The sequence below is a fragment of the Rhipicephalus microplus genome, chromosome 3 (assembly GCF_043290135.1).
Source record: "Rhipicephalus microplus isolate Deutch F79 chromosome 3, USDA_Rmic, whole genome shotgun sequence".
Classification (NCBI taxonomy): Eukaryota; Metazoa; Arthropoda; class Arachnida; order Ixodida; family Ixodidae; genus Rhipicephalus; species Rhipicephalus microplus.
Genome location: NC_134702.1, coordinates 203906279 through 203978367, shown reverse-complemented (window position 1 = coordinate 203978367; position 72089 = coordinate 203906279). Strand labels below are relative to the sequence as shown.

The window sequence follows — 72089 nt, the reverse complement described above, 5'->3', positions numbered from 1 at the left end:
AAGTGAGAGCCTTGAAGCAGGGCCGTACCCCGAAATTGTTTTTTTGAAGGGGGCACGGGCCCGTGTGTCACCCCCTGGCTACGCCCCTGCCTTGAACACCATACTACGTGAGCATGTATGGACGAAAAAAAAGAAGAGGAGGGAGCGTCACGTGAAACTCAATTTTGAAGCCCAGGCAGTGGCGTAGTGGGAAATCGCTTATTGCCGAGTGGGAGGGCAAAATTCCTTGCATTTGTTCTCTCTCTCACACACACACACACACACACACACACACACACACACACACACACACACACACACACACACACACATATATGCACACACACACACACACACACACACACATATATATGCACACACACACACACACACACACACACACACACACACACACACACACACACACACACACACACACACACACACACACACATATATATATATATATATATATATATATATGGTGTGCGAGTGTGTGTGTCTCTCTGTGCGTGTGTAACGTAAGAAGGTAGCGAGGGTAGTTAGAAGTTGATGAGGAAGAAGTGAGAATGGAATAAACATGGCGTATGAGCCAGGCCACGTCACCCATTCATCATAGAGTCACACGAGTCGACAGGATGAATACGTGGCCGCCACTCATCATCACATCATTCACGAAACCATCGGCAATACGCCCCAACTGAACATCGACCACAGAAGAGGTGATCTCAGGCGCATGCAGTTACCGGCATCATGACAGAACCATCTACTGACCTTTCCATTCCAAAGTACACCGGAGCAGCGGACGATGGACCGGTACAGGACTGGTTGGACCTGTTCGAACTCCACGCTACCGCTGCATCATGGCCGGAACGGGAGATGATCGCCAACTTCACTGACTACATCTCCGGTGAGGCATTTAAGTTTTACCTGACACACATATTCGAAAACGATGAATCATGGCAAAAGATCAGAGAAGAGATGATTGCCCGTTTTATCGACTACGATAGCGACTTCCTCATTACCGACCACCTGCATACAACCACACTCAGCCGCCACAGTCCACGCTCATTTCTCAAGGAACATAGCCTTCCCCCACGTTTCTCTTCACGAAAGCCGCTATTTTCAAAGTCGTCGCAACAGCACACGACATGACACGTTGCTTACACACCTGATGCACTTCATTCTTCGTCTCGCATACGTGGTCCACCGCCCAGTTTTTCATCACGCGGTTTTTCAAGCGCTCCTGGCGCTCACCATTTGCCCCATAAGGACGCCGTGTTCACGATAGACAAGCTGACGTACCGGGAAAATATCCTGTCGAGTCATGTTCCTCCTGCGCGCGTTCATGCCTCACTGTCCGGTGCATACACACTCGACAGTCGAAGCAAAACAGAAGGCTCAGACGCATTGAACATCGCACGCCGCTAGGCGCAAGAGCTCTTCGTAGTGAACAGTGTAGAAGAAGCTTCTGAAGAGCTTTCTGTCACCTCTGAAGCATTATCTTCATTGCCCGAGCTGCATGACAACAGCCCACAGAGTACCAGCTGCCGACTGGACACCACATCAAGTTGTCAAGAAAACCGGCCAGACGTTCAAGAATGGCTCCCACCGCAACACGTTCCACAGCAACATCAGCAACCCCGACTAAAGTCACAAAGGGAACCCCAAAAAAACTAAAACCGCCGCACCAACAAGGACAACGAAGAACTAAAGCTACATCGCAAGCATACTTGCGGCTTAAAGAATGTCGTGAACAACGACCACGAAAGAAAAGACTTACTCCGCATCTGAGCCAGCTTCGGAGAAAGAAAAGCCAAAGAACTATTCTGCACCAGCGTTCAAGATTGCGCTGTCGGTCGGGACATCTGCACCATCGCCGTAGAAAACTCCCTAAAAGCCACAAAACAACCACTTGTGCTGTGCAGGAACAAAAGCAGCACCCAATCAGCCACAATCAACGGGCACGCAGACTGCGTGCACAGCGTTTGTATCACTCACGACGAAAAATGCGACGCCAACAAAACTGTTGATCCTGCAAGGTGTTCCAACCTCGTTCGTTCCATGCAAGAACGCCGCCTGCGTTTCCATCTGCTTGCACGCTCAAAGCATGCTTATGTTGTCCAGAGCGTAACAGCCAGCCTCGCCCACCAGAGCTGTACTTGATAACCCCGAATCGCTGCCCTCTTCTGTGAAGTCCGTGTGCGATCTTACAGAACTTGAATGTGATGTGGAACTACAACCAATTTGGACATTTTTTTGTGTTCTAAGATTGCGTGTTCATCATGTATTGTAATATTTAATGCGCGCATTCTTTCGGGGGGAGGGGAAATCCTGTAACGTAAGAAGGTAGCGAGGGTTAGGAGTTAAGCAGATGAGGAAGAGGTGAGAATGGATTAAACATGGCGTATGAGCCAGGCCGCGTCGCCCATTTACCATATCGACACACACACACACACACACACACACACACACACACACACACACACACACACACACACACACACACACACACACACACACGCGCACACACACACACACACACACACACACACACACACGCACACACACACGATGGAGCTGAGGGCTGCGAACCTTGCCCTCACTTCCCGGAAAGTTGTTTATGAAACATCGTTCAATGGAGCTGAGCAACAACTTTCTAAAATGGCGTTACTGAAAGAATGATCATACAGTAGCTTGCAATGACACTTTGTTTGTGCTGTGTGCTGTCAGGTTTAGGTTTGATAATCGGTCATTACATTCCTGTTGTACGTGGCGATTTCGTAATGTTACATTGGCACGCCTTTCAGATCGTCTGATATAAATATTGCCACATACCAGAAGGATCTACATACTCACGAATGCGTGTGCATGCACGTTATTATTGTGCTCAACAATTTTTCAGTTGTGAGTCCCCGCTGTGTGCGTGTTTGCCGTCCGAGGTGTATTCGGCACTACACAAGTCACTTCGAGATGACACAAAACACCTGTATATTGTTTGATTGATGTGTGGGGTGTAACATGCCAAAATCATCGTATTATTATGACAGACGCCGTAGTGGAGGGCTCCGGAAGTTTCGACCACCTAGGGCTCTTTAACGTGCACCCAAATCTGACCACATGAACCCACAGTATTTTTGCCTCCATCGAAAATGCAGCCGCTGCAGCTGGGAATCAATCCCGCGACATGCGGGTCAGCAGCAGAGTACCTTAGTAACTAGACCACCGTGGCGGGACGACACAAACCATCTAAGTTCTGGTATGATATTTTAGGTAGTTTTCAATTACAGAAATTTTACCAATTCGGGTCGCATTAGCTGTTGTTGTCAAGCTTGCATTCAATTTTCCAGAAAAGATGAGCTAGTATCATCTACATGAATTGTAAATTTAGTCTTGTTGTCATTGCTTCGATCCCGCTTATGCCAACTATAACGAGAAAAGTTTCCAAAACGCTTCCTCGGGGGCCTGCAACATTTAGTCCCATTTTAGACTGACCGCATTCGCAAACTGGAATCTGAGCTCAGCATTGTAAATAGAATGACTACGGAGAACGTCCTACATCCCAATTGCCTAAAAGTTTTTAATTTTCACTTTCTAAAGAAATCATGTAGCTGACATAACTAAGTGTTTCAAAAAAATCTTGAAAATAAACCGTGAGCTACTTTTTAATTGTAAGAGATCACAGTAAAGGAAAAGCCTGTTAATTGGATACACGGCAGTTCGGAAAAATTAGATAATTCGAGCGTGTTCTCTGGCACGGCTAGCGTATGTGTTGTTTAATGGTACCAGAACTATCATTGATTTGGTGAAATTCGCACGCAACCTACTTCATTGATACATTCCACGGAGCGCACTGAATGTGAAGCATCCAAATATATGCGACGCAAAGGTAGGAAAACGAGTTTCGTGCACAGCCGAATGCGGCGTGGCCTTGCAGAAAGCTGTGGTCACCACCCACAATCACATTGTTGGCGGGAAACGAGGTATTGAATCAGAGGACACTTTGAATTGAAACACGGGGGTCTTGAGCTACATTCACATCTTGAACGAAGTCCCAAATTACAAAATTTGGGGCTTTTGCAGTGTCCTTATGCAGTAGCAGCAACAACAACAACAACAACAAAAAAAAAAAAACAGCATTTTAGGTATAGCGTTAAGAAAGTGCGGACCTGGGCAGCCTTCTTTGTTTACTTTGTCCCGTCTTTGTACTTCTTTTTTGGCATTTTTTCTGTTGTTCTCTATTTATGTTAACTTTTTTTTATTTCTTCCTTTCTATTTCTCTTTCTTGCTCTCTATTTTTCTTCCCATTTTTTAAGGGCGAAGCTCCTTATGGCGTGGCTTGGGCGTCCCTCGTATGTAACCACCAGTGGCACATACCCGAAATAGGTATAACACTTGACCTCCAAGGTGGTGCCAGTGAGAGATTTCTTCGGTGCGTTGTTTAACAATAAAAAATAGTGCTCAATGTACATGCCAATGGCTGCTGATGGGGAATGAGAGACATGAGCATTCGGCTTTTAGTCAACGCGCACGCTGCGATCCCCATTAGCAGCCATTGGCATGTACATTGAGCACTATCGGACAAGAAAGGGATGCTACATTATACTCGCTGGGTGTAACCTCCTTAGCTTTAGAAAGGTTTAGCGAGCGTTGAGCCGCAGTGCCATGAATACAATGAACTTGTATATACCATGAATGAACTCAAGGTGGTTAAAAATGAGAAGTAGATACGAAGCGCAAGCCGTAAGAAAGTAAAAGCCGAATTCTCCTGTCTCTCATTTCTCATTAGCAGCCATTGGCATGTAAATTGAGCCCTATCTGACAGGGAAAGGTTGCTACGTTATACTCGCTGGGCGTAACCTCCTTGGTTTTCGAAAGGTTTAGCGAGCGTTTGGTCGCAGTGCCATGAATACAGTGAAGAATATACCATGAACTCGAGGTGGTTAAAGGTGGGAAGTGGACCCAAAGCGCAGGCCGTTAGAAAGTGTGCGTGTGCCACCTCTCGTTTAGTCCTTGGAATGTCCGCTGGATGGCGGTGCTTCTATATGGGGAATATATGATAAAAAGATGCGACATGGTGGGACTTGGAGTGTTGAATAGATGAACGAACGGACACACAAACAGATGCATGGATGGACGCATGAACGGACGCAGGGGCGGATGCATGAAAGAACGCAGGGACGGGCGCACAAACATACGCATGGACGGTCACACAGAAGGACGCATGGATGGACGAATGCTTCGACGCACTCTCCATCATTCACTCCGTGGATATGCTGCCATTTTTTCTCTCTGACTAGCGCTTGCATAACTGCTGACACGGCATGCTTTCCCGAATGAAGGATAGAATAGCGCTTAAATTGAAGAATTCATAGGCGCATCTCCAGGTGGGTGGGGGGGGGCAAGGGTTGCGCTGGCCTCTCTCACTGAGAATAGTAAGGTCATTGTCAGCTGCCCTCTGACCAACGAACTGAGGGAAAATTTTCATTCAGTGGAGCAGTCACGTAATTATAAATGATGAGATTTCGTAATATATTTTCCTAGTTTTCTGGGGAGAAAGCTTTTTTTTTCGTGAGTCGTGACCTTGCATTGCGGGCTGTTTATGCAACAATTTCGCACCTTGAAATCTCATCCTGAAGAGCAAGCTTTCGCTCAGCAGGTGCTCTAGAACTCTGTCATGCTTAACCACTCTGTCATGCATGTTTGTTCGACCTGAAATTTGCGTCACAGGTGACGCAGGTGCAGGCGGGAACCAAATAGGAAATGCTTCATGGACCGATCGCGTGCTGTTCCCACCTTAAAAAAATGGCAGAGACGGAAATGCAGAAAAATGGCAGAGAGACGGAAGCCATGCTTCCGTCTCTCTGATTTTTCTAAAACTATCCCATTCTTGCATCTTTAATTCTCGGCCTCCTCGTTTACGTGAACCCGCTTTAAACTTGGTCTTAGTTATGTAGTGATCACTGCCCATATTTCCTTGTGCGTTGAGTCAATAAGCTTAAATTAAATTCTTAGTAAACGTGAGGTCAGGAGACGTGTCTTTGGATACGCTGTTTCTAATTCTAGTTGGGAAAAAGGGGTCGGCTATTAACGTGTGGCGAAGCCTTCGAACAGTGGGTCGTCCTCTCCAGCGCCTTCTAGTGGGTCGCCCTTTTAGCAAAAAGGAGAGCAGCTCGTGCAGAGAGTCGGTACCCGCATTGACTGTCACTACAGATGCTTCTGTCAACAATGAAAAGGCAGGTGCAGGAATTGCGTCTGATTCCCTCGGCTGGTCTTTTTCAGTAAGGCTTCCGGATTTTACTCCTATATTTGAAGCTGAGCTAGTAGCTATTATTTTAGCCCTTCGTAAAATTCCTACGACAGAGACCAGTGCAATCATCCTAACAGACTCACTTTCGGTGTGTGCAGCTCTGACAAACTCTGAACAATCTCGTGCCCTAGCAGCGTTCCACACATTAGCACCGCCGCATTTAAAACTCCTCAAATTAGTGTGGGTCCCAGGTCACTGCGGATTACAATTAAATGAATTGGCAGATGCTTTGGCACGAGCATCACTTGATGGACCAGTAATTTCATTACTTCCCGAGTTAGAATACTTATCAGGGGTTAGATATAGGAAATTCGCTATTTTTACAGATAGTTTAGAAAATATCACACAATGGACAGATTATCAGCACCTCAAATTTCCATGGAAAGCCCAGTGGAGTCCGTCAAAAAAACTTGAAATTATAATTTCTAGATTCCGGTGCCGTGTCCCCCCATTAAATTTTTATTTACACAGAGCTGGTCTGACACTTTCCCCCCTTTGTCCGTTCTGCGAAGAATCAGAAACTATTGAACATTATTTTGGCTCATGTCGTAACTATGCATTAATTAGGAAACGACTTTTAGATATTCCATTTGCGAAGCTAGGTTTAAATTTAACCACAGAAAATGTTCTAAGTTTTGGTGCCTCTGTTTTGGGAAATTGCCACAGAGATGCATTCGATGCGGTGTGTAATTTTATTCAAGACTCTAAACGTTTTTCAACATAAAGCCCTCGTTAACAAATACTAAAAAAAAACGGGTCGGAAAGTAATTTTCTATTCTGGATGAATCCGTGACATACCAAATTAATCGGGTTTGGCAAAACCAGCTGTCTGGTCGGCTCCCAAAATCAAGTTGTAGCTATTAGTATCTACTTTGTTATTGATTTTTTCTCACTATCTAAATCTTTGGTTTATTTCTTTTTTTCCAACATACTGTCTTAACTATACAACTCCCTCCCCCCCTTTTTTTTCGTTGTAAGCAATAATGCAGTTATCGTTCATATGAGACTATTTGTTCTCTTGGCCAATCCCCCAGAGTGGGTACGAGCCATGGATTGAAGGATACAAACAAACAAACAAACAAACAAACAAAGACTGTCACTGTCAAGCATCGTCGACAAGTGTCCGCCAATAAACGTCTCAACAATTTGGTGGAGAGTGCTGTGCCCTTCTAACACCTTCGGTTAGCATTCGATGCCCCTGGAGCTTCGATCCCACACCGTGCCTTCTACCATGCACCAAGACGCCGCACAGCAAACGCTTCCTTCTGCGCCGACGCCATGTTCCGGTGTCCCCTGCATCCGCGACCCTCCTGTCTTCACCAGCGCGGATGGCACCGACGTCGAGGACTGGCTTGCTATGTACGAACGCGTCAGCGTCCCCAATCATTGGGACGAGGCAGGTAAACTCGGCAACCTGGTTTTCTACCTCGCGGGTGTGGCCGGCATGTGGTACAACAACCACGCATCCGATTTCCCCACTTGGCCCGCTTTTAAAACCGCCGTCGTCGACGTGTTCGGCTGTCCTGCCGTTCGGAAGCTGCAAGCCGAACAGCGGTTACGTGAACGAGCCCAGCAGACCGGTGAGTCCTTCACAAGTTACATTGAGGACATCCTTGACGTGTGCAAGAAAGTGGACGCGAGCATGTCAGAGGCTGACAGAATTACCCATGTTCTAAAAGGCATCGCTGACGATGTCTTCACCATGCTCCTGGACAAGAACCCTCACACTGTGGCAGAGATCATTACACTATGCCAGAGTTACGAGGAGCTGCGGCGGCAGCGCTCGATGATCCGTCGACCACCCTCACGTGACGCTGATCTCTCGGCCTTGTCAACATTTCGTGACCACACCACCTTGCTCGCTGAAATCAAGTCATTCGTGCGTGAGGAAGTTGCCCGCCAGGTCTCTTTACTGGCTTTTGTTTCCCCGCAACGTGCTCAACAGCCGTCAAGCACACTTCTGCCTCCCCTCCGCCGAGCCATTCAGCAGGAAATCGCGGAGGTCGTTCCTGAATACCACCAGCCGCCTCCAGTATCTACACCACTCAGTTACGCTCAAGTCGTCGCCAGGCCACCCCCACCAATTCCTGTGACTGGCCCCCTTGGTTACACCGAAACCATCGCCAGGCCCCAGGCCTTCGGAGAAACTGTGCCGCCTACATATCCCGACGTCATCCACGTGCCCCGTGTGCCACCCACTATGCAGTTATATCAGCAGCCGGCTCGCCCATCGCGTTCTGCGACATGGATGGGACCCGCGAACCGATGGCGCACTGCTGACAATCGCCCCATCTGCTTTGCTTGTGGTTGCGTCGGTCACGTAGCACGCTATTGCAATCGTGTGCAACAACCGCAGGTCGCCTCCAATTTTCCCAGCCAATTGAGCCGCTTTCATGACCAACCGCCGCCAACGTCACCGTCGTCCCGCCCCGCTCCATCTACACGCCGTTCACATTCTCCGCGACGTCGCTCACTGTCACCGATGCGGCCACGTTCACTAGAGGGTGACCAAGAAAACTAGTCGTCGCAGTCCACGAGGCAAGGGCTGCGACGCTGTCGAACTGCAGAAGCCCTCAAGAAAGCCCATCGAACGTGATAGACGTGCTTGTGGATGGTGTTCGTGCATCTGGCCTTGTAGATACTGGAGCCGCCGTATCCGTCATGGGCACGAAGCTTAGCCGATTACTGCGCAAAGTGACCACGCCACTTTCCGGGGCTCTTCCTCCGTACAGCCAGCGCGCAGAGCATTCACCCTACAGCGATTTGTACAGCCCGCCTCATGATTGAGGACGTGATGTATGCCGTCGAATTCATCATAATTCTTTCATGCTCTCACGACGTCATCCTAGGATGGGATTTTCTCTCCCGCCACGACGCCGTCATTCATTACGCACCAGCAGAAATAGAGCTGATACAATTCTCTTCTTTGACGCCGGCCGACAGTCCATCTGCTGCAAGCAAGTTACTCGTCAGGGACGACACGCAAGTGCCTGCAAACTCGTCCACGGCGGTGCCAGTCTACTGCGCAAGTCTTTCCGACACCGCTGCACTCCTCTCGCCATCTCATCGTGTTTTCACCAGAAAAGGCTTGCTGGTTCCTTTCGCGACCGTGCAAGTCACTCACGGCAGCACCACTATTTTTGTTCTGAACTCATCCCCGTACAGTGTTACGTTGGTGCGAGGGGAATGTCTCGGCAGCGTGGAACTCATCGAAGATGCACAAGGCATGGATCAACCTGATGACACGCACCGCCGAAGTTCCAATACGCTTAGTGCTGTTTCTACATCTGTTTCATCCTCCGCTGATGTATTCGGTACTTCCATTGCCGACAACCTTACGCTGGTCCAGCGCTCCAAGCTTCTGGCCCTGTTGGAAGAATTCCGCTCTTCTTTCGATGTCGCTCAATCTTCTCTCGGCCGTACATCCACTGTCACGCATCGCATCGACACAGGCGCACAACCACCACTACGGCAACGTCCATATCGCGTATCTCCCACAGAACGCCGTGTAATCAACGAGCAAGTGGACGACATGCTTCGCCGCGATGTTATTCGACCCTCTAACAGCCCCTGGGCGTCTCCTGTCGTTCCCGTCGCGAAGAAAGACGGTTCTGTGCGGTTCTGTGTGGACTACCGACGCCTCAACAAAATCACTCGTAAGGACGTGTACCCACAACAACGTGTAGATGACGCGATTGACAGCCTGCAAGGAGCCGAATTTTTTTCATCTCTCGATTTGCGCTCAGGGTACTTGCAAGTACCTATGGCTGAGGACGCTCGACCGAAGACCGCTTTTGTCACTCCCGACGGCTTGTACGAATTCAACGTCATGCCGTTTGGGCTGTGAAATGCGCCTGCCACCTTTGAGCGCATGATGGATACCGTTCTGCGTGATCTGAAATGGCACGCGTGCCTGTGCTACCTCGATGACGTCATCGTTTTCGCTCCCGACTTCTCCACACATCTCCAACGCCTGCGGCATGTTTTAACGCGTCTGAGTGACGCCAGTCTCCAACTGAACCTAAGGAAGTGCCGATTTGCAGCTCGGCAGTTGACAATACTCGGCTACGTCGTGTCCAAGGATGAAATTCTTCCCGATCCAGCCAAGCTTTGGGCCGTGACCGAGTTCCCCAAGCCGACATTCGTCAAGGAACTGCGCAGTTTCGCAGGACTGTGTTCCTACTTTCGGCGCTTCATCCGAAACTTCGCGTCTATCATATCACCGCTGACGAAGCTCCTCAGAAGTAACGGGCCTCTCCATTCGTGGTCATCACAGTGTGACGACGCATTCACTATGCTCCGTCGTTTGTTGACGTCGCCTCCAATACTCCGCCACTACGACCCTACGGCCCCTACAGAGGTACACACGGATGCCAGTGGTATTGGTCTCGGCGCTGTCCTTGCGCAGCGCAAACCAGGGTTCCCGGAATATGTCGTGGCGTATGCAAGCCGTACGCTTACAAAAGCTGAGACTAATTACACCGTCATAGAGAAAGAATGTCTGGCAATCGTCTGGGCTCTTACCAAGTTCCGACCTTATTTGTATGGTCGCCCATTTGATGTAGTCACCGACCATCACGCACTATGCTGGGTGTAGTCATTGAAAGATCCCTCAGGCCGTCTCGCCCGGTGGGCACTTCGCCTGCAAGACAACGATATCCGCGTGCTGTACCACAACGGAAGGCAACATGCTGACGCCGACGCCCTGTCGCGCTCTCCCTTGCCTGACGACAATGCCCACAACTCAGCGTCTCACGTTGCCGTTTCTTCCATTAGCATTCATGCCGTTGCTACTGAACAGCGCAAGGATCAATGGATTGCCTCACTGATAGACTTGCTGACTGATCCATCCACTCCATCCACTCGCGCGTTGCGTCGTCAAGCCCACCATTTCGCCGTTCGCGACGACCTCCTCCACCGACGCAATGACAACGGTGACGGCCGCCAGTGGCTACTAGTCATACCTCGCAGTCAGCGCTCTGACATATGCGAATTCTTTCATTCTGATCCGCAATGTGCGCACTGCGGGCTATCGAAGACTTACCACCGCATTCGCCAACGGTACTTTTGGCGCGGCATGTACCGCTACGTGCAGAAGTTCGTTCGCTCCTGCATAGAATGTCAGCGTCGCAAAACTTCAACGCAACTGTCGCCGGTAGGTCTGCAACCTCTACCTTGCCCTGCCAGGCCGTTTGGGCGCGTCAACATTGATTTGTATGAGCCACTTCCACTAACATCAGATGGTTACCGCTGGGCCATTGTCGCTGTGGACCACCTCACGCGATACGCCGAAACTGCCGCTCTTCCTGCGGCTACAGCGAGCGATGTGGCCTCCTTCCTGCTCCAACGATTCGTCCTGCGACACGGTCCACCTCAGGAACTGCTCAGTGATCGAGGCCGCGTCTTCCTGTCTGAAGTTGTCGAAGCCATTCTCAAAGACTGCAACGTTGTTCACCGCAAAACTGCTGCTTACCACCCGCAGATGAATGGCCTCACTGAATGCTTCAACCGTACGCTTGGCGACATGCTCTCCAAGTACGTCGCCACCGATCACACAAACTGGGATGCCATTCTACCCTTCGTCACCTACGCATATAACACCGCCCCTCAGAGCACTACTGGCTTTTCACCTTTCTTTTTATTATATGGAAGGCACCCGTCGCACACCATTGACACTATACTTCCGTACAACCCAGATCCGCCCGAGTGGGCGCCTATTTCCGCTACAGCCATGCTTGCTGAAGAATGTTGAGAGCTTGCAAGGACCTTTACAACGCATGATCAAGAGCGGCAAAAAGGCATTCGCGCTGACACCAGCGCTACTGCGTCCACTTTCCTCCCTGGAGCGCTCGTCTGGCTCTCGATCTCTACCACATCAACTGGCCTGTCTTCAAAACTATTGCCCAAATACGAAGGCCCGTACCGTGTAGTCAAACGCACTTCCCCTGTAAATTACTTGATCGAACCCATCGAACCACCTTCGGACATGTGCCGTCGAGGGTGCGACATTGTTAACGTGGAGCGCCTCAAAGCCTACCAGGACGCGCTCATAGTAACCAGCTGTTAGGTCGCCAGGTGGCTCCCTCTTCCTACCCGGGGTAGTTGTGGCGAAGCCTTCGAACAGTGGGTCGTCCTCTCTAGCACCTTCTAGTGGGTCGCCCTTTTAGCAAAAAGAAGAGCAGCTCGTGCAGAGAGTCGGTACTCGCATTGACTGTCGCCGTCAAGCATCGTCGACAAGTGTCCGCCAATAAACGTCTCAACAAACGTCAGGCCGTCCTGTTGGGCTTCAATTCAGAGATTTCTACCTTTGATGTTTTATTTGTCCTGAGCCCAGCCGCATGCGATGCATTGAAATCTTCTACTATAACAAGTGCTCTGTTTGCAATGCTGATCGTTTTTCTTAAAAGCGACCTAAATTTGGTGCTTTGTCAAGTGCTGCTGTAGATGTTTAATATGAATAGACTGTCACCACTTTTCTGCGATGGAACTAACTCAAGAAGAACATGATCAACATCGCAGATTTCTGCATCGTGTTCTATCACCACGAGAATTTTTCCCACAAGGGTTGTTACGGATGTTTTTTCGTCAGGGATACCATAAGATTCGTAATTAGATAATTAAGCAATTCCTCCAGTTTCCTGTTAGGCGATGACGTCTAGCGCTTCCTTTTCGTTTAGGAACTTTTACAAGTTTCCCAGTTTTTGGCGATACTCATGATAGTTCCACTGCCAAATTTTATACTGATTACGTCGTGTCATGTTTAGGAACAGTCGCTTCCCCTGCGACCTTGATTACGTCGGTCGTAGTCGGCCGGTTGTAGAGTTTAGTAGTAGTTTTAACCAGGCCTGCACCTATAGACCTCAAGTCTGCGTTTTCTCTACCACCGTTAGTCGATTTTTCTATGCTATCGATTCTTTGCTTCATTTCTCCGAGCTGCAATTGCAATGCTGTGAATTGTTGTTGCATTACCTTAGTTCTGCGAGCATATTCTCGACTTTCTTTTCTAGGGGTTTTGGGGGGTCTTCATTTTCTAAAAGAGATATTTTCTCCCCTCTTCATTTTACTGCATGCGCTACTGACTTCTGTGCAGAAACAAGAGTTAAACTTCGACTAGACGATGCTATGGGGCTAGTTGATTCACGCAGCTGATTTTGCCTGAGCTTAGCGTTCTCTTCCTTTAGTTTTTTTATTTTGTCTCTTTGTTCCACGTTATCGCGGGTGAGTTGCTCTAGCATTTTTCTTAATATGGTTTAGCTGTTGACCTAGGGCAGAACCTTCTGACACTGCCTCAGGCAAACTCCCAGACGGGAGGCACTCCCCGGATACCTTTCCCGCCCAGCTCACCGTTTGTCGGCTGCTCCGACCACCGTCAGGACCCTCGTGGAACTCTCCTCGAAATGACGTCGTTGCCATTGTCTTGAGTTTGGCACGTGGCCTGAATCTGTGTTGACATGTGAACCTTGATTTGGATGTAGATCTGGGTTTGTCTTGGGTCCTTTCTGTTTCCTTTTCGGCGAGTCGCGGGAAGAAGCTGGAACGACCTCTGAGTCGTCTTCCTCTGTCCTGGGTGGCGTTGCCATTCTCCTCCGTTTGATTTCCAGATGTCTGCTGTTCAAATCAGGTCAGTGTTGCACTAATATTCGACTAAGACTAAACTTCTTGTTGTTCATCGCCTTGTCATTGTTGTTTCTTCCACCATCTTTTATTCAAAAGATAGGGGGTTCTAAACCGTTCTTTGCATATTTTTGTCTCCTGTAAGATGACCTATCCCGCAAAGACTACACCTTGGGTCGTACTGGTGATTTTCAGTTGGATGGAGCACCCCGCAACCACGACATTTCTTGCTGTCAGGCTGTGGGCAAACATCCGCCTGATGTCCAATTCGTCCATAAGTAGTGCATGTTTCATATTGCTTCTTGTAGAGGTAGCACCTATATTCGGAACCACGGTAGTACACAGAGTACGGCACTATAGACCTTTCGAAGACAATAACCACTGAGTCCGTAAGTCCCATACGCCGTGCATGTAGAATCGTCGGGTTCCTTTGATTGACCAATATTTTCTCTATGTCTTCTTGATTATCATACGTCGGTATTGCTTGGATAACACTTTTTGATGTGTTTTATGGTGCTGTTATATAGGCGGCTGTAGCGTAGCTCTTGTTATGGATCTGAATTTCCTTGATGTTGCTGTAGTCCTTCGTATTGGCCAGGCTAGGCGTGCTCATGGTCATGGTATTTTGTCGCATGTTGATTCTGAGAGTATCTTCCCCAGCAAGGTAAGGCTGTACTTTTGCCGCCCGAAGAACACCGTCTTTTATGAGCGCTAGACTCTGTCGCGTCAAGTCTAGACCACCTCCTGGGCGTATTCTTACCCTGTAATCGTCTTCCGGAAGTTGCGGTTCTTCCGGCACTGGCCAACGGTGTAGAAAATCTTTCTGTCTCCGAGACGCCTTCTTGGAGGAGGAGAAGGAGAAACGCTTTATTTATCCCAAGGGAAAAAGGTGTGGTGGTAGAGTGTAAGATGAGCCTACCCAGCGTAAGTCTCCGCTACCCTCTTGGCCCAATCCTAGATCTGGTCCTGGACGCACCTCCCGCGTTCATGGCTGATACCGCGTTTGTCTTGTCTTTTGCCTTTCTGCGTCGTCCATGGACGACAACCCATCCTTGAGTGTCATTGTACTATTCGGGAGACAGCGTTTCCCCCTCAGTTTCGACAACATCCATTTCGTAGGCTTCGAACAAGCCGGGGGCCTGGCTTGTCGCCTAGTTGCCAGCGCGTCGATGGCCCTGCGATGGCGTACATAGGGTGACACCGTTGTAGTGGAAACTTGAAAGAAGTGTCGTGGCTCAAGAAAGTAGGTCCACCTGGTATATTCTGGCGTCTGGCGAGTTGGCCGAGCGTCTGGCGACAGCTGTGATGGACTTGAATTCTGTACTTGTCCTTATTCAGCCACAAAAATGAAAAACTGTCAGAGCCTATACGAGAGGCGTCCCAGTGGCTTGGCCCCCTAGCGGCTCCCACACTTATCTCGAAGATTTCCTTTTTCCCATTTGGCTCAAAATGACAGGTGAAATTACCCGAAAAAGGAAAACAATTCCTTGAACGAGAACATCACCGCGCTCAATGTGTGCTCGCGGCCGTTTCGTCATCTCCACATATACGCAATTTCATATTACGTGACGTGACTGGATGACGAAGGTATATGACTGGTGCAAACATGACATTCATCATAGACGTGTCGTGTCTGAACATGATTACATGCCACACTCATGATTCGCTCGCGCTCGTTTTGCTGGCTTCAAATATACCAAATTTGGTATTGCGTGACGCGAACAGACGAAGAAAGTAAATGACACGTCCAAACATGGTAATCATGACATGCGTGTCATGTAAACGATGACTACATATGCTACGCCGATAGCGCACTCGCGGCCGTTTCGCTAACTTCACATATATCAAATTTAGAATTACGTTACGTTAATGAACGATGAGCACAAATGGCAGGCGGAACCATGATAATCTTGGCACTGGAAACCATATACGGAATAATTTACGACTGCCTCGTGACGTTGTGCTGATTTATTGTGACAATTGAACCTCCCTCAGTCATGCATAGCACATTGTCGATTCCCACAGTGTGTGGGATATACCGATTTTTTTCCCCGTCTTCTTCAAGCGACGCTCGTATAGCATCATAAGCGTCTTTAGCATTACATTGTGACCACGGCAAACTCGGGGGCCGTGAGTTCAATAAAATGCATTCCTTCAAGGGGGGCTTGAAAGAATGCATTTCCTAGGACTGCTGGTCACATACGTATTGTTTTTTTTATAGTTGATGCTTTTTTATCATGGACGTGTGATCAAGCACTTCGTTTTCGATAAAACAATCCGATATTCGAGGTTATCGAGGTGAGGTCGTTTCACAATGCCACATTTCAAAGTTGCTTGGACATGAACACAGAACCAACCCCTGTCGTCTATATCAACTGAAGCGTGGTGCTGCTAAGCATGCGCATAAGGATCTCATTCTCGGCACGGAGGAAGGAAGCTGCTGGAATCATTCTAATGTGATACAAAGAAAGAGGGAAGGAAAAGTAGTACGTCGGTGTGGCAAACTGCAAGTTTTGCTTCCTCCTATTTTCCCGATAAGAAAAAAGATTGATATGTGGGGTTTAACGTCCCAAAACCACCATATGATTATGAGAGACGCCGTAGTGGAGGGCTCCGGAAATTTAGACCACCGGGGGTTCTTCAGCGTGCAGCCAAATCTGAGTACACAGGCCTACAAGATTTCCGCCTCCATCGGAAATGCAGCCGCCACAGCCGGGATTTGATCCCGCGACCTGTGGGTCAGCAGCCGAGTACCTTAGCCGCAAAACCACCATGGCGGGGCAAGAAGACGGCTTCTCAAGCTTTCAAGGGCCACTCACCACCCTCGTTTAAAAACGAAACGGGTGATTCTCTCCTCTCCTTCGTACACACGATGCATCCTCCTCGCCCCTTAGTTCTTGAATTCACGTGAACAATATCAGTGCTAAGCACTAGAGCCTATCAGGATTTCACGCTTCTCGACTGCATGCTGTTATCGCCGCTTGCGAAGTTGTAAACGCAAAAATTGAAGTTTGATCAATTTGAATGAGCACAATATTCATGCGAGACAAACAAGAACAGATGGACGGCTACATGGCAAAGCAGCGCAGGAGACAAATCACATGTGATATTTCGCGTATATCAACGAATTAAGGGCAAGTACGCTGTACGCGTCACGGAAACTACTGTCTACGTCCCAGTAGTCAAGTAGGACGAGAAATATCTGGAAAGAATATCGCGCTCTTTTTTTGTATTTTGGGAGCCTGGTGAGTGGCTCTTTTATATGCAGCGTACTTTGCTTGTAGAGATTTCTGCAAGTTCACAGTAATTATTTCATTCTTCTTTACGTGTGTGTACTTATTGACTGGTTGCAAAAAAGTACTTTAAACCTCGTGTCGTAATGACACTTCCACCCATCAACTGGCGAACGTCCAATTTTCATTGGCCTATGACACCTCCCAGGGACGATTTTAGCTGAAAAAAAAAGAAAAATCAAGATGGTAATTTCAATACCTGTGCAAAACATATCATGTGCATGTGGCTTAACGATATAAATATCGCAAGCTAGCAATGAAAAATGTACAACCTCATTGCGTCAGTTTCACGGTAAGTCTGTAATTATTCGTCATAGACACTGTCAGTAACACACACACACACACACACACACACACACACATATATATATATATATATATATATATATATATATATATATATATATATATATATATATATATATATATATATGATATTATCGGCAGAAGACGTATCGGCGCTATATGTGGCGTCATTAAAATATTTCATATACAAGCGAATTCTACTGTTCCAATATTTATATAAAAAAGGCGGTAACTGATACACCCTTTGAAATAAATTTGGGTGCACTACATTTTTGAGATAGAAATGCTCACATAGCATGTTATCAAGAATTTCGCTGTAACATATGCTAATGCATGCCAAGAACGAAACAATATATACGTCATCAAAAAACAAACTGCTCAGACTCAGCAAAAGTTGTAGTTTTCGAGAAGGTTCTCTTGGGGGGCCCGTTGTTACATGATACTGAGGTGGAAACGGCGCAGAAACGGCATGAAGTAAGGGCCTGTGTTGTGCTGTCATTCTTTTTTCGTCCTGTTTTTGTCCTGTTTCCCCCTCAGAAGACTTTTGAAAGACTTCCAGCAGGTATCGCAGGGGTGTAACCAGAATTTTTTTTTTTTGGGGGGGGGGGCTTGAGGTGGGTATATATACACCAGCGAATTAAAAAACTGCAGAAGCGTCTGAATTACACTTTCGCCCCCCCTCGGCTACCCCCCGGAGGTACCGCGCATAAAGAGCGTGTTTAAATGCACGCATTTACAAAAAACACTGAGAGGATCGCTTTGCTTCTCGAAAAGGACATTGCGAAGGATATTGAGTTTCACGCCACTGGCACCCATTAGTTATATTAGCTAAGCAAGAGCTGCCATGTCCCCCCTTACTCCTGGCAACATGCGCGCATGCCTATGACGATGCTTGAAATTTGTCGTTAGATTTAAGAGCCCACGTTGACCAGACCCTATATAGAGAGCCGAGTCCGCGCCACTGATCATAAATTGTGACACATTTTTTTTTGCAGTGCTTCGACACATTTACAAACTCCTTCCATGCGTATGGCCATTCAAAACCATGACCCACGGCTTGGGAACTGCACTTTGGGATGAATTGGTCAAGTGCAAGGTGATGCTTTTGACGCTGCTGCTGCTACTGATGATGATGGTGAGTCGTGGGTGAGACCTTTGTAATGAATCTGCACTTTTAGGGCACCCATAGGTCAAACACGTCATACATCGTGGTGCCTGATAAAATACAATGATTTGGCTATAAAAGTACACAACTATGTTTATGCAAACATGACTGTTCGTGCAATAGTTCTGTTGTTGATGCTAATGTTTCACCCGCCGCTGACGAATAAATATCTATAGTACTTGCCAAGCGAGGGAAACTTCCTGTAATCCTGGGAAACATTAGTGAACTTACATGTGAATATTATAATGGAAGTAGTATGAGCTTAGTTATGGCTTAGACGCCGAACTGAAGCCCACATGTACGAGCCAACAGGAAAGTACTCGGAAAAGGAAGGGCAAACAGGACGAGCCCTGCCGCTCCTTGAATTTCTCTGAAGGTGTCAGTACGAGGTTGAGGTTGCTAGCAGCTATGTAAATTCAATCTTCCAAGAACCAAGAACCAAGAACCAAGACCGACTGTGCACCTTGAAGTGCCGGGGATATCTAGAAAGGCAAGCCTGTCATCTGCAGCCCTCAAGCAGATCTCACTGGACCTTTCGCATTTGTCGTATGCCAACTGAATTCATGTTTACATGGACGGTTCGGTCTCGGGAAGTTCGACAGGTGCCCTTGTCATACCATCTCGATCAATCACCGTCAAATTCAAGAGATCACACGTCAAAACATCTACGGGATCCGAGCTCGCCGCTCTTCGAGCCGCTGTGGAGTTTGTTACGCAAGAATCCCCTAGTAGATGGGCCATTTTCTGCGATTCCAAGGCAGCCCTTCAATGCGTGCGAAGTCTACGACGGGGAAACTACCACCAGATGGTGTATCGTATTAATGAAATTTGTCATCGCGCTGCTGATCAAGGACACGACATTGTTTTACAATGGTTGCCGGGCCATTGTGTCATCAGTGGTGACCACCTCGTCGACGACGCTGCCCGATGTGCCCACGATGGAGCACCCACACTGTTAATAGCCTTGTCAAGAGTAGACGCAGCTAGAGACCTTCGTCACATCGCGCATAATGCCACGCTTACGCACTGGAATTCTCCACTTAACTCTAATCATCGCCCTAAGAATCTTAAGTCATTACTCCAGAAACAACTGCCATCCAAGATTTCTCGACGTGACGCTACAATGCTGTGCCGGCTGTGGACTGGGGTAGCGTTTACTAAGTCATTCAGCCATCGCATTGGCATGGCGGATTCATCCATGTGTGAAAGCTGCAACTGTATAGAGACTATTGATCATCTCTTGTGCCACTGTGCCCAGTTTCATGAAGATCGCCGGACTCTCCAGTGTGCCTTGAATAGACTCGATGACCGGCTATTTAATGAAGCAAAGATCTTAGGAGCCTGGTCACGCAGCACATCAGCACAGAAAGCCACACGAGCCCTCCTGAGATACTTGTCAGCAACTTCATTGGGAGACCGCCTGTGAAACTCGGCATTGTGTGTGTGATGTGACATGTGTCTACCCTTCTCGCTCTCGTTTACTCCCCTCTCCCCCTCCCCATGTGTAGGGTAGCAAACTGGACGCATAGTCTAGTTAGCCTCTCTACCTTTCCTACATTCCTTCTCTCTCTCTCTCTTATCAATCTTTGGTTAATAAATTATGTTGATATAACGTCAGAATGCGGCACTGTATGTAACCTCATGTCCATATATATATAGAAGCACGTTCTTGTTTGCCGAAAAATAATACTTTTTTTCGTTTTCAGTCTGTTGAGGTTGACTAAAGTTTCTAAAATATCGGTTCTGACTATGCTATGTGCTACGTGCAAGCCTTCTTTTCTTTTGTTTCGGTTTTGATCGACAGCCCTCTGAAAGCTAGCTATAGTTTCGATTTTTCCCCAACATGGATGTGGCTGGTTAAAACACTGGGCGCAAGCTTTCAAAATACATCAATTCAAATACCTAACAAATAAACTCACAATTAATATTTTGCCTACTTTGCGCGAAGAAGGCTCACGTTTTAGGAAAACAGAGTATACTATAGTGTGATTGCAGAATGTGAACCAGTCGGTCATAAAATAGAAGTATAATATTCACAACAAGTAACACCAAGTTCGAAATTTGAGTTGTGACAATTAGTCAAAGCTGTGATTCTAATATGGCCACTGTTTTAATCCTGTATTCGCTCATTAGGAAGGCGTCCTCTTTTCTGACAATGGTGACTGTACAAATAAAGGTTTGTCAAGTGTTCTATATGTGTTCATCGTTTATCGTCATGTAATATCATGCCTTTTCGCACCGATTATTCGTAAAAAGCCCAACACCTACTCATAAGTGTCGGCAGAATTTTGTCTTGTGGGTACAAAGTGGGTCGAATCTCATCTTGGTGGGGGGGTGGGGGTCAGTGCTGGTTTAGCTTGGGTGAGGGACAGTGATTTTGTAGCTTCAGGAGAGGCAATACCACTTTTGAACGTCCCTGCCGACGCCCATCCACCAGCACTCATGTGCCCGCTCCTTACTCATTCTTCCCTGGATTTAACGCCTAATTATCAATTTTCTAACTTGTTAAATATGTGCTTACCTATGATACTTCCAGTAAGCCGTATAATTGAGGAAGCGAGAAAGAGAATAAGAAAGGGGATTTGGAGCCAGTACGCTGGATGACATGCACCTAATTCCTCTGTTGGTATTACAGGTTCTTGCCGCTCTTCGAGTAACGTTGGAATTTGATCCCATCGACAGAGCGGCGGTGATTCCTTCGTTTCCAAAGCACTTGCGGAGACGCCATCGTGTCATTTGGCTGCAGGGACCACCTCGGCGAACCGCCAAGCATCTTCAACGGCAAGAACGCCAGTGATAGCACTAGTCTCAACACTGATAAGACAAAGACTTTCGAGCATGAAGGACCACGTGACCATGTGCATCCTTACCTAAGCCCATGTCTACATGCCTTTGTGGGATGTGGAGCCGGCACGCTGGCCTACATGCAGATTATTCCTCTGTTGGTATTACAGGCTACAGAGCACTACCCTTTTCATGTACGTAGAAAATCGTATGCGTTGCCGGCTTCTCCCACGACGCCCCGCCGCGGTGGTCTAGTGGCTAAGGTACTCGGCTGCTGACCCGCAGGTCGCGGGTTCGATTCCCGGCTGCGGCGGCTGCATTTCCGATGGAGGCGGAAATGTTGTAGGCCCGTGTACTCAGATTTGGGTGCACGTTAAAGAACCCCAGGTGGTCAAAATTTCCGGAGCCCTCCACTACGGCGTCTCTCATAATCAAATGGTGGTTTTGGGACGTTAAACCCCAAAAATCAAATCATCTCCCACGACGACATGCTCTGGCTGTTGTTGTAGCAAACGCGTGAAAGAACAAGCTTGCCATAGGAAGCCTCGTTCATTTGCTTATCGGTTACTGTATTTGATCTTACTATTGTTACTTTGCGGTGATGTGGAGATGAATCTTGGCCCCCGCAATGAAAGTGAACTAGAATTACTCAAGAATTTGCAGTAAGATCAAAATAGCCTGAAAAAGAAGCTGGATGCTATCCAGAAAAAAAAAACTAACAAGGCATAAAGCAATGCTGTCTGAAATAAACGATAAATTGGGTAAAGCTGAAGGTCAGATTGAAAACCTTTACAAGACAGTAGAACGACATAGAACTGTGGTCGAACAGCTCGAAAAAAAATTCAGGAATGGCGAACAAAAATACCGACCTGGAAGATAGAAGTCGAAGGGCCAACCTGGTCTTTTACGGGGTTAAAGACGATACGGCAAATATGTGGGCTAAGTCTAAAGAACTAATAGATTATCTGTCTAACTCGTCTTAGAATTCAGCAGACGTCAGTGGAAAGAGCACACCGAATTGGTCGATTTAAAAAAAGTACAACCTGCCAATTATTCTTCATTTTGCCCCCTTACAAAAAGTAACGGACAAAAATGTTAAAAAATTCAAAGAGTCTGATTACAGTGTAGATCAGGGTTATGCACCAGAAACACGAGAGATCCGAAAACAACCGTGGAACTATGCTAAAACAGAACTTGCCGACTACATCAGCAGTAAGGTTAAGCTAAAGTTTGACAACCTTATTGTGGATGGTAAGATATTTATGTAGGACAAAATCAAAGGAAAGGTACTCACTGCTCAAAAGAAGTGACACCCTACTTGTAAGACTGTCTCATCTTCACGAAACCTAGCAGCTGTTGTTGTAAGTTGTAGAAGTCTTCTGAATGAAATAGATGAATTCGCTGGCGTTATTCAATCGACGAAAGTGGATATATTGTTTGGGACAGAATCGTGGCTGATACTGTCAATCAGTGATTGTGAGGTGTTTCCTGGCCCCTTTAACGTTTACCAAGATGAAATGGCAAAAGCAGGTGGCGAGGTGTTTCTGTTGGTTCACTCTTCTTTACGTTCATTTGAACTTGATATCGGGCTTGATGAAGTAAAATATGTCTGGTGCATGGTGACTCTTGTCGACAATACGAAAATTTATTGCCGGAACATTTTCTCGACCACTGAGTTCTGACCAAGCCGTGTTGCAGCATTTGTACAACATAACTTCGAAGACATCGTCTCTGCTTATTCTTGCTGGTGATTTTAATCTACCCGATTTGACATGGTCCAATGGAACATGCATCATTTTGGCTGGTTGTCGCGAAAACATGCAAAGCATCGTTGACACGTTCGGCCTTACTCAATATGTTAGGATTCTCAATATGTGGATTCGCTTTCTTTGCAATTCGCCTAATACAGTAGAGTCTGTTACATGCATTTTCGGTATTAGCGATCATCTCGCTGTTGTAGCAACAATAAAACATAAGATCAAAAGACCAAGGTCACGCCAATTTAGAAAGGTTTATTTTTATGACAAGGGTGGTTACTCTGCTATTTCACAAGAATTGTTAGCTCATTTATCTGTTTTTGATTGTCATTGTGAGAACCTCGATGTTTCACAGCTTTGGTTTCTTTTGAAACCAAAAAAAACTACAGAACTTACGGAGAAGTATGTACCAATGCGGCTAAATTAAAAAAAGTGCAAAAAGCCAAAGGTCTCACCAGCGATTTTCAGAATAATAACGAGAAGACGACGAGTACACTAGACATTTAAAAGAACCCAACGTATTTATCAGAACAATAGGTTAGGGACGTAACAAATGCATATAAATCTAAAGTACTTAGTTCAAAGGATCAGTACTTCAGTCGACCGAATGAAAGCATAAAAACTAACCCCCAACTTTTTTGGATGTACGTAAGGAACTGCGGTGCTGACCCAACGGAAGTGGATGAAATCGTTCATGACAATAAAATCTTCTCCAGCGACATTGATCAGGCAACATGTCTCAATGATTTATTTAATTCCGTATTTTTATCTGTAGATAATACTGTGAAACTATCCACACTGGTTGAGCTTCCTTCAGCAACTAAATCACAAATGCCACTTGTTGAATTTTGTGGCAATGGTATCGAATCCCAGTTAAAAAACATAGATGAAACTAAGGCACCTGGCCCAGATGGTATTTCCTCCCGCGTATTGAAGCGATGTGCTTGGCCGATTGCATCTTATCTTTATCTATTATACAAAAAATCTCTCGCTACTGAATTTAGCCTGGACACTGGGAAATGGCCTATGTGGTTTCTATTCACAATGGTGGTTCCAAGGAAAAGGCAAACAACTATAGGTGCGTTTCTTTAACATCGATTCTCTGAAAGATATTGGAGCATACATTGTATAAAGACAATGAAACACCTACTCCAACACAAATTGTAAGTCGATGTTCAGCATAGTTTCCGCAAGGACCTGTCTTGCACAACGCAACTGATTGAATTCTACCAGGATTTAGTGACTCAGGTGGACGATAATTGGCGAACTGACTGCATTTTTTTAGATTTCAGAAAAGCGTTTGACACCGTGTCCCACCCCTTGCTTCTTAACATACTTGAAATGGCAAACATTGATAAAGATGTGCAAAAATGAATTGCCAGTTATCTGTCACAGCGTCGACAATGCGTTGTTATGAATCGTATCGCTTCGCCCATGGTAGAAGTAACATCGGGTGTCCCTCAGGAGTCCATTTTAGGTCTGCTACTGTTTTTAGTCTACATTAATTACATTCCTCACAGGATATTCTGAAATACGTTTATGTGCCGATGACTCGGTCGTATACAGGAAAATAAAAAAAATGAACAGGACTTCATTGAATTCCAGGCTGTCTTTGCCAGAATTATGAGATGATGCGAGAAGTGGGAATTGCTACTTAACGATAAAAAATGTGTTCATGTGTCTTTTACTAAAAAAAGAAAATAGATAACACGCGTTATTTTCTGAACGGTGACGTCATTCATCAGCAACCAACGTGTAAATACCTAGGTATAACCTTTGCAAGCGACTGTTCTTGAAATGCGCATGTGCATGCTGTGGTTGCGAAAGCTGCCAAAGCACTAAATTTCATTCAGTGTAACCTGAGACCTGCTGCTTTAAAAAAAACACTGCTTATATTTCGTTCGTCCACCCGATTTAGGAATAGGAGTGCTGTGTGTGGGGTCCAAAACAAAAGTCTTTGATTGGTCACATTGAGAGAATACAGAACCGATCGGCAAGGTTCGTTCTAAGGTGGTACAAACGAGACGACAGCTGTACTGAAATGAAAGACGTGCTGGGATGGGAAGCACTGTCTTCTCGCAAGACATAATTGCGCTTCCAAATGTTATTTCATATTTACCACAAAAAGACTGGTATTAAGAAAGACTATCACTTCAAACCTCCGCACCACTTGTCCAAAATATGCGATCATCGCTTTAAAATTTACAAATACCAGAGTAGAACGAGCCTATATACTAATTGTTTTTTGTTCACACTGTAGTAGAGTGGAATTATTTGTTTTGTGACCAAGTGTGCTGCAATAACGCAGTTTTTTTTTCAAGCTGTAACCTTCCTGCTTACACGCCTTTTGGTACAGCAGGGTATTTCTCAATAAATAAATAAATAAATAAATAAATAAATAAATAAATAAATAAATAAATAAACAAATAAATAAATAAATAAATAAATAAATGAACAAGCAAACTCACTTGTGTTGCACATGAAGAGGCAGTAACGCAGTGCGGGAAAATAGTTATCGCCTTTAGAGACAATGCCCACTCTGCAGACTTTCCTGTAAGTGTCATAGTAAAAGCGTGTGATTTTGGTGTCGTTCTTTGAAGGCTCATAAGGGGTTGTACAGTTGAAACGTGCAAGATTTCTTTCCTTCAAGCGCTGCAAGTCTGAAAATGTTGCATAAAAAATGTCTCGTATAAGCAAAGAAGGCCACTCTAGCTTTATCAATCAATGTGTAACACTCATTGAAAAACACTTGACGCTTTCACACTGGTGCACAGGGTCAGTGAAGTACACCCGCAGGCCACGCCGCTACCGCAACATAGAAATTCTTATGGAAACTTTTGACTGACGCTGTGCATTACCTCGCTACTATACACAACAGAAAGTGTAAGTGAACTTTCTTGCAGCGCCACTCTGACGCACTCTACTGTATACATCATAAGGTTGGTTGATATGACGTATCTATCACAGACCTTTCGAAGATCAATGTCTACAAGGAAACAGGTGAAATGATTCTTACTTCTACGCTGCGGGTATTATAGAACCATGTAAGTAAAATAATGCAATCTAGAGTTCGCCTTACTTTAGAGTGTACGTGTGTTCCCAGTCATTCTCATATATACTGCGTGCCATGCCACAACGTGTCTGCGCTAAGGAAGGCTGCAGCATGTGTTTTTTTCATGTTTAACAAGACTGTTACATAACGTCCGTGTCCCGCCCTGCGCACTGAGCAGATTCAATGGCCGCATATACGGGGGCCTCCGGAATGCATGACGAAAACATAAACAACCTAGAGTAATGGACATTGTTTGCCAGCGAACACCAGTTGTGATCAAAGCATCAAGAGACCACTCAGGGCCAGTAGACAGACTACGAAGGATATTGCTGGCTGAAGCAATTAGACACATTGCATTTGAATGCACACTACACTAAATAAAGCACACGTATTATCACAGCGGTTAGTAAAATCTGCCTGTGGCTCAGCTCGGCTACGCCTAGTCACAGCCGCGGCTCGGTTATGCGAGCTAATAGTTGTAACCTTAGGCTATGCTTGTTTACCTTTGTAGCCGAAACACAGTTTGCTAACCGATAAGGCTAGTCGAACATGTAGTAGTGAGAATACTCAGTAGATTTATATATGGCGAATTCCTTTAAGACGTCAGAAGCACTTAAAAGCACGCTGAAAGGGATCTCTTCAGAGCCGGCGTGTTTCAGTGGTCGAACAGGTGCAGGAGCAGTGTCATCCATTGGTACAGTGAGAGTGCTTTTGCTGTGCCGAGAGCAGCCAGGAGCACTGTGTAGTGCTCTTGCCTCAAAAGCGGAGTAGGCGAAGTAGTACTAGTCACGTGGCCCTTGAACGCCACAGTTTCCGAATTTTTTTTTCAGCCGGTGAGCGCGGGTGGCGATGACAGAAACCATGTGTAGTTTGACACCACTGTTGTGGTAGCCACCACACCGCTGTTTAGTACGAATGGCTACGATGACAGCTGGACGTCTGCCGAATGGGTCATTGCGCAAACATACTAGGTATTAGGATAATGAAGAACACGTGGTTCACCGATTCCACGCGTATTTTGCTGCTGCCGCACAAAAAATATGCCGGGGCTTCGAATGTTTCAGTCACTAGGTCTCGTCACCTTCTCACCTGCCCTCGGGGAGCGCGGCGCATGTCAGTGGCAGGTTGAGTGGCCGTTCTCTCAGTGCTCGGCCCCCCACTCCTCAATGCCCTGCCCCTATACTCCTGTTCTCTCAATGGAATTCGCCATTATTTGAGCGTCGTTTACGCTGAGCTCCGCACAGATGCAGCATTCCGGGAGACTTGTGGAAACAGCACAGATTTCACATTTTTGACAACTTCGTCTTGCCGACACCTGGTCAGATTGGGTGTAAGGACAGCGAAAGAAATTTTAACGCCCTTTACCCGTCACGCTTCCCTCAGTTGACTTCATCACACACCAGAGCGAGGAGTCTACTACAGAAGTAGTTACTGACTCGCAAGAAGCGTGTCGACAGTACAGTATAGTGCTGCCATCCGCATACTCAAGGAAAGAAAAATCAGCTTCTCGAGCTGCTCCATTAAGTGGACACCAGGCCATGAAACTGTGACAGGGAACTAACGTGCCGACGCCATTGCCCGAAAATACGCCGACCAGGGGACGCACAACGACGAGGAACCAGCCACAGTTACTAGACACCATGAAGCAATTTTAGAACACCAGAGAGCCCTGAGGAGGATGTACCCTTCTGCTCACAAATACCTCAGCAGAGAGCAGTCGGTTGTCTGGAGACCACTGCTGACTAATACGTACCCCAATCTCAGTCTTCTGAGTAAAATTTATCCGGGAATATACGCCAACAAATGCCTGCTATGCAGAGAACACCCCACACTCTACCACGTGACATGGGCCTGCCAACACACACAGGTAGTGTCAAGAAACTGTACACTAACACCGGAGCAGTGGGAGGCTGCGCTGTCCTGCTCTAAGCCTGAAGAACAGCTGAAGCTGATCGACAGAGCTTGCAAGATGGCAAATGCCACAGGGGCCCTGAACTGAGGGCTCCACCTTTACCTGAAAAATATTTGTAATAATGTTTTGCATTCATTCATTCATTCATTCATTCATTCATTCATTCATTCATTCATTCATTCATTCATTCATTCATTCATTCATTCATTCAGTTGACTTCATAAGCATAGCGAGCATTTAGCTGCTCGCACAATCATTCTGTGCACGCGCACTACAGTTTCTTCTATACGTTTGTTTGTTAATCGATAACATACGCAAATATGACCAAACACATTGTAAACGCTGAGGTAGAAGTGTCGTTTTTTCTGTTTCCGAAACCGAAGCCGAACGCTAGGGGTCCATTGATTTTCCAAAGGTCGTCTCTGTCGTCTTTCTGCATGCTTCTTCCGACGTTTAGCTCGCCGAAGCTCCCGTTCATCACTCGTTTCATCTTGTTATTTAGAGCACTGATTTCTGCTTTAGCTCACCAGCAAGCCGAGCAACATCCGCAAGATGGTCCGAGGCATTTTGCCAGAAACATTGGAGGCAGTGGCTTCTTGTCTCTAAGTGTACCGTATTGTTGTAGCGAAAACTGAAATGAATTGAAACAGGCCAAAAAATTTGCCTGTTGGTCATTGCCATCCGAACTCACCTAATTGTGATAACTTTAAATACCACACACACACACACGTATATATATATATATATATATATATATATATATATATATATATATATATATATATATATATATATATATATATATATATATATATATATGCTTCGTTATGTTGGTGGTGTGCAATGACTGAAGCAATGGCCTCGGGCGCATATTGTTGCATTGGGATAGAGCAAACAAGTAGGACATAAAGGAGGAATTGGAGATGATGTGGCCGGTGGTAGAAAAACGTACCCCTAGTTATGGCTAGGTAATGCGTTCACGTGACCACCTGGCACATGTACTATTCAGTCAGAAATTATGTCGAAGTACTTACATATGTGGTCGTAACTTGTCATGTTTTTCCTGAAAAATAAAAAAAATAAACAGAGGGGCAGCGTTTCAGTGAGCTTTCTGAGCAGCGAGATACTGCGAATGTAAACAAATCTTGATGCTGTAAAGAATTACTGCACATTCATGAATCGTATACTAATAATGGTGCGAAGCTAAGTCTTAAGGCCTGTTATGTGTGCGTTGAAGTCACTTGCTAGTATAAAGAACAGAAATATGGGCGGACGAAGAGATGCATGGGGAAAGTAAGGCCTATTTATGTGTGAAACGCCTTAGGGTCTATAATTGTCTGTTTTGCGTTGTCCGGCACAGCACATGAAAGGTACCCACTGTACACCCACCACAACTTTCATGATGTAGGGATGCACCCACTATGCCATTATGCCATTCACCGTCCTTCTGCTGACAAGCGAGGTACCCGCTACACACCTGTAAGACATTATGTGCACATTACTTGCGCTGTGGATGATCACAGTGAAGAATAGGTGCGTTCTAGACCACACTTTCTCTTTCTGCCATGGGTGCAGACAAACGTGAACATGCTCGCCCGTGATAGGCAAAGTTGACGAAGACAACAAGCTTAGAGGCAAGAACTCTGAATGCAGCGATTGATCACTCCGCAGCTCGCAATCACGAGCATCAGGTGTTTAACGCACAGCAATAGGCAACACAGATTCAAAGGCTAAGGACTGAACGTCCGGACAGATGTACAGAAAGCAGCGCAATACCTTCCTATATATAAAAATCAAACACCTGACAACGCAGCCATCAACGTGCGCATAAAGCGAAACCTGAAAAGCAAGCCCTCGTACAAGCCCGGCCTAGCCAAGAAACAAAACATTCACGCATGGTTGAAGGTCCTAGAATTCTCACCCCTCTACAAATACCCAAATATAAACAAAACATACATAGAGCTCGTCTTTGCCAACTTCAAGGTAGATCTCGTCGAAGAACGCTTCGAAGTCTTCGAATGGCGGCAAGCGTGTATACTTCCTATTTTGTGCGAGTTTTGGTTGTTCTTAAAAAACAATCAGGTGGATTTAGGACAAAGATAAATGCTCTATTTTGGGGTTAATTGAGGCGAGGTAAAACATAGGCTGAATATTTTATCGATTTGAGCAAAAATAAAAATTGGCTAAATGAACGTAAATACCTAACTAGCACTTCGTCATGAAAAATTCTGGTTATATGTAAACACGACTATAACTATTACACAATAGGTAGAATTTTCCTAAAGCACATGTTTTCTTTTAAATCTAGGTCCAAGTAAGCTGGCACACCCTATATATGTCTAAGTCAATAGACTGTGCAAAATTCAGTCTTGCAATATGGTTCTTCCACTTCACTCGTGTGAGCTGGCGGGTTGCGTGTCCAGCGACGTGGTTGAGCGTTCCCCGCAGTGCACACGGACACCATTTGCGTTCCTGCATCATGTGTACCGCGTTTGGACGGTACGCCAATGAGCGGCCCTTGGGTGAACAAGACATGGCGGAAAAAGTATGTTTTTGGTTTTGTTCGATGGATGGCGCTGAATTTTGAAGAGGGTCTGTTACGATGGGTAGTTGGGTACTTGCGAAGGGCGACGCTACAAGCTCCGAAAGGAGCGAACGCGTTTCACGCCGACTCCGGCCTTCGTAAATGATTCTGCAGCGTTTTTGCACATTGTCCATGTTGCTTTTAAATTGTCATCTCCTGCAAGTTATCTGGACTCTACCGATATTCTTTGTCAAGGTGGAAACTGCCCCGCCGCAGTGGTCTAGTGGCTAAGGTACTCGACTCCCAACCCGCAGGTCGCGGGATTGAATCCCGGCAGCGGCGGCTGCATTTCTGATGGAGGCGGAAATGTTGTAGGCCCGTGTGCTCAGTTTTGGGTGCACGTTAAAGAAACCCAGGTGGCTGAAATTTCCGGAGCCCTCCACTACAACGTCTCTCATAATCACATGGTGGTTTTGGGACGTTAAACCCCACATGTAAATCAAGGTGGGAACTGCCTTTTTCGTTATTTTATTGGAAATTTTCTCTAGAGCCACTGTGGCACCGAGCTAAGGGCGCGTTCACACTTAGCATCGAAGAGAGGGAACGTGGCGAAACTCTCCGTAAACTGGCTCATTTCGCCACCCAAGTGGCCGAAAAGCACACTGCGTAGCTGGCGCGCAAGAATCGATCCAGGACAGATTTTTCCGCCACACGTAAGCGGATACGGTTTCCGCTTCATGGCTGCTTTGGCTGCGCTAAATCATACCACGTGATCTAACCAGCCGGCCACAGATTCAACATGGCAGCAAGGGCATCGGTGGGGGCTCGCATCGGCTCAAATCACGAACTACACGTGCAACACAGCAAAGCCTGACGGCCTCAACGAGGACTCGTTCATTGAAAGCCTGGTTGGGATTACGATCGCCGAAAACTCTGGAATTAGACGGTGCAGCAGCAGCGAGTCGGCATGCCCCACGTTTCTCACGTTTGTGTACGGCCAGCTGAACCCACAGCCGCCGCTGCGGGGTGCGTTCGCTCATGGCGTTTCTGCCAGCTTACCCCCTAAAAAATGTCTGAAAAGGTACTAGCTGTTTGTTTCAAGTACTCTGCGTGAACAACTATAGAATTCGGTACGAAACGTAGCACGCGAAAATCAGGTAAAATCGAATTGATTCTTAAGGAAGAAACTGCAGCGGTGGCGTCAGGGGCCAAGGGAATGTGAATATTCTTGACGCGCGTGGTCGTGGCTTTCCGACCGCTCTTGCGATTTCATTTTGGCTTCACCTCTACAGTGTGATTGTGCCCGAAGGTGTGGTCGGGACGCCTAGCTGGTCGCAGTCAGGGCTGCGCGTTGACTTTCCTCAAGTCGCTATAGAAGTGAAAATTGAAGGAACTGACATCTCGCCCACCGAGATCTCCGAAGAGGCAGGATCGTGCACCATTACCCCGAGAGAGCGACATTCTTGTCAGGGCAAGCACGCTATTCCTGACCCTGCGGCAGCCTCTCAAGTTGGCCATGGAGGCACGAACATTGCGCAACGAGGCCCGTGCGCACACAAGCAGCAAGTTTTCAAGGTAGGCAAGATGCCCACCCTTTCCCGTGATCACTTCAAAGTTGTTATCAGGTCACGGAGGGGCTTCAACTTTGCAACAGTCGGAGTCATCCGCAGCAAGTGTATCTCCATAAGATGTCATGGAAGACATCATAAGTCCGAACATACAGCAGAACATCACCTTGGTGAGTGCACCTTACTTTTCTATTGCTGAACGGTACAACACAATTCACATAAAAACAGCTCCAATAACGAGTGACAAGAAAAGAAGGAGACAGACAGCGGTGCTGTCGTACCAATTCGCCCAAGCAACCACATGAACGGTACAGCCGACTCGCCAAGCTTACCGACTCGCCAGCCGGCTCGCCAGTAAGCCTGTACCACGAACATCAGTTCGGGGTACAGGCTTACGAGTACTGCACTCTATACTGCCAAGAAAGTCGCACGAGGTATTCCCCTCGATGAAAACGCCAAAGCCGTTCACGTCGATATCGTCAACAAGAGGAACCCGACTGCCTTGGTGGTCAAAAGACTGAACAATACGATGTCGGTCATCATCACCTTCGACGGTGGCCGGGTCCCAACGTAGGTGAACTACGAGGGTGCCATGCTGAGGTGCACCTTGTACAGAAAGCAGATCGACCTGTGCCACCAGTGCGGATGTGTAGGTCATCACATGGACGTCTGCTCAAACCCCAAAAGCAGTGTGCGTAGAGGCTATAAAGCTTCGAACCCAAACCACAATCCCAAATGCACGCCGACCTGTCGCCTCTATGGGGGAGCACATCCCACTGCGCACAAAGCCTGCAAGGCTTGATTCAAGACACCTTGTCAAAAAACAACGCGGTGACCAACGAAGGGCCGCAGCGCAGTCTGCTCTCGAGCTACAGCAGCATAACTATGGCGAACAGTCCGCATCGCATTCCCGTTCCAGCTCCCGCTCTCGAAGCCGGGCGTGGTTAATGGGCCCTCAATCGGGCCAGCAAAGCCAGTCTCGGATCCAGTTCCAGAACAGAACTCCCGAACTGAGCCATGGCCGTTCCAGGTCACGGCGTTTGATGCAATCCAGTCAACGGGACCCGAATCTACTTGACAAGGTGAGCTTCGCCAATGTGGATAAGGGCACGCGGAGACGCAAAGCTCGAAGAGCTACTTCCTTAGAACCTAATCCAAAAAGGGACCCTAAAGATGCGACATTACTAGCAGTACAGCGCAAAAACGCGCACTTACGCACGCTAGTGCAGCAGTAAACACAAGGAATTTACCTGATTAAGCAGTCGATGGCGCAGTCACCTGTACTCCTGTTCCGAAAGTCAACGATGGTGAAGCGCTGCCGGCAAAAAGACGAGTGGCAACCGATTCCGAATGTGAATGGCAGGACAAGCTCAAAGCCACAGCAAGACATTGGCGCATAGAAAAAGCCACACTATGTGAATGGCGGGAAGAACAAGAAGAAATGAGGAAATGGGTAAAGTGCTGACTGACATTAAAAGTTTGATCGGCAACATCGACTTTGTGATCAATAACCTCACTGCCCACACAGACAAGGTAGAATCTAAAATTGACAGAATCGAGACTCACATAGGCCTTCGCCACGTCAATGATGCCTGCAATGGACCCTTCCGTCCCTCACAATAGCCCTATATCTGATAGCGCACAAGCACATCATCATGGTGGGCAGCCCCAATAACGAGCTGGTGATGTGGTAGTGGAACTGTCGGGGCTTCACTAAGATGCAACCACTGCTGCAACATGTACAAGACGTGCAACCCAATACTCACGTAATGATGATACAGGAAAGAGTAGGAACCACACGAAAGCTTCCAGGTTTTAATGCATACGCCTCACCGATTCTGGTTGACCGTGGATTCAAAGTTTTAACGCGGAAAGACACTGTAATTCAAGAACACACCACACGTGGTACATATGCTAGTAGAGATACTGCCAAACAGGACACGCAAGCACAGTGCATATCTTCTCGACGTATACACCAACTCCAGCTTACTCATGGAGCCGGTTCCCCTTTCTGTTTCGGGAGGTTCTAATTTTGGCGGGTGCACACCCGTTTATGGGAGGGGGGATTTTAACGCCCCAAACGAAGCCTGCGGTTATGGCTACATTGCAGACAAAGGCGGACGCCTTTGGCAGGACCTGCATGATACAGAGCTCACGCTTATTAGGCACTTTTAGCTGACCTTATTTTGCCTCCTGGTCCGCTCGGTCTTGCGGTGGTTGTGCCACTGCGCATTCGCTAGACGGTCAGGTGCTGAGCGTGTGAGCGGACCGTCATAGCGAGTGAAGGATCACGTGACGCGAGGGGAAACGACCAAAATGGCAGCCTCTTTTGCAGAAATTCCGCACTGCTCTGGAAATGCAGTGGTTGTTCGGCAAACACGCAAGCCCCGATGACACTTCAGGAGATACGAGTATTTTTACCTCCTCCGAGAAATCGTCGCCGCCAATCCCTTCGAGAATCCACGCATGTGCGGTGAAGTTCCACGAAACAATCTTGAGGTGACACTTCTGGCCATAATGGAGCCTGTGGAGATGCTCCTTTGGTACTTCTGTCGAAGGGACTTCGTGAATCTTCGACAGTAGGTGATTTTATGTAACAATAGTAACAATTTAGTTTTGCAGAAACCACTCTTCCACCTATTCAGAAAAACTCTTTAGTTTTGTTTGCCACAAGGCAACGCGGTGGATGCGCAGCCTCAGGGCAGGGCGTTTGAAACGCGCTTTGACTGCCCTAAAGGCTTCGATTGTAGCAGTTTCAAGTAAAGGTGATAAAAAAATAATAATAAAAAACATACCCCTGTGTCAAACACTAAATGAATTCACACTCTTTTAAAACAGAATTTTTTATTTAGCTGCAAGAAAAAAGCAAATTTTATTTTTATTTACAACAAATTTCATGCACTGGTGGCGTCGCTATGGCGTTGACAAAACGACGCTTGGATAAAACCAAAAAATGTGCGTTGCGCTCTGGCAACGTTGAGCGTTTGAGAGGAACGGGGAATGGAGCGCGAAATCAATCAGCTAAATGTCCCTATTACCGAACCGACGGCGCTCACCTGCATGGGAACGTGAACAGTACAGGATGCAACGCTGGAACTGACGGTGGTCCACAACGTCCCTCAAGCAAAGTGACGGAATGCTTTTGAAAATCTCGGTTGCGACCATCTGATTAAAAAATACCTATTTCTTAGGTGAGTACCCCTCATTATCAAAAGCAACTCTAATGGACGGACTGGGACAAAATCCAGAAGCAGCGAGCCGAACGTGGAGATGAGAAGGCCATCGATGGCATCGAGACATGTATAGAAATCTTCAGTTGAGACGTGAACAGAGTGACAGACGATCGCAGCCGAAGTCCAGGTTCAGAAGATTTAAAGCCGACCAGCCCACCTTGGAAAGCCAAGACATCACTACCTGCTAGGTGAAAGACGCAACGGCACCATCGAAGTCTTTGTCAGAAGATCGCACAGCTCAATCGTCAGCCTGAAGAGCATTGCCTGAGTTGAAGCCGGCCGCAGTGGTATGGCATCTGTAACGCAGTCGACAAGCAGCTGCACAATAGAAGAACGTGGCGTCTCCTCCGTGTCCTCTTGGGGGAAACGCAGAGCAAGTCGGCCCAGCATGCCAACTTGCAGTGGCTTCTGCACAGAGAACGGATTACCGCGACTGATTAGCAGACGGTAACACGCCTGCCAGACAAGTTAGTTCTTCGACGACTCAAGGTTCAACACGGCGATTACTCTGGCGAGTTAAATGTGAGGCTCTATGAAAATTTCCATGTATCAGATATGCGCGCTGCGCTCTACCATGCAGCCTAATGAAAATCGGCATCTGGTCCCGACAAGGTTACAAGCAAGGCTTTACGAAACCTCGACGATGTCTGGATCACCGCTCTTGCAACATTCACCAATACATGCTGACAAGAGGGTCCCACTCCAGAGGCGTGGAAACGCTCTGAGGCAGTTCTTCGAGGAAAGCCGTCTAGTCTCGATCACCTGAGGCCAACTTCACTCACGTGTTGCGTTGGCAAAATGATGGAAAACGCATTCTTTACCCGTATCAACAACAACCTAGAGGACACGGCAGCCAACCCGCCCACTACGGTAGGCTTTCCACACCTCTCCACACAAGATATCTTGCTCCAGCTCTACCAGCAAATTATCAGAGACCCAAGTGGTGGCACCTGGGCCATCCTCAGCCTGGATAAAGAAAAATCGTTCGGCAATGTAGAACATGCAGCAATCCTGAGCCGAATTAACAAGCTCAACGTGGACGAGAGAAGCTACAACTATATCAGTGACTTCATGTTGTGCCACATAGTCACCCTCACAGTCGACAGCATAATATCAGACGAATGTGTTTCCTACAGTATACTGTAGAAAGCAGCGGCGCTCCCAAAAGGTCGATAATATCCGCGCTTTTTTTCAACTTAGAGGATGGGTCTCCCGATCTGCCTTGGCGAGATTGAAGACCTCCACCACCCCTAGTATGCAGACGACATCAACCTATGTGTGGACAAGGGAAGTGACGGAAACATATAATGTACCTTACAAGCAGCACTATCTGCAATAGAGACCTTTCTCTGAGATACGTGCCTCCAAACACAAAATACTTCTAACACCATGCCTCCGAATCTCTGTGTTCAAATGGGAGCTTCTAATGTACCACCCACACAGCAGGTGCAAGCCAATCGATGAACCACACCATTGTGAAAACATGCAGTATACACAAGACGGCTCCTACATTCTCCGAGTTGCACGTTAAAGAAACCCAGGTAGTCGAAATTTCCGGAGCCCTCAACTACGGCATGTTTCATAAATATATGGTGGTTTTGGGACGTTAAACCCCACATATCAATCCATCAATACATTTTTAGAGTTTCGAACATACGCATCAGCGATATGCACATAGCTTCCAACTGATCAAATTACAAAATCATCTGAAAGACCGGACGACAAGGTTACAGCAGCTATACCTGCCTTTTTGTAATGAATTTCAAACAAGCACACGGGAATAAAGAAGGACAGCGTCATGTGCTTTATACTCTCGTTTGCAATCAGTCACGTAACTTTTGCGGCGGCCTTCCACAGCTGGGCTGTTACCGAAAGGGAGAATTTCAACACCTTTACGCAAGACATACAAGATCGCTCTTGGCCTTCCGGTATCCGCGGGCACCAGTCGTCTGCTATAACTAGGGGTGTACAATACCCTTCAATAAACAGTGGATGCGCAAAGGGTACCGCAACTCAAACGTATGCCCCGGACAGCCACGGGTCGGTACATCCTGCGGAAACTCGCCCTGAGTTATCACATCAAACAAGGTCAGATAGAGGACATTCAACACGACATTGGTGCCACGCTGATAGTGTCCCCTATTTCTAGAAATATGCATCCCAAATACAACGGGGGCAGACGCCAGGCTTATGCTATGGCACTGCTGCGCTAATTTGGTGGGGACAGGATTGCGCCCTTTGTGAACACAGCAGAATACACACACACAGTCACTGGTTTATGGCGGTAGTCGCAGTTCTGAACTACCTGCTTACCCACGCGTGTAGTGTTAGTACAAAGTATCCAGGCCTCGCGGAAGAGGCGGCGATTGCGCTTGCGCTTACTGGCCCCATCTGCGAGGCAGTTCTTAGCGCCTCACAATCCGCAGTTCGTAAGTAAACGCACGGGGACGCATTTCTTCCGAAGCTCCACAGGTTAGGATGGGCCGAGTAGCGAGAGCATGCGACGGACGCGAATCACATCGGCTCCGGCTCAGGTTCAATTTCAAGAAGAATTTCTTCCTGACGACCTGTTGCAACAATAGGAACTTGTTCCTAGCATCACCACTGTCAAGGCTATACCGGACTTCTACCTGTGAGTGCGCTTTTAAACGTTTTAACGCTTTCGAAAGTTCTTGAAGAGGTCCACCTCGCTAACCCTAACAAGCCGGAGACGCGGCTTGGACAGAAGGCTGCCCCGCTCTACAGCGGATGGCGAGCGTCTCTGGGAGAAGCACTCATTGCCCTCTCGCTTCACGGACCACATGATGGATACGTAGACCAGTCAAGACGCCGATACGCAGGTGAGCAATGAGCACAACGCAAATCCATGGATCACTGTTACCAAGCGAGCGAACAAACGCCGACAGCTGCAACCCCATACGGTACCGACTCAAAAGCTGCCCTGCACGCCGTCTGAGCCCACTCTATGCCATAGCCGGCCTAAGACGCGTCTACCAAGACTCCCACCGCTGCCTGCCGAGGACAACAAGCTAGCAATCCGTCCCCATGGTGGATTAAATCTCAGCAAGGTTAGCCACCCTACGGCTGCCACCCTACGGCTGCCAAACCATGCCCAAAGCGGTTTTTGCCACCTGTCAACCGACGCAAACCACCCCGGTCCGCTACTCCCACCAAGAAGGCCCAGTCACCATCTCCTAGCCCCGGAAAGCAGAGCAGTGCGTCCGGGAGTGCAGCCAGGCGAAGGAGCCATTCCAGGGATAAGTCGGGGCCCAAGCGAGGAAACTCGTCATCGCGGAGTGGTTTCGCTGGCCAGCCGGGATCTCAAGGCTGGCACACGGACGGGACAACGCATCATCATGGCCAGCAAAGCGGTTCCTACAAGAAAGCACAAACGGTAAGCTGGGCAGGACAGTTCCCTCCTCTCCCTCCCTCTCCACACCAGTCCCACTCCCTCACGCAAACATCAACGCAGGAAAGAACACCACAACCAACGCCACCTAGACTACCACAACCCATGTCAGTAGACAATCAGCTTCACCCTGACATGTCGTCAACTACAGCACGATCCAACTATTGCACACGAGAGGCGTTGAATGAAATGGCTACTTCTTCAAGGAATGAATTCGCAACTATGATGCAGGTAGAAATGCAGAAAATGAAGGATAGCATTATGGCTGAACTAACAGCTCCACTCCAACAATTGATGCAGCAGGCCCTGCAACCTGCTGTCTAGCAGATTGTAACGGATGTTAAACAGCAGATATCGGCTGCACTTGGCCAACTTGATATTTCGCCATCTGCACCAAAACGCACCACGCCTGCGACACGTGAAACACAGCGACCGCATCCTTACATACGCCCCTCCCGTTTCCTATCACCGTCCCAAAAACCGTCCCAACAGCTACAGCTGCTGCAGTCCCGCTTCCCACCACCCTCCACCAAGATTTAGCACAGTCCGAAATGCCTCTGCGTGCTACCGAGGCCCCGCTATTGCATGATCATGGCGAGAAACCGTAGGTCAACGCGTGACACCCCTCAACTCCTACGTGTGTGGCAGTGGAATTGCAGGGGGTATCGTAGGAAACGCGGAGCTCTAATGCAATTCATTGCGACGCAGCAGATTACTCCCGATGTCATAGCGTTACAAGAAGTACAATGTACCCCTACGCTTCCGGGTTACACCACATACACGGACGTAATGAGCAATACACCACATCGCACAGCTACATTAGTTTCTAAGCATGTCACACTCATTGAACACACCCTTCAAAGCAACTCCATCTCACACGTACTTCTGGAATTAGTCCCGTGCTCTCGTTCCAGTAGCAGCCTCTACGTGCTTAACGTTTACAGTGCACCTAATGCAAGGAACAATGACTTCGGTCATCTATTTGCACAAATATGCAAGTTGGGTAAACACATAGTTATTGTAGGAGATTTCAATGCCCCCCATCCGGCTTGGGGCTATGCAACAGAAACGCCTAAAGGCCGACGACTCGCACAGGTTCTCGCGATTCATCGCATGACCCTGCTGACAGAGCCTGATCAACCCACTCACCTAGGTAATAGTGTGAGCAGGGACACATGCCCCGACCTCACGATAGTCAAGGGCGTTAGTCACCATTCCTGGTGCAACCTCATGGTGAATCTAGGCAGTGATCACCATATACTAACTACAGAGCTCCAAGTAGCAGCCACGCGTGCCCCAGAGCGCATCATAAAACTAACGAATTGGGATGCATTTAGGCGTAATCATACAACTACCCATCAAGACTCTCCTTCCCTAGAGGCTTGGATATTACAACTTCACTCCAATTTTCAAAGAGCTACCAAACTCATCGCTGCGACGACAGAAACGCCGGATGTGGACCGGCATCTGCTACATCTTTGGGATGCCCACAGAGGCTTGACACGGCGGTGGCGGCGACAGAAACATAACCGAAAACTTCGTCTCCGAATCGCCAAACTAGCTACTGAGGCACAGGACTATGCGAACATCCTCACTAGCAACAATTGGCATAACTTCTGTGATCGACTCAACGGCTCACTAAGTACACCTCGAACGTGGCGTATACTCCGTGCTCTTTTAAATCCCACGCAGACAAAATCACACACTGCTAACGCAATCCGCACCATTCTCCACAAATCAGGGTTTGACGATAACACTCTGCTGTACACCTTAAAGCAACACTATGTATCCACGAGCCCACGTCCCGCCTACCGTGATTATCCACACGTACACGATACGCCTCTAGATGAGGATATTACAGAAGCAGAGGTTAGGGCAGCTTTGCAAAGCATTAAGCGCAACACAGCACCCGGTACAGACGAGATTACGCACACACTTCTGCGTAATTTAGATGACCAGTCCATCGAATATTTAACCGCTTTTCACAACGAACATTGGGGAAACGGCACGCTACCACAGGAGTGGCGACCCGCAGAAATCATACTTATTCCAAAGCCTGGCAAGCCGCTATCCCTCCAGAATCTTCGCCCTATATCCTTAACTTAATGTGTAGCTAAACTCTTTGAACGCGTTGTTTTCTCTCGACTACAACCATTTCTCGAAGACAATGACTTTTTTCCTGATACACTATTCGGCTACCGTCCTGGTATCTCTACACAGGACGTATTATTACAGATTAAGGAGGACGTGTTGGATAGCCCCACTTCAAACCAGGTTCGAGCTATTCTGGCCCTGGATCTGAAGGGTGCTTTTGACAACGTCTCCCACGACCTTATTCTTGACAATCTCGCTTCATCTCAGTGTGGCTCACGTATCTACAATTACGTCAGGTCCTTTCTTTCTGACCGCACGGCCACTATTGGGATTGGAGACCTCCGTTCGGACGTCATTCGTCTCGCAGGCAGAGGAACACCACAGGGCTCGGTTCTCTCGCCCACTTTGTTCAACGTGGCTATGGCTAAACTCCCTTCCCTATTACAACAGGTTCCCAACACCCAGCATGCCATCTATGCAGATGACATTACAGTTTGGGCGACCAAAGGATCAGACGGAACCATTCAGGACGCCCTACAGGAAGCTGTGTCTGTGGTACAAGATTATGCTGCTGCCGGCAGCCTTACGTGCTCAGTGGATAAGTCGGAGTTGTTATTGGTATACAAGCGGCGCCGCAAAACCGCTGATTCTCCTGACATTTCGCTGTTTCTTAATGGCCATCCTATCCCTCTGGTGCCACGAATTCGCCTTTTAGGCCTCTACCTTCAGTCCGACGGCAAGGCCTCGCACACTACACACCTTCTGGCTCAGCAGATAACTGAAATTACACACATGATCCAACGCATCACCAATCGCAGGAGAGGCCTCTGTGAGAAGGATGTCCTCTGCCTAGTACAAGCACTCATAGTTAGTCGGCTCACCTATCGTCTTCCGTTTCACAATCTCACTCTAGCTCAAATAAAAAAGATGGACATCCTTCTACGGACAGCTGTGAACGCGGCTATTGATTTGCCTCCACACGCATCTACACAACGCCTCCTTCAATTAGGAGTCCACAACACCATAACCGAACTCATCGAGGCCCAGCACAATAGTCAGCTCCAACGGCTCAGGCAGACCCGTCAGGGCTGCGCCATCCTGTCTCGTCTTGGCTACCCGATTCCTCAAAAACCCGCACAAGTACCGCGATATAAACTTGCTTCTACTGTCCGCGCACTCATCAAAGTGCCTCCGATTCCACGCAACATGAATTCCTCCCTCCACGCCGGTCGTCGACGTGCCCGAGTTCAGGCTATGACACGCGTTTTTGGTGATGGTACATCAGACTTACAAGTACTTTACACTGATGCAGCACGCTACCCAGAGAAGTCAGCCATGTGTTTAGCCGTGACAGATGACACAGACGCCCTTGTGGCGTCTGCCACACTTCGCACTACAGACAGTGGTCTGGCAGAGGAGGGAGCTCTCGCTCTGCCAATTATTCACGCTACGACACAGTCACATGACTCCCCTGTCACTATTGTAACAGATTCACAAGCTGGTTGCCGTGCTTTCGCTCAAGGACTTATGGCTGCACATACACACAATATCCTCTCTTCTGTCTCACCGTCCGCATTACGTCCTGTGCGTATCGTCTGGACTCCTGGACACGCCTCTCTCCATGGTAATGAACGCGTTCATGCGGTTGCCCGAGAGCTGAACGGCCGGGCTCCATTGGAAGAGCTGTCCAATCCAGACGACGCGTCGACAGAACCACTAAACTACAACGCTACGCTGCAATACTATCGACAGAGCCGTTATACGTATCCTCCCTCTCATCCTTCACTTAACAGAGCAGATGCTGTCGCTTGGCGGCAACTACAGACAAATTCATTTCCTTGCCTTTATATGCTAAATCACTTTCATCCGACTCTCTACCCCTCCTACTGCCCCTTCTGTGGATCCGTACCAACGGTGTAGCACTCCACGTGGGAATGCTCTGCCCCACAGGGCGTTCCTCCCATTCCCAATCCCACCCCTTCCTCTTGGGAGTCTGCACTGCTCAGCTTACGCCGGCAGGAACAGCAGCAGCTGGTCCAGTGGGCTCGCAGGGTCGCGCAAGGCAATGGAGCCCTGGACTGAGGGCCCCACTCAAAGAAGGCTCAGTGTGCATTTGCTATTAATAAATGTTTATTCTCTCTCTCTCTCTCTCCACAGGTTACGAAGAAGGATGATAGGCAACAGCTCAATAGCACCGCGATTTCGTGGTTTCCAGCGCATGTCACCACCCCCACCAATGAAGGCCCCCTTAATTGCAACAAGGTGGCAGAAATAACCTGCCGCGCAGAGTCTGAGGCCGCCTCGCCGAGCTTGGACCCCTTGGTTCAAAACGTGGGAGAAGGCTTACCCCTAGTTCACACTGAAGCATCCATTTTCTACAGTAAGCGAAATTATCCTGCCGCTGAAAGTAGCGCTGTTCGCACTGGACGTGCCGAATATGCCATCTACCACGGAGCAAATGCGGGACGGATGCGCTGTCACCCGGTTGTTGTCGCTGCTCGTAAGCGCCATTGCGCTATTCGGTGGTCCTGACTTGAATGATTCTCGTACGCAGAAAGCGAAAAAAAGTAGTACTGTTCACTTTGCTGGCAAGTCGCGGTCTTGTAATGCACAAAGAGCTGAAAAAATTTGTTACAAGTCTGCATGTTACACCGCAAATGTAGTCGAAAGACGATAGTCTTGCATCTGGAGAGAGTGAACAAAACGTTTTTTTGATTTTCTGCACAAGAAAATCGGTGAATGGTATTCTGCAGGCGCTGTGTTAGAGTGCCGCGAGCGTTTAGCGGAGGCGAACGAGTGCATCGAGGCACGTTAGACACAAGCGCCATCTGGCAGTTATCTTCGAAAACGAAGGCGAGCAGTCCACGGAGAAAGATGCGCGCCAGTCTCGGAGGTGCTAAGGTGTAGAACGCAAAGTGACGGGCAGGTGCCACCACCTTGACGTCGTAGCAAAGCGTTGGAAACACTTTTTTTAAGCATCGCGTTGCACTGTCAGTGCAGTGCGATAAACGCTGCATTCCTTGGAGTTACTTGTGTGTGCCTCTTCTAGTATAAAGGCCGACATACAAAACTTCGAAGTGTTGTTATGGCGCCTCAGATATGCGCAATAATTGATTTTTAATTCACAATAGCGCAGCTATGAACGCTAAACCTTGAGCAATATTGGTGGGCACTGCGAATGGGGTTGGTCGTTCAGAGCCGTTTGGGGTATCGTCAGGGCGGACAAACAGACAAATCTACAGACAGACGGACGGACGGACAGACAGACAGACAGACAGACAGACAGACAGACCAAAATTTTTTCCGTCGAAGGTCCCCAAGAAAGACTATCGTCTTTAAAAACTGCCAACGCCAGTGGCGTTGATGGTTCGTCTTGCTCTGCGGAACTGCAGCAAGCTCGGTCACGCCAACGACAAGCTCGGTCACTTCTTCCACGAAGAAACGTGAAGTAGGCACACAGTGGATAAAACTCCGTGGGTTAAAACGTTCCATTACGTGCACTGCGACATAAAAAGTGAGTACTGCTTGGCCACCTTTTTTCAAAATTTCTTGACTAGCGCTACTATTGGTCTGTGGCGACCAATTCGGCAGCAGACGCCGCAAACATCGGTCCGAGAACGATCAGCGTAGAGAAGGCCTTTTCGGTGGATCTCACTGCCACCGAATCGGATTCAGTGCACTTTCGACGGCCAGAATGCTCACTGTGAACGCGTCTTTAGAGAGCTATAACGGCATTGCCAAACACTACCAGTTTAGGCAGGTGGATAGTGCTCCTTCCTCACACCAAGCAGAAACGATGCCAGGCAGTCATCTGGCGACAGCTGCAGACATACACCTTCCTCAGTGCTGTGCGATTGCGGCACATTTTTCCCACGCAAAACCCGAGTGCTACTTGCAAATTATGTCAAGCAACTCGAGCGACCCTCTCGTGTACGTCGTGGGAATGCTCTGTTACAGCAGCTAAAATGGCAGCAGATCGGGATGCTCTTGCGTCGAAGTGAGCAGCCGCCCGGCGGAGCTGTGTCTGTCGGTCTGTCTGTCTGTCTGTCTGTCTGTCTGTCTGTCTGTCTGTCTGTCTGTCTGTCTGTCTGTCTGTCTGTCTGTCGAGCCCCACTTTAACCATCAACTAAAAGAGCATCCTACCCCCATCTAGTGAACACAATTTTACCTATATACACACAGTGCCATATAGTGAGCAATTCATAAAATAGAACGGGTACATTCTATGTACTATTTACGGAGAGGCGAGAACGACCAAAAGAGGTTATACTAAAACTTCCTTGAAACGACCCACACTCTAAGGAGAGCCTAGCAGACAATAAAGGGTAAATGGTCATAATTGCGGCCCGCCAGCGCTGCTCCCAACACCGCTATCGAAGGCGCACGAAGGCAAATATATCAAGGCCTCGCCTTTCGCGCGCCACTCCTCCTCGCTCCCAGCGTGGCCTCGCCTTGGTTACAAATGAATGAACGCTATTAGCGACTCCTTTATAACGGGGCGATGGCATGTGTGCGCCCAGGCTCGCAAAAAAGTAAAGAAACTTTTCTTGTTATGTTGGCCTACAGCCTTATCTACTTCTATTAAATAAATCTCATGATACCAAAGAAGAATCCAAATTTCTGTTCCATCTCGCTTCTTCTTCAGGCAGAATAATCTCATTTTCCCACTATCTCTGTCATTTATTTCTACTTTTCTGCTACCATTACTCCAAGAGTTTCTTACTTGCCTCTATCGTGGGCGTGTTTAGCTTTCCATGTTCGTCCCTAAAACCCAAAGCCTCATGTAAGCTGGTACCCACACCTATAACTGGGTATCACCGCATTCAATCATAACATGTTTCATCGTTTTCTTAGCTCCCTCGCAGCATGTGGAATGTTCCTCTTTTTTATTGAATCTCGTACGACTACACTTTCTAAGGCAACCCGACTTTGCTTCGCACAGTAACGTGATTCCCCTTGAATTATCGTAAAACCTCTCTCACCTAATTTTGTTCTTGCCCCTTCAGTATTTACTGAAAGCCGGCTTCTTCTGCATTGTTGTCATTCAAAAAATCCTCTCCGCCTCACTGACTTTTCGCTTAATGCTCCTTGTTACCATATCGCCCACATTGCCAACGTCATATTCACTGGTGAGCCTCCTAGTTCTTCTCCACTTTGTGTCCACGCTCTTCCTATGCAAATACTTGAACACTTTCTGAGCCCATCTACTCCACTTCATTTTGCTGCTAAGACTCTTTTCAAATATAATTTTGCTCTGGGCTTCCCTTTTTTCCAAGCCTGCACATCCCATATTGCCATTTACAGCCTCATTCGTCGTCTTCCCCTGAGCACCCAACACAAGGTGCCCCACAGCCCTTTGATTTACATCCATTCTTGATTGCACCTCTGACTTCATGTACACCACTGAGTTCTCAAATGCAAGCCCTAAAACCATTGCGGCTTTTCACAAACCTCGAAGCAATTTGTACCGAATTGTATCCCCATAACGCCCTCAACTTTATTATTGCAGCAGTCCTATTTCCCTTTGCTGCTGATGTTTTTTTTGTGTACCTCCATACACCTCTCTCTCTCATTTACCCATACCCCGAGGTACTTGTACTCCCCTACCCTCGGTATTTCTTGTGTATTGAGACCACCTGGCCTTCGTGATCATCGAATACCATCAATGTACATTTTGTTGCATTAAATCCTAGTCCTAGATCCTCACCTTCCTTTCCGCATAAATCTACCAGCCACTGTTTATCTTCTTGACTGTCTGGAAATAGCACAATATCGTCTGCATAAAATAGACCTGGAAGCCTCTCTAGGCAGCGCCATCTATAAATACCATTACCACGTGACCTTTGAGTATCTTGTCTGTGCTTGCCCAGCGCTAGCGCAGGACACACAAAGCTCACCACTGCCTACAGGCAACGATTTTCCAGCTACGACATCAAACAAACTGCTGTTCATACCACGTGTCAACCTTTGGTCTTCTCCAGCCACTTAGATTTCGTGGATGTGACCGGGATCACCGTCCACCACTGAGAACCCGCAGCTTGGCGGTCTCCCTTTATTATCGGCCACACCCCGCAATGGGCAAGATTGGCTATATCCCCTTCCCGTGTAGCCCTATTTTCTTTACTTCCTAATTCTCTTTACCCTGACGCTGCACTATACTTCCCATTGGGCTGCAAAAGTCAGCTTCAGTTTTTCAGCTAATCGCTACAACTACTACTTCGCCCGTGACCAAGCACAGGCCGAGAAAATTTTGGTGTTGAAGTACCGCAGCTGTTTCAATACACTTACTTGCAGCGGCTTGTGCAGTCCTCTAACGACGGAAAATTGTTCCCATTTCCACCACAGCCCTTGTATTCGAATTGTTCGCATTTATCTTCTCCAGCATTGTAATAGAAGCTCTTTTCGTAACAGGCACCATCATTGTAACAATTCCACAGGACACGCTGGTTCCTCGTTTTATTCGGACAAATTGGCTCTAGTTTACTTCCTGTGGAAAAGAAAACACAAGGACGTACAGAATAGTAGTTGTAAGTCTAGTTTAAGTGGTAGAAGACGTTTACTTACTGTAAAAAGCATAATGATTTTTTGTTTGTGCAAGATTCTGAGATGCAGGACTGATATTTGGGATAGTTGGTGATACATTATGGACAGTACCAGCGCAAAAACTCACGGGACGAAGAAAAGAGACACAAATAAGCACTTGTTTGTGTCTCTTTTCTTCGTCCCGTGAGTTCGTGCGCTGGTGCTGCCCATAATGCTGAGATCCTAAATTTAGAATGCCTCTTTGTTACTCTCCCCCCCTCTCTCTCTTTCTCTTTCTCTCTCTCTCTCTCTCTCTCTCTCTCTATATATATATATATATATATATATATATATATATATATATATATATATATATATATTGATACACTACAGTCGGCACAGCCGTGCAGCAAGAAAGAGAAAGACGACGTTGGTTGCTGGTTGTTGATGAACTGTCGCCATCTTGTTCGCCGAGCACAGTCTATCGTATATAATTTATTAAATAACTTACACATAACATTATATGTGGAGGTGGACGACTCCCATACCTCGATGGGGACGCGCAGCGGTCGCAACACCGGGGACTCTTCGGCTACTTCAACTGCCAGTGCCTCATCACCACCGGCCTCTCGAGTCGAGTCGACAACCTACGTCACCCTGCCACCCCCGCGGGATCCTGGCACTTTCTCCACTGACGGTACCATCGACGTTGACTCCTGGCTGCACCGGTACGAGCGGGTCAGTGCTACCCACCGCTGGGATCCCACGCTCATGCTCGCCAATGTTGTGTTCTACCTCGACGACACGCCGCGGACATGGTTCGAAACCAATGAAGCCGAAATCACAAGCTGGGATCTTTTCAAATCGAAGATCCGTGATCTTTTCGGCGATTCATTTGGTCATCAGCTCGCTGCCAAGAAGACTCTCACCACTCGTGCCCAGACGTCTACTGAATCATACATTCTTGACGTCTTGGCGCTTTGTAGCAAGGTCGAGCAGCGCATGTCAGAAGACGAAGAAGTTAATCACGTCCTCAAAGGGATTGCTGACGATGCCTTCAACCAAGGCCGCTGTGATAGCTCAGTGGTTAGAGCATCGAACGCGTTATGCCTTCAACTTGCTGGTTTTTAATAATGCACGAGCATCGACACGATCCTGACAGAATGCCGCCGTCTAGAACAGGCTAAAGCCCGCTGCGTCACCCACGGCATTACGTGCCTGCTGAACACAGCTGCTACTTCCTCTTGCGATGACGCCATCCGCCGAGTTACCCGATGTGACAACCTCACCGGCATCATTCGTCGCGAAGTCGAGGCAGCTCTACCAGTAGCTACTCCATTTCCAACGCCTGATCCTTCACCGACCACTATCTCACTGATACAAGCAGTCGTTCGTCAAGACTTATCGAACGTCGGCCTACACCCCGTTCAACCAGTCTAATCTGCCGAGCCTTTTTATCGTCGTCCCTCCGCTCCTCGCTTTGGTTCCGACTACTCTCGACAGCGCAATTTGTCTGAATGGCGAACACTGGGCGACAAGCCTATATGCTTCAACTGCCGACGTGTCGGTCATATTGCTCGCCACTGCCACAATCACTGGGCTCCGCCGGCACACTATGGGCCTCCTACCCAGGCCACGTCTGTCCACCAGTCGTCACCAGAATTTGATTTTGATTCCCCTATGCTGACCACATCCTCTGATTCTACCACACCTCTGACGAGACCTCGATACGCCCGCTCACCCCACTCACCATCCTCTGCTCGCCGTCAATCTCGTTCGCCCCCACAACGGCGTCCTGCCTCTCCGACCTATTCGCAACGCCCTCGACATGAAAAACTAAGCAGTGCAGCTTCTGGAGGTGAAGCTGCATTGACGACGACCTCTGTAAGAAATCCTCGTGCAACGTTACCGACCATCCGGAATCTGTTGAACGTTACTTTAGACAATCTACATGTGCGCGCGTTAATCGATACCGGCGCGAATGTGTCCATAATGAGTGCTGCTTTTCGTCGCCGCCTAATGAAAGTTATCACATGCGCCTTGAACCAAACCGTTCGAGTCGCCGATGGGGGAACTGTCGTCATTATTGGCATGTGCTCTGCCCGTGTGACTAACGCCGATAGAAGCACTGCTGTTCTTTTCATTGTTATAGAAAATTGCCCTCATGAAGTAATTCCAGGCATGGATTTTCTAACCACTCACTCGGCCCTATATATTCTTCAGCCGACTATCTTGACCTTTAAATGGCGTCGCTGTTCGCATGGTACGCATGGCGTCGCTGTTCCGCACACTATTTTGACAATTGTAGAAAACCGCACATGCCTTGCTATTGTCAATTTTGCCCTCACTGCCCAAATTCTTCCACAAGGTATCTCCCTGGCCGAAATTACTGGACTACAAGACCAGACGGTTGAGCCCTTCAGAGTGGATGATTGCTGCACCTCAGACCATGAACCCAATCTATCACGTTCATCGGGCGTCGACGTTGTCTACATGGTACCGTCAGACCTCGCTCCTGATCAAGCGGAAGCCTTTCGTCACGTACTGAAGTCCTATAGTGACATTTTCAACTTCGCCGGCACGGCCTTAAGCCGAACGAGTGTTGTTGCTCATCGCATCAATACTGGTGATGCGAGTCCCATTCACCGACGTCCATTCCGTGCTTGCGCGTCCGAGCGTACAGACATACAACAGGGAGTCGAAAAGATGCTTGCAAAAAACATAATCGAGCCCTCTTGTAGCTCCTGGGCTTCTCCTGTCGTCCTCATCAGAAAGAAGGATGGATCATGACTCTTTTGTGTAGATTATCGGCATCTCAACAAAATTACGAAGAAAGATGTTTACCCGTTGCCTAGAATCGATGATGCCTTAGACTGTCTTTACGGTGCCACGTATTTTCCATTATCGACCTTCGATCTGGCTATTGGCAGATCGCTGTGGACGAGATGGACCGTGAGAAGACCGCATTCGTCACTCTTGATGGTCCTTATCACTTCAATGTTATGCCCTTTGGTCTCTGTAATGCGCCGGCCACATTCGAAAGAATGATGGACTAATTGCTCCAAGTGTTTAAATTGTCAACCTGCTTATGTTATTTAGACGACGTTATCGTTTTCTCGCCCACATTCGACTCCCATCTCGATCGTTTATTGTCGTTGAAGTTTTTCGTCGAGCCGGTCTTCAATTGAACTCGTCGAAATGCCACTTCGCTCGATGTCAAATAACCGTACTTGGCCACATCGTCGATGCAGCAGGAGTCCGCCCAGATCCCGAGAAAATTCACGCCGTCACGGACTTTCCTGTTCCGAAGTCAACAAAGGACGTTCGCAGTTTTGTGGGCTTGTGCTCTTACTTTCGACGGTTTGTTAAGGACTTCGCGATCATTGCACGCCCACTCACAAACGTCCTGAAGAAGGACACCCCGTTTTTCTGGGGCGCTGATCAAGCCTCATCTTTTTCCCAGCTCACGACGCTCCTTACAACACCGCCGATTTTAGCTCATTTCTATCCATCTGCTCCAACCGAGGTTCGCACTGACGCTAGTAGGCACGGCATAGGGGCAATGCTATTGCAACAGCAACGCGGACATGGCCATGTTATAGCATATGCAAGCCGACTGCTATCTACCGCCGAGCGCAACTATTCAATCACGGAACGTAAGTGTCTCGCTCTTGTGTGGTCAGTCGCCAAGTTTCACCCATACTTATACGGGCGTCCATTGCGGGTAGTCACCGACCACCACGCACTCTGCTGGCTGGCCTCACTCAAGGATCCCACAGGACGCCTCGCTCGTTGGTCCCTACGATTACAAGAATACACGTTCACCGTAACGTACAAAACAGGGCGGTCACATCAAGATGCGGATTGTTTATCACGCTACCCTGTGGAAGAAGCTTTCCATACTGACACCTTTCGAGACCTTCTGTCTGTGATGCAGCTACTCAGCCTTGGCCACGAACAACACCGGGATGCTTCCCTGTGAACCATCATTGACAAGCTTGAGTCAATGCCTCGCGACGCATCTTTACAAAGGTTCCTTGTTAAAGATGGGATCCTGTAACGCCGTAACCTTGATCCATATGGCCATGACTTGCTCCCCGTCATACCCGAACATTTTCGTGCGACTGTCCTCAACCAACTTCATGACGCTCCTTTGGCGGGCCACTTGGGCGTCTCTCGCACATACAACTGTGTACGTCGTCGTCTCTTTCGGCCTGGTCTTGCCCGCTCTGTTCGACGCTACGTCGCCACTTCTGAGCATTTCCAGCGCCGCAAAAAGCCATCTTCCCTACCAGCTGGACTCCTTCAGCCGATCGACACTCCCACTGAACCTTTATTCCCAGTTGACCTCGACCTGCTTGGCACATTCCCGATCTCCAGCTCAGGCAACAAATGGACTGCTGTCGCGACTGACTATGCGACACGGTACGCTATCACACGAGCACTTCCGTCGAGTTGCGCAACCGATGTGGCGGACTTTCTGGTATGTGATATGATTTTAGTACACGGAGTGCCACGCCAACTTCTCACTGACCGAGGCCGTACCTTCCTATCAGCTGTCGTTGATGAAATCCTGCGCTCTTGCTCTGCCAAGCACAAGTTTGCCACTTCGTATCATCCGCAAACGAACGGTCTTACGCAGCGCCTCAACCGCACCATAACCGACATGCTTTCTAAATACGTAGCGGCTGACCACCAGGGCTGGGGCGTTCATTTGCCATTTGTGACGTTCGCGTATAATTCGTCACGTCACGACACTGCCGGCTATTCACCGTTCTATCTTCTATACGGCCGAGAACCGCGCCCTACCATTTGACACCTTGCTGCCCTTGGTCACTGAGTATGCCGGCGAAGCCATCGCACGAGCTGACCACGCACGTCAACTCGCCCGCAGCCGTCCGCAGGCCTCACAGGAGCACCAAAGACAGCTCTACGATTCCCATCATCAAAACGTGCACTTTTCACCGGGTTCCTTTGTCCTCCTCTGTTCGCCCACTCGGCGTGCAGGGCTTCCTGAAAAACTGCTGTCACGCTACACTGGACCATACCGCGTCGTTCGCCAGGTGACTGACGTTACATACGAGATCGTTCCAGCCGATCCAACGTCATCATCGTCACCTTCGAGTGACATCGTGCACATAGCTCGACTCAAGCATTATCACCCTCCTTCTACCTCATCTGAGTTGCTCAAGCACCGAGACGGTGCTTCTACCGCCGGGGGTTATGATACACAACAGCTGGCACAGCCTTGCCGCAAGAAAGAGAAAGATGACGTTGGTTGCTGGTTGTTGATGAACTGTCGCCATCTTGTTCGCCGAGCACGGTCCATCATATATAATTTATTAAATAAGTTACTCGTAACATCACACACACACACACACACACACACACACACACACACACACACACACACACACACACACACACACACACACACACACACACACACACACACACACACACACACACACACACACACACACACACACACACACACATATATATATATATATATATATATATATATATATATATATATATATATATATATATATATATATATATATATATATATATATATATATTCCTACTTGTAGGCTGCCGCAATTTCTTGGGGTACATTTAGAAGTCAAATATAACAAATCTGCAGTTGCAGAATAAAGATCGGCAATTGCAATATGGTTTCGATAGAGCTACTTCCGCTGCAGCTTTATCTAGAATGCTTTCTTTCAGAAAGTCTCTCTTTGAAAGGCCCCCCTTTTCCTTCAAATACTTTTTGTTCTGTGACTGTTTTGGTGATCTAGTTTTCTTTGACAGAGGGGATCTGGTCGCTTCAGGGATCTAAGGTCCAAATCTATGTCATCTGAATCTACTGTTTCTGCATCTTTATCCTCACTTTAGCTCTGGACACCTACTGCAGAGGGTCCTGCAGATGGACAATACTGCCGCGAACGTAATAACAGACAGCGACGAAACGACGTCTTACTTGCCCTCAGACCAGGACGCAAAAGCCCTCTTCTTTCTTCACTTCCCAGGGATTCCACCTACAGTTGATGGCTCATACCCATTACCTGTGACATTACTCCCTCTCCCCGAAAAGCATCGGCTCGATGCTGGTAATGAGCGTTGAGTAAACAAATGAGAAAAAAAAAGATGCTATCATGGAACCCAACAACTCCGTCGTAAGGGAGAAAAAAAATGGGCTGGCGTCCTAGAAGTACTCAATAAAGGAAGGAGTAAATACACAAGACAATAAAAAACAAAGTGACAAAAAATAGTCATTGCATGGTAAGTTAGTCCACGTTCGATGGATGACGCGAGAAATATGGCTTGAGTCTTGACACGTGCACCACATCACTTTGTGGAAACCGACGGGAACGCCTTGAGGCACCCTCAGGGAGAACTTCATACGTAACGTCACTGAGTCGGCGCAGAACTTTGTAAGGGCCGAAGTAGCGCCGAAGCAACTTCTCAGAGTGACCACGCTGTCGAATGGGAGTCCACACCCAAACTTCATCGCCTGGTTAGAAGGTAACCTCTCGGTGTGTAAGGTTGTAGCGTTGTGCGTCGGCAGTTTGGCGAGCCTGAATACGGCATCGGGCGAGTTGACGGGCCTCCTCGGCGCGTTGAGCGAACAATTCAGCGTCCGTGTTGAACATGCTCAAGTTGTTGGGAAGGAGCATTGCGTCGAGCATTGTGGTGACCTCTCGACCATGAACTAAGCGAAATGGGGTGAAACCTGTACTCTCTTGGACTGCTGTATTATAAGCAAAAGTTACGTAAGGGAGTATATCATCCCAGTTCTTGTGATCAACGGCCACATACATTGACAGCATATCTGCAATGGTCTTGTTCAACCATTCTGTGAGTCCATTTGTTTGGGGGTGATAACTCGTGGTTTTCCGATGTTCTGTACCACTTAGTCTCAGCACTTCTGGAAGCATCTCTGCGGTGAAAGCTGTACCACGATCAGTAATTATCACAGCTGGCGCTCCGTGACGAAGTACGATGCTGGTGACAAAAAACTGTGCAATTTCGGCTGCGGTAGCTTTGGGCAGGGCCTTTGTTTCGCTGTAGCGCGTTAAATAATCGGTGGCAACCACAATCCACCGGTTTCCAGACGAAGAGGTGGGAAATGAGCCGAGCAAGTCAATGCCAATTTGATGGAATGGTGTCTTCGGCGTGGCGATAGGCTGTAATAGTCCTGCTGGTCGGACAGGTGGAGTCTTACGGCGTTGGCAGTCGCGGCGTGTGCGGACGTACTGCTTGACTGTCTTCGCGAGGCGGGGCCAGTAGTATGAGCGGCGAATTCTTTCCAATGTGCGCGTGTAGCCAAGGTGTCCGGATGATGGTTCGTCGTGACAAGCATGTAAAATATTGTCCCGAAGCGAGGTTGGCGCAACCAGTAGGTAAGTAGCCGGGGTATGGTCGAAATTTTTCTTATAGAGGACTCCATCCCTGATGCAGAACGAGGCCAGCGAACGTGCAAAGTTTCGAGGAAGGCTGCGTTTTCGGCCTTCGAGGTAGTCGATCAGCGGGCTTAGCTCCATGTCGTCGCGTTGTTGTTGAGCCAAGTCGGTTGCTGACACAGAGGACAGGAATGTATCGTCCTCTTCAACGTCCGCGTTCGTACTTCGAATTGGTGCACGCGACAGACAGTCAGCATCAGTGTGTTTGCGTCCTGACTTGTGAATGACTGTAACGTCAAATTCTTGCAGCCGAAGGCTCCAGCGTGCTAGACGACCAGAAGGGTCTTTGAGGTTGGCGAGCCAGCATAAAGAGTGGTGGTCGCTAACTACCCTGAATGGTCGACCGTATAAGTAAGGGCGAATCTTTGTTATAGCCTAAACGACGGCTAAGCATTCTTTTTCTGTTGCAGAGTAGTTTTTCTCTGCAGATGATAGTGTTCGACTTGCATAGGCAATCACGCGCTCTACGCCATTTTGCCATTGAACCAGTGCAGCTCAAATTCCGACGTTGCTGGCATCCGTATGTAGCTCTGTGGCAGCGTTATCGTCAAAGTGACCGAGTACAGGTGGGGCTTGGAGATGGTTTCGTAGCGCGTCAAAGGCGTGATGCTGATCATGACCCCAAACAAACGGTACGCCGTCTTTCGTAAGTTCATTTAGAGGTTCAGCGATTTTAGAAAAGCCTTTGACGAAGCGTCTGTAATATGCGCAGAGTCCCAGAAATCGGCGGAGGTCACGCTTGTTCGTTGGGACAGGAAATGCGGCAACAGCTTTCGTTTTCTCGGGGTCTGGGTGTATACCGGCGTGGCTGACGACGTGACCAAGAAATTTTAGTTCCTCGAATGCAAAGTGGCATTTCTCAGGTTTGAGAGAAAGTCCAGCTGTTCGAATCGCCTGAAGAACTGCCTGTAAGCGCTGGACGTGCTGCTCAAACGTGTCCGAGAAGACGACCACATCGTCAAGGTAGACAAGACACGATTGCCATTTTAGCCTAGAGAGAACCGTGTCCATCATTCTTTCAAAAGTAGCTGGTGCCGAGCATAAGCCGAAGGGAAGGACCTTGAACTCGTAGAGTCCGTCAGGAGTAATGAAGGCGGTCTTTTCGCGGTCGCGCTCATCAACAGATACTTGCCAATAGCCGCTGCGTAGATCCATGGAAGAAAAGTAACGAGCATTGCGAATGCGGTCCAGCGAGTCGTCTATTCGTGGTAAAGGATACACGTCTTTCTTCGTGATCTTATTCAACTTTCGGTAGTCGACGCAAAATCGCAGAGTACCATCTTTTTTCTTTACTAACACAACAGGGGATGCCCAGGGACTGGTCGATGGCTGGATGACATCGTCCTTGAGCATCTGCTGGACCTGTTGGCGTATAACGTCTTGTTCTTTTTGCGAGACTCTGTAGGCATGCTGTCGAATAGATTTCTCGGTAGGCTCGGTGATGATACGATGCTTGGCAAGCGGTGTTTGGTTAACTTTCGAAGTCGTAGCGAAGCAGTCTCGAAATGAGCCAAGTAGCTTCAAAAGACGTTCCCGTTGTGCAGACGGTAGACCCTGGTTCACGTCGAGAGTGCTTGCAAATGTCATGGCGGAATCGTCGCACGACGAAAGAGCAGATAATGTTGAGGGACCAGGGACGTCGGCAATATCCTCAAGGTATGCGATCGCAGTGTGTTTGGTAAGATGGCGATACTCCTCGCTGAAATTCGTGACGAATAGGCAAGCCTGCTTTCTACTGGGCTCAACAATACCTCGGGCAACGCAGATTTGTTGTGCAAAAAGTAGGGACAAATTTCCTTCTGCAATTACAGCATCGGGGACGTCTTGGTCACGTTCAACGTTGATAAAAAGGCTGCTGCGGGGAGGCAGAGTAACAGATTCGGAAGATACACGTAGGGCAGCCTTCGATGAGCGGGCGTTTTCCGGTTCAGGATGAAACGGGTCCTCGAACGACACCTGCAAGTCTCTTAGGTCAATAATTGCGCCGTGTTCGCGAAGAAAGTCCAGCCCCAAAATGAGTGGACGGGAGCACCCAGGTAATACGAGGAAAGACCCTGTGAACGTCGAAGCACGGACTCGAACACGGGCTGTGCACATTCCGGTCGGCGTGACGAGGTGGCCCCCTGCCGTGCGCAACGGCAGTCCTTGCCAAGGGGTAGTTACCTTCCTCAGTTGGGATGCTAGGGCGCTGCTCATAACCGAATAATTGGCGCCGGTGTCGACGAGGGCAGTGACGACGTGATTATCGACGTGTACGGTGATGTCGGCGGAAAGAGTCTGATGACTTTCGGAAACGACTGGAAAGTCAGAACGGTCTTTGTCGGGTCTTTGCGTCGAAGGAGGCTCTTTGACAGTTCGTTGGGACGCGGCTTCACCCCCAGGAGCCGCGGTTTCTAGTTTCCCCTGTGGGGACTCGGTGACCGGCCTCTGAAAGGAGCAAAAGATGACGAGGGAATGCTAGGTGACGTGGGGCGGCGAGGTGATGGTGATCTTGAAATGGGGCGTTGACTAAGGCGAGGAGCTTGCTGGCCCGTAAGGTACGCTTCGATGTCGCGGGGACGCTCACCGTAACACGGGCACCGAGCATCAGGGTGAAAGCCACGGAGACCAAGTTGGCGGTACTGGCAGTTACGGTAGACGTGACCCGCTTCGCCACAGTGGTAGCAGAGGGGACGGTTATCGGACGTACGCCACACATTGGCCTTTGTGGTGTTTTGCAGCGATCCAGACGGACGATAAGTCGGTGCACTCGGAAACCTTGAGGCGGGTGGCGGAGTCGAAGAGGTGCCCTGGAATCGATGGCTAGCCTGATCCATTCTCCCCATGATGGGATCAGGGCCATGTGGTGCAGGAGATCGCAGAGCCGCCGCATAAGTCAGTACATGGGCCTCAGGCCTTGTTGGCGCGAGTGGGGTGACCACCTGTCGGATCTCATTTCGGATTATGTCTGTGAGAGCACTTACGGGTGGTTGGGGTGCCGCTGCTTGGAGTTGGCGCAGCTCGTCCCGCACGACGCTTCTTATGAACTCAGCGAGGGCATGCCTCTCGCTGTCAGCCCCGATAAAGCATGCAGCAGGGGTCACGTCGTGGCGTTCATACTGTGGCGACCTATACTGGAGAGTACGCTCCATTGTGGTTGCCTCATTTATGAACTCCGCCACAGTCGTCGGTGGATTGCGCACGTGTGCGGCGAAGAGCTGCTCTTTTACCCCACGCATTAAATGCCACACCTTCTTTTCCTCGGACATTGCAGGGTCGGCACGCTTGAAGAGTCGCAGCATGTCCTCGACAAACATCGAAACTCTCTCGTTGGGTCGTTGGTTACGAGACGAGATAGCCTGTTCTGCTCTCTCCTTCCTTTCAGTGCTGCGGTACGCATCACGAAACTGTCGGCTGAACTCATGCCATGTCGCAAAGGAACCCTCGTGGTTTTCGTACCACGTTTTGGCAGAGTCTTCTAATGCAAAGTAAACTCTCCGCAGCTTGCGAGCTTCATCCCATTCGTTGATGTTGGCAACTCGATTGAAGTGGTCAAGCCAGTCGTCAACATCTTCGTAAATGTCTCCATGAAATGAGCGTGGTGTTTGCGGCGCATGAAAAACATGCGGGAGAAAAGAATAGGCGTCGTTGGTTTGACTCGCCTGGTTGTTAGTTGAAGTTGCCATCTCTTCTTGGGAGAGGGGACCGTACTCGGGAGATAGTCCTCGCAGGCGGCGACTGCTTCTTGCCGTGGGAGCTGTAGCTGTCTCCAAGTAGCTCGTTGTGTCGGCTGAAAATCTGCAGCCGAGGCGCATTTACCCAGCACCTCCACCAGTGCCGCGAACGTAATAACAGACAGCGACGAAACGACGTCTTACTTGCCCTCAGACCAGGACGCAAAAGCCCTCTTCTTTCTTCACTTCCCAGGGATTCCACCTACAGTTGATGACTCATACCCATTACCTGTGACAATACGATGGCGTGGTTTCAGATTTATTGGTCTTGTAATCTCAACATGTTGGGAATCGAAGCCTGTCTCTGCCAGTGTACCAAATGCGCTAGTCATCTGGTTAGCCGAAATTCGAGATAGGGACTCACAAAGGTTTGAAGCCAGGCACTCCATGGTTTTTTCTAGAGTCTTTTCTACGACCTCCGCAATATCCAGGGAAATCAACCTATCTATTACAGAGTTATGACGAGCAGCAACACTGGCATACCCCTACGTTTTGGCCTGTATTTTTTATATGGCTTCTCGTCGGGAACAGTGCCTACGCCCTGTAACGTCAAGGATTTGTATTTCTCTAGCCTTAGCTAAGCAGTTAGGACTATCTGTACAGTGTGCCTCGTTGCGAACGAAACATTTCTCTTCTTTACCCCTGCAGTCATTCGAGTTGTGGTTCTTACCACGCACCAAGCACCTGAGTGCTGACCTGCATTCTTTAATAGTGTGACCTTATCGCCAGCACTTCGCACACTGGAGGGGTCGCTGTGATATTGGTTCCACTGTCGCGTATCCCAGGCAAAATCAAGGCCACGCCTTGATTTTGCCTGGGAGACTCTCTCTAGCAATATTTACAATTGTAGACTAAGTCGGGATCTTCTTCTTCTGTACAATAAGTGCACACCTACAAACAGAGTTCGCACCAGCCACGGCAAACATCTTTAATACATCAGATGGGATCATGTTAACATCAACGAGGGGAACTATGCCTCTCACGCATGCCAGACGAGGGGGCGAGATAAAGGCGCTCACTAGACTGATCACGAACATCGCGCACTTTAGAAGGTCTTGGACGCACAGCTGATCATACGAAAAGCCTAGAATACCACCTCTGCCGAACTGCGGACCTCTGTGATGCTGTGGAAGTGAGACGTAGCAGCTCTAAGTTCCGCCTGGACCACTGGTCCACTGGTATTTCCCGATCCACTGATCGACTGGTATCTCCTGTGGCGAAAGAGAAGAAGCTTAAGGACCAACCATTTAACACAGTGCTACAAATTCGCTATAAAAAATATTCGAATACGCTTGGTGCAATTTTGAAACGTGCTAAACGTGACTATTTTCAAACGCGCATATTGCTTAATGGAACTGATACTAAACGAAACTGGCAGCTAATTAAAAAGTTTCTGAACAAAACCGATTCCCATGCACGGTTAACGAAAATAAGTACTGCATCCAGCACATTCACTGAGCCAATTGACATTGCCAATGCTTTTAACGACCATTTTGCCAACACTGAAAACAATCAACACCGGCCATCACTTTCCCACTTATCGCGCTGTCCGCAATCTTTTTACTTATATCCTACTTCTAGCGCTGAAGTTCGCTCTGTCATATCATCGTTAAAAACAACCGGGGCGGGTTTAGACTCCATTCACCCTTCACGAGTTAAGCTGATAATCGACTGTGTTTCACCTGTTCTTGCTAACATCATCAACAAAATGTTCAAGGATGGCACATTTCCAACCTCCCTAAAAAACGGCAAGATAACTCCCGTCTTCAAGAAAGGTGACCGTGAATGCATTAACAATTACCGACCTATTTGCATTCTTCCTTTTTTTAGTAAAGTAATCGAAAAGATTTTGTACAAACGCCTCATGTCATATTTCAAAAAATTCGACTTGCTCTCTCCCCATCAGTTTGGTTTCCGTCCAGGTTTCTCAACCGAACTGGCGCTCATCAGTTTCACGGACAAAATCAAACTAGCCATCGATGACGGTTCACTATTTGGTGCAGTCTTTGTTGATCTTACTAAAGCTTTTGACACTATTAATCATTCCATTCTTTTTCACAAGCTCGCATCTTACGGCATTACAGGACCAGCCTTGAGCCTTATTAAGAATTACCTAAAAAACAGGTCGCAAGTTGTACAAATCGACGGCAGTGTTTCCTCTCCCAAGGTTACTAATACAGGAGTGCCTCAAGGATCTATTCTAGGCCCGCTGCTTTTTCTACTCTTCATCAACGATTTGCCCCTAACACTTCGCCATACTGACTGCTTGTTATATGCGGACGATACAACCATATATTCATCTCATAAAAGCATCGCCGTACTGTTACAAAATCTAAATGTTGACTTAAAAAATGTAAGTGATTGGTGCAGTCGTAACTGCCTGCACATTAACCCCACTAAAACTACATTTGTAATATTTCATTCTCCATTATTAAAAGTGCCACCCGTGGTGCTCACGATGGGGGACAATGAAATACCCGTTACTAACAGCGCCAGGTTTCTGGGTGTGACATTAGACGAGCACCTAAAATATAATATTCATGTTCATTCACTAATGCATAAAGTTTCTTTTGGCATACACGTAATCATTAAATCACGTAATTATTTCGAAAGGCCCATTATTCGTTCACTTTATCACTCTTTCATTCATAGCCATCTGTCTTACTGTGTATCATCTTGGGCTAATACTTACTCTTGTCACCTCGATTCCCTTCAACGCCTGCAAAACCAAGCTATACGACTAATGACCTTCAGTAATGTTTTTACGCCCTCTAAACCGCTATACCAAAATCTAAATATTTTGCCACTCTCAGAACTACTTAAACAAAAACTATCTCTATTCATTTTTCGGCTAAAGAGATGTGGCACCTCCATTCCGGCTTACTCAAATGAATTTTTTGTCAACACTAACATTACGAGGTTCTCTTCAAACGACAATCTACTTCTTCCCGCCGCTCGAACAAATTACGCGAAACTAACAGCCCTTTTTTCAGGCATATCCATTTGGAATTCGATACCATACGAAATTAAATCAGCATCCTCTGTTCATACATTTCAAAGCCTTCACAAAAAATACTGTCTCGGCAAATTATGTGGGCAGGCACACTAACTCAGGGATCTGCCATTTTTTTTTAGCTTTTTTTTTTTAATACGATTTCTTTTTTCTTTTATTTTCGCGCATGCTTGATTTGCTACCATTACCGCTGAATATTTTGCTATCATTTGCTGAATATTTTGCTATCATTTGCTGAATATTTTGCTATCATTTGCTGAATATTTGCTATCATTCGCTGATTATTTGCTATTATTACCGCTATGAATTAATCTTGCTTTTGTTTTGTAGCCGTAATTTTTAATTTTTATAGCGTTTGGTATTCATTATTTTATATGCTGCTGTTGTGTTAAAACTTACTATGTTCACATACTTACTATGCTCATACTGCCCACGTTATTCAACTTACACATGTTCTAGTATTAGGAGGTCCCCCCGTCAGTTCCTGAAACTATGGGACCTCCGAATGTATTACTTACTACTAAAGATGTTACATTGTATCCAAAGAAGCTGAATAAATTGATTGATTGATTGATTGAGACCAGAGGAAAGCCTCTGATCCAGGCAAAAAAAAATAGCATCTGTGCGCTATTTCTAGTGCTAAATGCGCTTACTGAACAGTAATAGCACAATAGAAACACCTGAAAAAGACAACAAAACCTCCGCAACACCACAATCTTTGGCGAAATCCCTAGAGCAAGCATGGCCAGCTGGGCACGCCCTTGTTTCCTCACGCGGAGACAAGCCTTCTACCTCTTCGGCAGGCGCACACGCACATCATCCCACAGAATGTCAACATGGATGTAGCAATATTTTTCTAACGAAGGGACAAGGCGGAAGCGTCGCTCGACTTGCTGCTTCAAGTTCCCGTCGAACGATACGCGTGACAATCAGCTCAAAGGGTGGTGTGGCGGCGGAATCGGAGCAGGTGGAAGTAGATGCCGTGTTTGCAAACGAGGAAAAGGAGAGTGCACTCGACGGCTTTTTGCTGTTTCGAAAAGGCGGCATTCTTGGTTGATGTGGTCGATAGTCGAGGCGTTGGACTAGACCAGCAAATTGAAAGCATCGTCCGCAAGTCCATTCAAAACGTGACCAATTTTGTCAGCTTCAGACATCGCCTCGTCCACTTTCCGGAAAAGAGTGAAAACTTCTTGTATGTAGCACACGTACGATTTACCTCGAGCGTGCAGCGGAAGGGAACGAGCTCATAAAGTCACGTCACACGTGAGACATGAGCGCTGTCTGGCAGTTTTCTTGGAAAATGAAGCGCACGGCTCTTCGACGAGCATGCGCACCCGTCTCAAAGGTGATAAGATGTAGAACGCAAGGTGACGGGTAGGTGCCACCACTGTGTCGTCTTAGCAAAGCGTTAGGAACACTCCCTTTTCGTGCAAGCGTTGCATGGTCAGTGGAGCGTGATAAACGTTACGGTCCTTAGAATTACTTATGTATGCCTTTTGTAGTAAAAGACGCACATACAGAAAATATACGTGTTGTTATGATGCGTCGAATATGCGCAATAATTGCTTTTTAATTGACAATAACATAAGTACGAATGATGAATCTTGAGCAACGCTGGTGGTCACTGCAAATGGGGTCGGCCGTTTGGGATATCGGCTGGTGCCGTATGAAATCCCCGGTACCGTTAAGGGCGGACAAACAGACAAACCAAAATTTTTGCGCAGAAGGTCCCCAAGAAAGACTATCGACTTTAAAAAAAGGTGCGACACCGCCGAATCGAACCTACCACCTTCGGATTGCCAACTAACAACTAACAACTTGCAACACTAACCACTGCGCCATGCCGACTTTTTTCTTTAATGAATGAAATTATCACCAGTAAAGTACACAGAACATACTTCATCAGAAGTCAGGCAAACACACACAAGCGTCAAGAACGGGAAGCCACCCCGGAACGAGGTCGAAAGTCTCGACAACACTGCGCACTTGAGCAGCTGCTTCTCGGAAGACAGATCTTGTGAGTTGACAACTTGTTTAACATCAAAGTCACAATCTGTCGGCATAGCTGCGCCATGCTGACAGATGGTGACTTTGGTGTTAAACAAGTAGTCAACTCACAAATTCACTGTTTAACTTCAGTTCTGTTTGTCGCTTACTCGATATGGACGAGATCTGCACCCGCTACTAGCCTCTAACGATCGCCATTGCGATATTGACAACAGCGCTATGTTTTTGTTGCAATTACCAACAGAAAGAAAAAAAACAAGTCAGTGGACTGAGGATTCAGTAGAATTTATCGGCGGTTACTGCCAAGATTAATATCCGTTTTTCGCTCCTTCCAAAAGGGCAATATCTGTTCAGACGTTATGACGCTACTATGCTCATTCGATAGATACGACAACAGAATTGATTGTGATGTTTTTCGCGCAACGCACAGTGCAGTCATGCCAGCACACCGCCGTTGCTCTGTCATTAGAAAAAGCTACATAACGGCTAGTCGAAAACGAATGTAATGCGCCAGGAGCATTATTCTATCATATTGGTTCAGTAAGCATACGAATTGACGAGTCTGTGTTCTCGCACAGGAGCAGTGAAGTGCCGGCGGGTGCAACCGGCGGCTGTCGATGAGGGGAGGCGTACATTTGAGGAAGTGCTGCAGACACGTCGTATCGATGTTAGTCGGTTCTTGCGCGGATATCGTACACAATAAAAAAAAGGCTTCATTTAGGTTAAATGATGCCACAGCTGTGCTGTATTGTCATTTTTACTCGTCAAAATTGAAAATTCTGAAATCCAGAAGTGCCGATAATACTTGTACAGGCTCGGTCGGTAAGACTAACCTTTGGTGGAAATCATGGTGGTAGAACAGAAGGGTGAAAGTCAAATTCGATGGGGCTCTTCTGTACACATGGCGAAAGTGAAAGTTTATGCCTATTCGTACGAACTTTGTTAATTTAAAAGTATGACTCAAGCAATGGAGTGTGCAAGAATTTCCAAAGTTGCATATCTAGCGTGGCGACATCAAGTGACCGCTGTGTTCAGCTCTAACATTGAAAGGGGCGATTGCGAACAAGAGCTCATTCATTTATCGACAATTGTGCGCTGATGAAAAACATTTATTGTCACTGTTCACAGTGACACCTCTAGTATTCTAAACATCGCAACAAAGAAACACATCGTAGATGTCAAACTGATGCAAGTACGTGTGTGAAATGTAAACATAATTACCATGGCATATTCTACGCTCCACACAAATTGGAGCGTTGTTTACACTACAGGAATAAAAAAAATAAATGTGCTAAAAGCGTAATGAGCCAAATTGGTTTCTTTTGATCGTAAAAAAATCTCTGCACATTGAAGAGTGAAACACTACGAATAAGTGATTTCAAATACTGTCATGTGCTTTTTTATTAGGAGACCATCATGCACCAAGATTTCATCACGCCACCGTCATCCACCTTGCTCACCAAGCTTTCCATCAAACACGTTTGGCTCACCACCTACAGCCGGCATTTTCCACCATCACCAACAATCGCTTGCCACCATCACCACCATCTGAAACCATTTTTTCCGTTCTAGCCGTCATCAGCCGGCATTTTCCACCGTCACCATTACTGGCTAGCCATCACCACCACCATCTGCCACCATTTTTCCACTCTCGCCGTCATCAGCCAATATGCCCACTACAGTTTCAACCATATCCACTATTCTTTTCACCGTATCCACCAACGATTCCAGCATTCACAAACCAAGGATTTTCAATCCAGGGGGGGGGTGTCACTTTTTTTAATAATAATAGAATTAGTATGAAAGTCAAATGTTCATACAAATATATCGTCAGAATGCGAAATTTTGGCAGTAGACATTACTTTACCAAACTGCAGTCGTTTCACCTTAGTTAATATATACTTTCCGGACGGAGTTCAAGACACACGAAGTTTAGATATGGCTACAAGGTCGTGGTGCAAGGGCAAAGCTTTAGTTGGAGACTTTAATTCCCATCACACGAGTTGTGGTTTCAGAACTGATCTGTGTGGAAAAATATTGTGAGAGTGCGCAATATATAATAACCTGGCGTGCCTCAACGTCGCAACCCCCCCCCCCCCCCCCATTTATTCGAAATCGCTTCATGTCAGCCTTAGATTTGAGTTTCACCAGTTCGGCGATTACTACTTCCTCTTGGAAAGCGCGGGACAGTGTCACCAACAGTGACCATTTTTCGATAAGTTTTGATATTTATTGTCTGACGTTTTCATCATGTCCTAATCCACGAGTATTCGTAAAATGTACTAAATTAAAGAATAATCTTAAGCCAGCGTTGGCTTCTCATTCGGAAGAGAGCAATGATACAAAATCAATGAAGATAAATGCAGTCATGAAAAGAGCCTACAAAGTAGCGGAATTTGCTATTGAATTCACAAAGTGGGCGTATAGCCGTTGGTGGAATGATGACTGTACAAGAGAGCATCGACCACGTCAGGTATCTTGGAAGCCGCTCTTACATAATCAGTCCCCCGAAAATCAGGTGGGTTATAAATTCATTGCAGCGGGCTTCGAGCAAACGGCAGCTCAAGCTAAACAAGAATATGACAGAAGGCTTCATGAATACCTGTCGAAGCCTAAACATATGAAAGCACTGTTTCGATATATGAGAGCTCGGCAAATATTTACCTCAGTTGCGCCAAACACCTGGCACAAGTCGACGAAAGTGACTGACCTTGACGAAGTGACACAGATAGAAGTATTCAACGGGATTAGACATTTACCCTCTGCGGGTCCTGGCACAGATAGTATCACAGTTCTCATCATTAAAATTCTAATCACTTTATCGGCCAGGGATGTCACCAATGTTATAAACTACTCTTTAAAAATTCATAGGTACCGCAGGATTTGAGGATAGCGAAGGTAATTTATATACTAAAAAAGCCAGCAGTAGGATTTACAGCCAATAATATCAGGCCCATCTCTCTAACATCTAACATGCTGAACCTAATAGAGAGGAACCTACAAAGCAAACTTAGTATCTGGATGGCAGACAACATAATATTAAAACGAAATCAAATCGATTTTCGTAGTGATTGGTCTGTTTCGTGTGCCCATGCGGATTTAGAAAGCTGAATTCAGCTTGCTCGAAAAAAAGTCAATAAGCCGCGTTAGTTACGCTTGACATAGGTGAAACTTATGACAGTGTGGAGCACTTCATTTTGTTGAATACGTTAAAAACAATAAATTCTTCACAATACTTTATTGAGTGGATGGCAGAATGTTTAAAATCAATAGAATTCTGCTGCATAAAGGATGGATGTTACTCATTTCAATTCAAACAAACACGCGAAGTTTTCCAAGGAGCAGTCTTAGCTCTAGTCTTATTCAATGTCTTAATGAGCATAATTCCAGCAGAACAGGAAGTTACTGTCTACATTTATGCTGATGACATCACATTCTTCGCTGCTGACACTGATATTTACTCACTACAACTTAAATTACAAGGATACATTGTATTTTAGAAATGAGGCTGCAGTCGATTGTATTGTCGCAAGCATCAGCAAAAGTGCGCTCTTGGTGTTTCGGCTTGCAGACTTCACTTCGATTTCAATATTATATAGAACTGAAACCCATTCAGCAAGTAAACTCTATAGAATATTTGGGAAAAATTTATGATGAAGTGCTTAACTGGTGTCCACAAATAGAGTATATGACTGCCAAGGCACAACAAGCCTCAGGCTTACTGCAAAAGCTTTGTAACCGTAAATACGGGTTACAGAGGCACACCTTGATAATGTTGTACAAGATGTACATGCGTACAATCTGATGTATACTATTCTCGGTTGGCCCTGCTCGTAGAAGAAAACGTTTAATGGTATTGCAGCGATGAGCACTGCGAATGGGCTTTGGACTTCCAAGTTTGTGGCTATCAATGTCTTGTATCAGGAAGCGCGCCTGCCTACACTACTTTGTAAATCTCGCAGTTTGACAGAACAAGCATTTTTAAAATTTATAGCTTACTGGCAAGAAGATCGCAATATGCTTTTATCTCAAACCAAGACGCCTTTTTTTTCATTCTCATTGGCCACGTTTTCGCACACCCCAGAAACTACGAAGTTCAAATGTTAACATTCGAAATGTAGTTGCGTATGATGACGCGAATTGTAATTTTATAATTGAATAAGGTAATCTTTCCCCCCCAAAAGCCAACTCAAATTCTCTCAAATTTTCAAAACACATAATAATAGGTAACCTGGAGCATGCAGAAACAAATAATATAATAGCCACGGATGCTTCAGTGAATAATCACAAGGCAGATGTAGGCATTGCCTCGAATTTACTTGACTGGTCCTTTTTGGTGGGACTACCTAATTTTACTCTCGTTTTTGAAGCTGAGCTCATGGCGCTTAACTTAGCACTTTGAAAAGTTCTGTCAAATCAAAACAGTGCCGTCATTATGACGGATTTACTTTCAGTTTGTGCAGCTCTGACAGCTTCTGAGAAGTCTCGAACTCTAAGGACATTTCGAACATTAGTACCACCGCAGTTGAGACACCTGAGGTTACTGTGGATTCCAGGACACTGCGGCTTAAGATGAAATAAACAGGCCGATTCCTAAGCACGGGTCGCGTTTGATGGCCCAATATTAGCCATACTGCTAGAGGTTGAATATGATACCACAGTAAAAAATAGAAAATGAGCAATCTGCACAGATATGATAGAAACAATAACTACATGGACAGAATATAACCGCCTCAAGTACGGCGACCAAAGTGGAGTTAGTCCAGAAAGCCCGAAGTTTTGATTGCTAGATTTCGATGCCATGTCCGTCAAATAAACCTGTATTTACACAGAGCTGGTCCGGTGATATCATTATTCTGTGCATCCTGCGGAGGAATGGAATCAATTGAGCATTATTTTTTATCATGTCGCCGATACTATACTGTTACGGGGAGGATGACAGAAAAGGACGTAATATTTACAGTCCACAGTAGTGATGGCAAAAGCAACCAAGATGGTGAGAGCAGGCACCATCTTGTCCTCTTATTCTTCGTCATCTAGGTGAGCGGCACATAACATTTCCCTCCGGCGGCAAAAGCAGCGATTCGGTGCAGCCGGAGAAAGACGGTAGTGAATGTGGTCACTATACATGTGTGTTGGGAGAGTCCGGTGTAGGGTAAGGCTTGAGACGGACAACGTGAACTACGTTTATGGGGGGTGTCATGGAGGAAGACGAAGACACTTGTTTGATTTCATACGTGACGTCAGTCACTTGGTGACTCAGACGGTATGGTCCGGTGTAGGAGAACAGTAGCCTCTCAGAAGTCTAATACGGCATGCTGGAGACCACAGGAGGACAAGAGATCCTGGGGGAAAGTAGGTGTTTCGGTGACGGCAGCCATAACGAGATTTTCGGCCTGCTTGCGAGTCAGTTAGCCGAACGTGCGTAAGTTGGCGTGCTGGCCGGCACGTGCTATAGCTTTTTGAGTGTATTCAGTTGGTGAGTATGTCGAAGGAGGCATCATCGTGTCCATAGGCAAAGTTGGATTTCGGCCAAATAAAACAAAGAAAGGCAAATAGCCCGCCATCTTGTGCCGCAGCGTATTGTAGGTGAATGTGACAAAAGGCAACGCTGCATCCCAATCTTTGTGGCATGCAGACACGTGCATTGCCAGCATGTCCGTAATTGTTCGGTTCATTCGCTCCGTCGAGCCATTTTTCTGTGAATGGTTGGCCATGGTTAGCTTATGTTTGGTCGAGCAAGACATTAAAATATCACTGATGACCCGAGATAGAAACTGCCTTCCACGGTCCGTCAGAAGCTGCTGTGGTGCTCCGTGCTGAAAGATGACGTTGTGTAGCAAGAAGTCCGCTATGCCAGTCGCGCAGCTGGTGGGAACTGTGCGAGTAATTGCGAACCGTGTGGCATTGTCCGTGGCAACGGCGATCAATCAATTTCTCGAGACAGACGTAGGGGAACGGACCAAGCAAGCCGAGACCGACACGTTGAAGCGGTTCATATGGAACGTCGAGTGATTGAAGACAGCCGGCAGGTGGGAGCGTTGACTTCTTCCGGCACTGACAAAGATCGCACGAGGTCACGTAATGACGTACTGACCTGTACATTCCTGGCCAGTAGAAGTGACGGTGTGTACGTTCATTGGTGCGTGAAACGCCGAGGTACCCCGCCATCGGCACGTCGTGAAGCTCGGCCAGAACAGTCGAATGAAGGTGTGCCGGAATCACAAGCAAGAGGTCAGGACCATCGGGTGTCAGACTATGACGTAGCAAAGTGCCATCGCATAGGACGAAGAGACGAAGGAATGAATCGGAAGCTGTAGTGTTGAGGCAGTCGATAATATTGCGAAGAGTCGGGTCATGTCGTTGCTCAGCAGAAATGTTCAACAGGTCAGTTATAGCAAGCACAGACGGAATGGTATCGTTCGCCGAACAGTCTGGTGGGTCGACGGGATAACGGGACTGGCAGTCAGCGTCTTAATGCAAGCGGCCAGACTTGTAGACAACAGTTACTCCCGACGACCAATTTGACCAGCCGGATTCTTGAGTGAAGGCAGCCAGCATAAGGCGTGGTGATCACTCACCTCTGTGAAGAGTCTGCCGTAAAGATAAGGACGAAATTTCCGGACAGTCCAAACAAGAGCAAGGTACTCTTACTCGCTTATGAAATAGTTCCGCTCAGCTGAGGAGAGGAGGTGGCTGGCGTAAGCAATTATGCAGTCATGACCACGTTGATTTTGGCACAGGACAGCGCCGATATCATGACCACTTGCATCGGTGCGTACTTGGGTAGGCGCAGAGTCGTCGAAATGGGCCAACACAGGGGGTGACGGAAGTCGGTCGACGAGATGGGAAAAGGCCGATGACTGGTCGGGTCCCCAAGAGAAAGAGACGTATTTTTTCAAGAGACATGTGAGAGGCTGCGCAATCACTGCTAAATCCTTAACAAAGCGGTTAAAAAATGAACACAGGCTGAAAAACGAGCGATTGTCCTTCTAAGAACGTGGAATAGGGAAGTTGGTGGCAGCGCGTATTTTTGCTGGATCAAGTCGTAAACCAGCAGCGTCAACTAGATGGCCCAGCACAGTGATCTTTCGGCGGCCAAAGCGGCAATTTAAAGGGTTGAGTTGAAGACCAGTGGTGCGAAAGACTTGCAAAATAGCCGACAAGTGTTGCAGGTGACTGGTGAAAGTCGGGGAGAAAACGACATCGTGCAGGTAACAGAGGCATATGGACCATTTGAAAACCCTCAGTAGCAAGTCCATCATGCGCTCAAATGTTTATGGCGCGTCGCACAACCCAAATGGCATGACCTTAAACTGGTATGGACCATCGGGTGTAAAGAAGGCTGTCTTGTTCCAATCCTTTTAATCGACAGCTATTTGCCAATAGCCCGAACAAAGGTCTATAGAATAAAGGTACCGTGCGCAATGAAGGGAATCTGGGGCGTCGTCTATTCGCGGCAAAGGGTAGACGTCTTTCTTGGTGATTTGGTTGAGTTGTTGGTAGTCGAAGCAGAACTGCCAGATGTTATCTTTTTTTACAAGTACCACGGGTGACGCCCAAGGACTCGAAGATGGCTTGATGATATCCTTAGCGAGCATCTTGTCAACTTCCGTTTGGATGACGCTGCGCTTGGTCGCCGAGACACGCTAATGGCGTTAATGAATAGGTCCTGCGTCCGCGGTGTCAATTTGGTAGGTCACCAGAGATGTTTGTTCAAGTTTTTGTGAAGCTAAATAAAGAACGTCGTGGTATGACCATTCAACAAAAGGCGTAGGTCCAGGCTTTGAAAAGGGTCTAGGTTCGGGGCAATCATGTTGTCGAACGAGTCATGAAGTGTGTTGTCAATCATGTTGAAGTGTGTTGTCAATCACGAGTCAATCATGTTGGACTAGCAGCAGGGCTGCCTGGAAACGACTGTGGGACATCAACAGCCAGGGTCATTGATGTCCCACATCAACAGGGTCATTTGCGTATAAAGGTGATGTTGTGCCTAGCGTGATACCTTCAGGAAACAGTTGTGCGCAGCGTCCAAAGTTCAGGACAATTATGCAAGCGTTGTTTGCCGATACAGTCACAAGAGAGTGAGGCAGAGCTACTCGTTGCGTCAGAACAACGTCCAAAAAGGGGTAATTAAGTAGTCGCCATCACGTGCCGGTGGGTCTCCGTTAAATGTGACGTAAGTCGCGGTACCAGGGCGCAAGCGAACAAACTGAACGACGCATAAACGTGGTGGCGACGCGATAGTGAGGTCAGGTATAGCAGGAAGCCTAATTGTGGCAAACCTGATAAACAGTGCATCAGGGCTGAATGCGGGCTCAAAAAGTCGTGGTCGAGAGTTAGGTCAGGAAGACACTCGTCCAGA

At 47.5% G+C, this 72089-nt stretch overlaps 1 protein-coding gene across 1 annotated transcript; it reads right to left on the bottom strand.

Annotated features, from left to right (window-relative positions):
* Positions 1 to 17200: 17200 nt before the first annotated feature.
* Positions 17201 to 47455, bottom strand: LOC142804107 (uncharacterized). The gene is made up of 4 exons (XM_075890686.1): positions 47289 to 47455; positions 29207 to 29235; positions 25677 to 25868; positions 17201 to 17356 (listed from the first exon to the last, which is right to left on the bottom strand). The coding sequence occupies exons 2-4, from the start codon at positions 29226 to 29228 to the stop codon at positions 17226 to 17228; spliced, it is 345 nt and encodes a 114-aa protein (XP_075746801.1). The 5' UTR covers positions 29229 to 29235; positions 47289 to 47455; the 3' UTR covers positions 17201 to 17225.
* Positions 47456 to 72089: the final 24634 nt, after the last annotated feature.

Bases quoted from the DNA above. Each gene is read 5' to 3' on its own strand.
- LOC142804107 (XM_075890686.1), bottom strand. From the start codon at position 29,228: ATGACAAGTTACGACCACATAT. The intron at 25,869-29,206 runs GTAAGTACTTCG...CAACATTTTCAG, and splicing joins GACAAGTTACGACCACATAT to ACTTGCAGCGCTTGAAGGAA. The intron at 17,357-25,676 runs GTGAGTTTGCTT...TTTTTTTTTCAG, and splicing joins CCTCTTCATGTGCAACACAA to CTAAAATCGTCCCTGGGAGG.